The sequence below is a fragment of the Sciurus carolinensis genome, chromosome 12 (genome assembly GCF_902686445.1).
Source record: "Sciurus carolinensis chromosome 12, mSciCar1.2, whole genome shotgun sequence".
NCBI lineage: Eukaryota > Metazoa > Chordata > Mammalia > Rodentia > Sciuridae > Sciurus > Sciurus carolinensis.
In genome coordinates, this window is record NC_062224.1 from 31,545,173 (window position 1) to 31,617,261 (window position 72,089).

General features: G+C 37.3%; 1 protein-coding gene and 3 pseudogenes across 13 annotated transcripts; 3 read left to right on the top strand and 1 right to left on the bottom strand.

Annotated features, from left to right (window-relative positions):
- Positions 1–11,311: 11,311 nt before the first annotated feature.
- LOC124961903 (cuticle collagen 2-like) lies at positions 11,312–21,083 on the top strand. Of its 13 annotated transcripts, none has more exons than XR_007104361.1 (5): positions 11,312–11,873; positions 12,539–12,612; positions 13,601–13,804; positions 18,670–18,780; positions 20,215–21,083. XR_007104361.1 is itself a non-coding variant. In XM_047520953.1 (4 exons), the coding sequence occupies exons 1-3, from the start codon at positions 11,327–11,329 to the stop codon at positions 18,742–18,744; spliced, it is 696 nt and encodes a 231-aa protein (XP_047376909.1). In that variant the 5' UTR covers positions 11,312–11,326; the 3' UTR covers positions 18,745–18,780; positions 20,212–21,083. The 13 variants fall into 13 exon arrangements, 6 of the variants coding, with proteins under 6 accessions (XP_047376909.1, XP_047376910.1, XP_047376911.1 ...); XR_007104362.1 differs by having other exon boundaries at positions 20,292–21,083; XR_007104363.1 differs by having other exon boundaries at positions 20,758–21,083.
- A 3,597-nt stretch (positions 21,084–24,680) lies between these two features.
- Positions 24,681–25,429, top strand: LOC124961185 (soluble calcium-activated nucleotidase 1-like; annotated as a pseudogene).
- A 3,464-nt stretch (positions 25,430–28,893) lies between these two features.
- On the bottom strand, positions 28,894–35,891 carry LOC124961902 (YTH domain-containing family protein 1-like; annotated as a pseudogene).
- LOC124961186 (small integral membrane protein 13-like) lies at positions 35,890–54,412 on the top strand (annotated as a pseudogene).
- The last annotated feature ends 17,677 nt before the right edge of the window (positions 54,413–72,089 follow it).

Here is a 72,089-nt window from a genome sequence, read left to right on the forward strand (position 1 = left end):
AGATTATAGCTATTCAGTTCAACCATTTTAAGATGACACCTATCTAAAGGTATAGTGTTTTCTAGGTTCATAACAGTGTTTTTAAAATTCTGCTTAGAATTAATAACTTTTAGTACAATTAAGTTATAAAATTTAAAAAATCATTTTTATGTAAAAGAAGTTGCTTTTATGAGTGATATGTACATTAGAACTCAGCAAGAATTTTTTTAGTACAAAATATTCTTTTATCTAAAAATTAAAGTTTGTGTGTACTTGGAATTAAGCTTTTCTCTGCCTGCCAATTTATAAATAATTATAAGCAGTTACTTTCTGAATATGAGTTCTAACATCAAACTTTTGATACAGATATTTATGCTCTTATATTTAAAGAGATGTCAACTGCAGAATACACTAGGATTAGAAAATTTGATTTTGAAGGTTCTCCTCTGTATCTGAAGAGTCTGCATCTGCATATTCAACACCTATATTTCAAAAAAAATTCAACTGCATCTGTACTGAACATTTTTTGTCATCATTCCCTAAACAATATGGCATAACAATGATTTACATATATTTTTGTGGTATTAATATCATAGCTAATCTAGAAATTATTTAAAGGATATGGAGGGTGTGTGTATGTTATATACAAATAATATTTCATTTTATAGAAGGGACTTGACCATCCATGGATTTTGCTATCCATAGTGGTTTTTGGAGCCAATCCTCCATGGATACTGAGGGATGACTGAATTTTTATTAATAATTCAGTAAATTCATTAACAGTTTTCTATTCAGCACTTGCCACGTGATTCTATAATGTAGTGGTTCTCAAGCTTTGGAATGACCTGAGATTCATTAAAACCCCCATTGCTAGGCTCTACCCTCAGAGTATCTAATGAAGTTTCTTCACATTAATGGCCAGGCTGCCTCCCTTCTTCCCTCTCTTCCTCCCTCCCTCCCTCTTTCTTCCTCTTTCCTTACTTCCAGCTATACTGCCCAGGCTGACCTTGAAACCTTAAATTCCTGGGCTCAAGTGATCCTCCTGCCTCAGCCTCCTGCCTCAGCCTCCCAAGTACCTGGGACTACAAGTGTGCGCCACTGCACCCAGTTAGATTTGTCTTTCCAACCAGTGTTTAAGTGATGTTGATGATGCTGGTTAACCCTTTGAGAACCACTTCTATCATTCACAATAAGAGGGACAATATTAAATTCATATTTTCTTTTTATACATATTTAATTTTGATTGAGATAAATTCTTAATTTCTCATTTGAGTAAAATTTTTAAAGAAATCTATTATATATTATTATTCTCTTTGATCCAAGGGGCAACTATTTTTTGAATAAATATTTAACTTTGGATTCCAAGGGTCAAATAAAATCTAACAAAATCTACTTTTCAGAAAGCTATTTCTGGATTCCATTGACAATACACTTTTACTTCTTTTAAAACTTCGTGTATCAAGACCTCTTGCATTTTCTTCCTCCTTCTTACCACACTTTTTGAAGATGATGGCAATTTCCTTTTATGGAATTTTAGAATTTCATTTTGTCTGAGTGAATTCTAGAAACATCATTTCCTGTATCTACTTGCATATTGCCTATAATTACATTGAATCATCATTTGAAAGTACAATTTGTGGAATGTGACACTCTGAATAATAATCCTTGTTGGCAGGAAATGTTGCTTATCTGGTATAATATGTGTTAATTTCATGGAGAAAAATGTGGAGCAAATATGAAAATATGTTCAACCCATGTACAAATCAGAATTAAACAACCACATAAAAATGCAGCCATTATTTAGATAAAACTTAGAATGTGACAGATAACTAAGGACAAATTATTTACCTGTCTAATAAAGTCTTGCCACTAATTTCCCCTCATGTGATGGCACCAAATGTACCTAATACTGGCCCTTAGAACTTGATTATCTTCTGTAATTTTACCCCGATGACCAATTATACTCTATGTTAATTTCTTAGGCACCTTCTTCCATTTCCCCCTCCTGCTTCCTCTCTTCCTCTTGCTCATCTCCCTTTTCTTCTGAGTTATCTCTGTTTTTGAAACTGCCCCTCTACCTCAAATCCCTCAGGGTGATGGCTCTTCCCTTCCCTACACTGGGCCTGGAATGAGTGATAATTGTGGAGTTTGTTGTTACTGCCACCTTTTAATTACCATTCCTTCCCATTTTTGTGGTTTTCCTTTCATTCTGGGTTGTGGAGAAAGCATGATTTAGTAGACAGAGCTTGGCATTAAAATCAAGCTCTCGGGGCTGGGGAGATAGCTCAGTAGGTAGAGTGTTTGTCTTGCAAGCACAAGGCCCTGGGTTCAATCCCCAGCTCCGCAAAAAAAAAAAAAAAAAAAAAAAAAATCAAGCTCTGGGGCTGGGATGTAGCTCAGTGGTAGAGCGCTTGCCCAGCACATGTGAGTTCCATCCCTAGCAAAGCCTGTCCCAACCCCCGACCCCAAGAAGAGCTCTGGTCACAGTTTAGCTATCATCTTCAAGATTTGTATTAGAAAATTCAGATTCTCTATCAATTTAGGCCATTTTATTTGCTTATTTCCTAAGTTTGTAGTGAGAACCAAATTAGACAATGTAGGCAAAAGTGCTTGATAAGCATAACCTACATGTCAGGGCCAGAATTAGGGTGAAACAAGGGAGGTACATACTGCGACAAGTTTAGGGAGGTAAATGCTCACAGTTCAGGGCTGTGTGAGGGTAGCCTTTCATTTTTTGTCTGTGAGTAATTGTCATTTGCAACTCAGCTGTGACCAATGGGTTAAAATCTTAGCATGAATGACTGCCATTAAATAGATGAAATATTCTTATTTCTCCCAGGGTAGATGCACTTAACAGATACTGCAGTCTCAGGATTAAAGAAAGTTCTTAGCTACTGAGGGACCTCTTCAAACATTGCAATGGATACATAGTAGCCTACCCTACCCATAAATAAGGCCAGTCCTTGATTTGAACAACACTGAGCTAAGAGTACAAGGGAGAAAGAAGCTTGGAAAGAAGCTTGCACATTTAAAAAGAATTTGCATCTAATGAGCTCCTTCTCAGAATAGGTTTCCCACAAGGGCCCTCAAAATAAGTTTTAAAAGAATTTTACTATATTTAGTTCAGAACCCACGTTAAAAAAATAAAAGCAACTCCCCCCCACACACAATTAAAACAGAAAAGCCCTTTCTGTGACTTACTCTAGAAGTTGTTATGCTTCACAGGAAGACTTAAAGAAAAATTTTCTCTGCCTCAATATAACATTAAGACAAAGATTACTACATAGTGACAAAGCTAAATCATCTCCGAAGGATAGAGTTACTTGCTCACTAATGACTATCATCTGCCAAGAACTAGTATGCTATTAATACTTGTAAAGCTGCCTGGACTAGAAATCCATTACTAGCAAAAGTACAAGTCCATTTTTATTCTAGGTAATTAATCTAATTTGACTGATCATTGTGGAGGAGAAATGGATGCTGACTCTCTTCTCTATGAAAGACAAATAGATCTTCAGAGAGACTTCTCACTGAATGGACTTAAAGCCATAGGCCCCCTTATTTATGCCTCTCTGTGTTGAGTGAATTCTCCAAGTGCAGAAATGTGTCCAGACTAAGCATGCTAGCAGAGGTTACCTAGTGCCTGACATGCTGTGTAAGAAAGGAAATGGAGGAAATGGACCTGGAGAGGTGAGCCAGGAAAGCTACAAGAACCAGGTTCCCAACCCCAGAGGAAAAGAACAATAACCACACCCAATCTGTTCAGAGATTACAAAATTGGGATCTGTAGTACTTCATTCTTGTACCTCTGTTGCTTCCTTCACAGAGAACTGAAAAGGCATTAATGTTGCTATAAATAAGATCGCGCTTACAGAATAAAGTTCAAAAGTGTTGATTTCAGCTCTTCACTCAATCTCTGCTTAAGAAACCTCTGGCAAAGAAAATGCATGGTTGAGGGTGTGTTTACAGGGTTCTAGTCAGTTTTCTACTACCAAAAGTGAATTAAACTGGAAAAATGAGAGACTACAGCAAAAGGAAAAAAAACCTTAGTATATATCTGGCATCAAAGCAATCAGCAGAAAACTCTTCAAAATGTATATGTCATGTAGATATTTCTGGATTAAAGTGACTTTACTCTCAGTAAAATTATTTTATTGACCCTCCTTTGGGGTCTGTTTATTTTGTCTTATTCTGAAGCTGTCTTTTTTAGTCATCCAGGTCTATTAGTGGAAAATTAGCAAATGTACATCAGCAGGAAATTAAAATTACAGGGAAACCTACCCTCAAAAACAAACCTTGCTAACATTTACATTGTGTATATAAATATTTTCTTCCAGATTTTCATGCATATTTACACACACCACTTTGTTCTAAAAATTTTATAACTTGCGTTTTCACTTCTGTGATCTTTTTCCATGTAAATACATTTTTCTTAGCTGCATTATGTTACATCATATAGATATAATTTATGGACTTATTAGATTGTGTCAAAATATACTGTCATGAATGGCATCCTATCAATACAGGTAGACTGAAAAATCCTTAGTATTTTTTTGTGTGTGTGGTGGAAAAAATAAAAAACACTTTACCTTTACCTGTGCTTCATTTCAAACTCACTTAGGTAGTGTAATCTTTAATCCTCAGCCTGACAGACATGTCTGCTGGAGCAGAAGTAATCAGCACTCTACAATGATCCCCCCTCTCTTTACCATTTCTGGCATCCAACCTGGCTCTGTAGGGCCATCACCTTCCTCCTTGATGGAAGAAGACTGCAGTTAAACTGCCATCTGGAACCCAGGGAGCCCTCATGCATAGGGAGCTGGAAGGGCCTGAGGCCATGTCCTCCCTGGGTTACTCTAAAACCAAGGACTGACAGGCATGGGGGGAGCAATAGCTCAGCTGTTTCCCTCTAGGCAGGAATGAATATGAGGTGCTTTGCACTATTTTTCAGAGTCATCCCAGTGAATTAAAAGTCATTTTCTCACTGTGATTGCTGGTTTTAAATGCACCACTTAGTGACTGCTTTCCTACCTGGTCATTTCTCCCTTTACCTGCCCTTGTTCCTTACACTTTCCACTGCATTGCTTACATTTGAATTCTTGGCTCAGTGTCTGCTCCTGGGGATACACAAAGCCTAGCACCTGTTATGGTCACTTCAACAGTGGAGATTGTGAGGGTGGGGCCTGTGTGTTGTTGCAGAGATATTGCAGGAATTCATCTTTTCACCGAAATGAAATATAGTCACACACCATATAACAATGTTTAGTAAACCATGGACCACATACACATTCAATGGTGCTTCCATAAAGCTGAAAATTTCCTATTGCCTAGTGGTGATATAGCTGTGGTACAATATCACATTACTCATGTGCTTGTGGTGATGCTGGTTTAAGGTAATTTACACAATGACAGGGAAGCAGACCAGTTAAGGCCCTCTTTATTTTTCACATGAAACAACTGTACACTTTTTGCATTTGAGTTTAAGATTTGTGTGTGTGTGTGTGTGTGTGTGTGTGTGTGTGCAAGAACATGAAGCTAATTAGAAGTAGCCAATGTCAAAACCTATGTTTTCTGATTAGACAATTATACTCCTACAAAATGAACTAATATGGCCAAAAATAAAGTTGAGTTAGGATGAATATGCTAACCTGAATTAATTTTAGGAAGTCTGAACTTTAAAATGTAGAGTGCAATAGTACTTCCTTTTTATCCTCAGGGGATATATTACCTGCCTTACATTATATAATACTAATCTCTATCTCTACCTCTATCTATCTATATATGTTTTTATACATACATTCCTATAACAAAGTTTTAATTTATTATAAATAAGTCACAGTAAGAGAGTTACAACAATATTTAATAAGACAGAACAATTACAAAAAATAGAGTGTAATAAAATTTATGTGAATGTAGTTTCTTTTCTTGAGTCAAAACAAATACTAGTATTTTTGGACTGTGGTTATTTAATACCTGTGTTTCATTCCTGACCCTCCACTCCATCTTTCATCTTTTTTTATTACTTTCCCAGAATCTCCTTCACTTTCTTTGGCACCTGAAGGTGAACTGTTTCTACAAAGCACAACATAGGAGGACAACATGCAATTGTCAGCTATTCGGAGAGAAAGTCGGTTGCACTCAGGGGAGAGAGGGATAAGTATGGTATCAGGCTAGTGTGGTAAGCATTCTAAGAGAGGTGCAAAGTCCTTTGGGACAGAGGAAGGAAAGATAAATTCTGGCAGAGTGAGAAAGGAAAGCTTGCTGGAACAGGTGGCCTTAAGCTGGGTCTGGAAGGATGGGTAGGATTTCCACAGGTGGATGTTGGGGTGGGGGAGGAGGAGAAAGGAGCAGCATGAACCCAGAAAAATGCAATACATGCTCCAGTCAGGTGGGTCGATGGGCTCACAGGTCACAGGTGGGAGGTGGAAGAGATGTGCGTACAATTAGGGGGAGGACTTGCCCCTCATTGTCTGGGAGTTTAGTTTTGTCTGATGAACAGTATTCTGTGAGCAGGAGAGTATCACAGTTGCATCTGTATTTTAGAGCATTGTCTGAAGATGCGCTTCTTTTCTTGTGAGGTACTCTGCATTGTGTTGTACTCAGTCATTTGCTTAACAGAGAACAGCATTCAAATACCGTAACAGCAGAGCTCTTTATCATGGCTGTGGCTCTGATGGAGTAGAGCATCTGGCTCTCTGGTCTGCTTTCCCTCTTCCATTTGTTCCACTGCCATTTGCACACTAAGTTCTGAACATACTTGTCTTTCTAGAAGTTCCTAGAAAACATCTGGCCTTGCACTTTCCTGGCCCAGGGCTTTGGTGCTAGTTCTTCCCTCAGTCTCTTATAACTTTTTCACTGGCTTCTTTATAACTGAAGTTTCCTCAAAGATTTCCCTGCCCATTCAATTCAAAGTAACACTCAAGCTATTTTCTACAGAGCAACTAACAAAATCATGTATTTATTATTTACATGCTTATTTTTTACCCTTTGCTACTGTATTGGCTCCTTACCATCCTCCACGGTATTCCCAGTACTCTGCAGAGCACACACAATGGGCTCAATAAGCACTTGCTAAATGAAATAAATGGAGGGACTGAATTTGTTAGAGAACTGCGAAGATGTTACCTTGCTTAGAGCTACACTGAAGGGACTCAATTGAACCAACTGACTCCATCTTAGGGAAGAGCCTTCATCTCAATCGGGCCCCCAATACCCCGAAGAACACAACAGCCCACTCCCAGATCAATCATAGTGCAAGAGGAAAGTCCCTATGAGCTCAGAAGTTCCTGTTCTGAGATCATGCCTCCCCCCCCCCCCACCTATCCCCAGCAAGGTCAGGTACACCCCACATACCCTTATCCAATCCTGAAACGCTAAGGCATGAACCCCCCCCCCCCCCCGCCGGCTACGTCCCCAACTCTCTGCGTGTGGTTTTTTTTCCTATGAAAAAGGAACCCTTGTAACAGTCGGGGCGCTCCTCCTCTGCCGTCTGAGTCCGTGCGTTGGATGACGGTCCGGACTCCAGTCTGCTAATAAATTTTTCTTTTGCGCTTGCATCTGACTCTGGCTCCCTGGTGGTCTTTGGGGGACTCGTGGACTTGGGCATTTCATAACAACAGAAGAAAGCCTTCAGGTATTATATTAAAGATGATGAACCAGCTGTAAAATTACAACTACTACTGCATAAACATGATATCATCAGCTTCTTTGTGTTGGAGGCCATTGGATAACAACTGAAGAAAGCCTTCAGGTATTATCAGAAAAAATAAAGCATTTCTGTCAGACCAAGAATGTAATTAAAAAGAATTATGCCTAATTATACCCCCCTTTTTTTTTTTTTTTTTGCAGGCTGGGTATTGAACCCAGAGCCTTGTGCTTGAGGGGCAATCACTCTGCCAACTGAGCTATATCCCCAGCCCTTAATTATACCCTATAGAAATGTAGTTTATTTCTTTATGTTAGATATATGTTGACCAAAATGTTAAAATAGTGCCTAAAAGGGAAGTTCTTCAGTTAGAATTAATTATAATTTTATTTAGTTGTTTGAAAGTAGTGACTTCTGCATTTTTAAATGCAGCTCAGTGGTAGATCACTTGCCTGGCATACATAAGACCCTGGGTTCAGTCCCCACCACTCCAGAAAAAAACCTGATTGCTGGGCACAGTGGTGCATGTCTGTAATCCCAGTGACTCAAGAAGCTGAGGCAGGAGGATGACAAGTTCAAGGCCAACCTTAGTAATTTAGGCCCTAAGCAATTTAGCAAGACCCTGCCTTCAAATAAAAAATAAAAGTGCTAGGGATGTAGATCAGTAGAAAGTTGCCCTTGGGTTCAATCCCCAAAATAATTTTTAAAAAACTATATTTCAAATAGCAATCTTTTCTTCCTAACAAACATCATTGACATACACTTGACAAAAGGATTTTGTGTAAAGTTATCACAACTTCCTAATTATTTAAATTGAAATTTCAATTTAAAGGTATCAATACATAATCTTCCAAATGTTTTTCAGTAGAATTCAAATTAAATATATCACAGGTGATATGTAAATACCATAATTCTCATATGCCCATCTTGACTGACTTTCTACTATTCTTATGAAGGAGACTGGTAAGTAAAATGGCCAGAAAGCACATACACATACCTCTACCACTTCAGCACCAGGATTCTAGATTGACCTTCATCTAACCTATACACCTTGCTGTTTCATCATCATTTGGGGCCATAAAATAGAAAAGAAAACATTATACCAACATTATAGTTTACATGTTGTTAAAGTTTACTGAGTTTTTGTGATTTGGACATTATTTAATTTTGCAGAATTTTTTCTGGCTCTTGCTACTAATCATCCTTCTGCTCTTAGGCTCACAGTAACTAATTGATCTTTGTTTATTCTGTCCAAGTTGGATCCTCTGGATAGCCATTACCTTTTCCTCAAGGGAGCAAGGGTGGCTTTCCTTAATGATGAAATTTTGGAATTTGTCAAATGTACAACAGGGAAAATATCTTTATATCCTTTTCTTTTTTGGACTTGAGTTTCCAACTTGAAATTTACCTTGTACTCTAGTTATAAATTCTTTCATTATGATAATAAGAACAAAAATTAGCCATTAACTTTCCTCGAGTATGCCAGTGTTCCAAATGTCTTGCAGGTATTTGTTTAAATGTTAAAACAATCTAGGAGATTTAAGAATTATTATCCCTGTTTCACAGTTGAAGAAATTAAAGGATAGCAAGTGACAGAACCAGAGTCATACCCAGAAAGTCTCCCTCCTTTCAGAGTTGGAAATAAACCATAATATTATGTGGAAGATGGTTTGGCTTTCTCTTTAACTGGACACTACACATGTCACCTTCAGAGGCTGCACACTTTACTCCTATGATAGTATCATTGCACAAAATGTTTCACAGAACAGTTGATTTTTAGAAATATTGGTGCTAAGAAATCTTCATCAAATGAGGATACATCTGGATTTTTAAAAATAGACGTCATTTAGTTGGGCATGGTTGTACATTTGTATAATCTCAGCTACTCTGGAGGCTAAGGCAGGATTGTAAGTTCAAGGCCGGCCTCAGCAACTTAGTGAAACCCTGTCTCAAAAAAAAAAAAAAAAAAAAAAGGAGGGGGAGGGGGTCTAGGGAAGGGCTGTAGATCAGTGGTAAAGTGCACCTGGGTTCAATCCCTAGTACCACCAAAAAAAGAAAAAAAAAAGTATTAGAGACAAATCTAGTGAATGAAGTCAGATCATTCCAGTTTTGGTGAAATAATGAGAAGTTTCTCTGTGAGAAGGAGAAAGCAGTTCCAAAAACAAAGGTCCAAAATTCTCTCGAGAAGGATCAACTTCTCTTAAGAATTGATTTTATTTCTAAGATGACTGTTTGAAATGCAGTTGTGCTTCATAAGTTTCAATGTATTGGATAAAAATGTTCTTGTATGATAACTTTTGTGTGAAGGGATTTATATACCTTTACATTTGTATTCATCAAACATCATACATTATGTTTTGTCAAATGTGTGTAGTTATATATGTGTGATGTGTGCAAAGTTCAGTCCCTTTTAGGAGTAATGACAGATTTATTTCAAAGGTTTAAAATAGTAATATTTAAGGCTGGGGATGTAGATCAGTGGTAGAGCACTTGCCTAGCATGTGCAAGGCCCTGGGTTCAATCCCCAGCACCCCAAACAAAAGAGAAAAAAAAAAAGTAATACGTAATGAGAGCACTAAATGTGTTGCATGTTAAGGAGCTTTCAGAACTCTTTCATGTAGTAAATGTAGTAGTCTAAAATATTTTGATATAAATATTTTTCAAATAATTTTTTTTATTTTCTTATTTAAAAAGTTATGACCCTAGGATAACATGAGATGAGAACAGTAGAAAACACCATATAGCTATTACGAATGATAGCCAGGCATGGTAGCATTCACCTACTCTTAGGGGCTCAGGGAGGCTAAGGCAGGAAGATCACAAGTTCAAAGTCAGCCTCAGCAACTTAGGAAGACCCTAAGCAATTTAGCAAGACCCTTTCTCAAAATAAAAAAAAATACACTAAAAATACTGGGGATGTGGCTCCATGGTTAAGTGCCCCTGGGTTCAATTCTCAGTAACCCCCAAATAAACAAATACAATTAGTTAGCATGTTTTGAATCTTACATGTAGAATATAGGCTGACTGTTTGTCCTGTGTTAATTCTCTCAAACCACCTCTACTCATCCCATGACAAGCTGATTTTAATCTATTTGACAAATCCCTGGATCAGGTTGAAATATGACATGTTTATATGAAATATGTTAAATTTTCCAAAATAAAAAAATTCTTCCCATGAGGAAAATTGCTTTCAGCAAAATCCACACCATTCTATTGATAAGTCTGGTACAGGACTTGGTATACTGTCCAAATAATGTTATTAGTTACATGTCAATTCCATTTTGAACATCTTAACGAGTCTTTGCTGTCAGAATTTAAGCATTTGAATATATTTTCAGGTCCCAAAAAATCTAACTCATACACACTTAAATTTTGTTTTGAAATATCCATTTACTTCAAGTTTCTTCAGGAAGAAGGATCACAGTAACTTATCCTGTGGGAGCTGCAGAGCATTTGCGTGAAGGGCTGGGACTGCCTGGCATTGGGAAAGGGGGACTGAGCTTGAAGGGTGCTATCTTCTGAGTTCTCTCTTGGGGAAGGCGGGGTTGGGGTCGGCTCTGGCGCTGTCACCACCTCTAGACGTCACCACTGCTCCCCGAAAGCTCTATCTAAGCAGCAGTCCAGCACCGAGGCTCGAGTCCAGACGCTGTATCCGCGGTGATGACATCCCTACTGCAGGCCTAGCAGCGTTCAGCCATTTCGATGCCCAACGGGGTAGTGCACACCCGCCGGGCCAAGTGCTGCCCACAGCCATCTCCTCTCATGGCAGGATCGGGGCCCAGAGCCTGGCAGGAGCTCCAGGACCGCCCGGCCCGAAGGAACGCAGCCGGGGGCGGGACCTCGCGGGCAGCGTGCCCGTCACGCACGCCGCGCGGGGGCGGGGCCCTGGCGCCCACGGGAAGTGCTGCGGGGCGGGCGGTCGGCCTTAGCCGCTTGGCTTCGTGGCCCTTTAGGTGGCCGGCTACTCGCCCACCTACAAAAAGCCGCCGGAGACAGTGCGGCTCCGACGGAAAAGGTCCCGGAGCCAAGAAGCCGCCGCCTCCCGGTCTCCCCAGCTGCGGAGCCGACGCCTCGCCGCGCCGCCCTGGCGGCCGTGCTGCCCCTCAGGCCCCTCCCGGCCGCCGGCGGCAGAGTGGGCGGTCCGACCGCGGCCCGCAGGAACCTCTCCGCCCGCCTGGACAAGCGGCTGCGTGTCGTTATGGACGCCCGGGACGGGCTGCCCCGCGGCCAGCAGGCGGCGCCGGGCTCGGTGAGTGTCTTCGTGCCTGCTGGGCGAAGGGCTTTCGTCCTTCATGGTAGGGCCTGCTGCGAATTAGGGATGGAAAGTTCTGGGGTGCGGGGCAGGGAAATGGGCGCGAAGCGTTCCTGTCGCCGCGGCCTGAGGGAGCCCCGAGCCCTGGGGACGGCTGCTCCTGAAAGGCGGGGTTTGCGGAGGCTGCCCGGCTGCGGATGTGCTGCCGCTGTGCGCCGCCTCAGCTCTGGTAGACGTGACTGCAGGTCTGCCGTGGACGTCCATCCGCGGAAGGCATCCCGAGGGCAGCGTGGACGGACAAAGCCCCGACCGCCTTCCCACAGTGCTTCTTGCGCAAAGCTACCCAGAGTGGAGGAGTGTTGAGGATAAATCTGTTCAGACTTCACGAGCATTTTTCTTTCTTTGAAGTCTTTTGGGTCTTTCGGCTTAAGGTTTGTATGGTCAGTTACTATCGCAAAACTGACCTTTTTCCCCTGTTAGTTTTAATATTAAAGTTCAGACCCAAAGTGAAAAACTGCTAGGATTGATTTGGGTGTGTATTAATTTGTGTGCACTGGCATTTACTGAGAAGGTAGTTTGCCAGGTGAGCCTGTCTACACATTTAAAGCAAACTTCAGCATCATTAACGTTTTAAAAGGACAATTTTCTTAACCCGTTTTTAGATACTACTCAAGAAAATGATTTGCCATGGGAAGAGAAGTCATCTGAAAGAACAACAGTTACTGAACTACCCCAGGTAATACTTTTTAAGTATCATTAGCATGTGTATTCGTATGCTTCTCAGAAGCAGTCTGCTTGAAAAATAGTTTTGCAGAGAAGCTTGAAAGTGATTATCTTTACCAGAGTTGAATAGATGGCATCAGCCAAAATAAAGGACTTGGTGTGTTACAGTAAGAATTGCTGTAATGGTCACCAGCAGGAAAGTAGGCATAGTAGGTGAGAGTTGTTGGTTGCCCTTTACCCTCATTCTTTTTTGAGCTCATCACTCAGAGGAACCCCTCCATATTAAGGTACTTCTTCAACTTGATCCTTTATTAAATCTTCAAAACAAATCCTCCAGTTACCTCCACAAGTTGTGGCATAGCACCCAACCTTGCTGTCCACTTCCCCAACAACACCTACAAGTACTTATGTTGGGATCATTTGGTAAATGTATGATTGTTCCTAATGGGAACAGGTTATCAAAATGCCACAAGACTCAATCTCCCCTCTTTGCCTAAGAACACCTTGCCTAAAAGAATTCTTGTAATTTGAATGATATTGACTTGAAAAGACAGCAAAGTGGGTTAATGGTAGATTTTTGAGATCAGAAAATGTTTCTTAAATATGGCCTTTAAGGGTCCCTAAAGTTACCTGCAGGAAAAGCAGCTTAGCCCAAGTTCCAGTTTCAAAGGCTTTAGGTACTTTTTCAGACATTGGGAAGGTTTGTACTTTGATAGCAACATCTGTAGTACTCTATAAAGTGTAAGTTCTTTTTAGTAAAACCTAAAAAGTGAAATATGCTCCATTCCATCAAGTTTTTGCCTCTTAGAGGAAACTACTATTAATAGATTAATTTAGCTCCTTCCAGAATTTTTCAGTATGTGCTATATTTTAATGATATTTAGTATACAGTTCATATAATTTTGCTATTCAGAGACTGTGACTATGTTAATAAAATCTTTAGATTGAAGGGTTTTTCTTGAAACTCTGATTTTTGTGTTGTTTTCTTTTTCTTTTGAAAGGCTTCATACCTATCATTCTCTGAATCAGATAGTCTGGCCTCAGAAAATACTGAGTTAACTTGTGGACTGGAGTATTAAAACTGGACTCCTTGTCACCTCTTCTCAACCCTTTACCTGGGCAGATCATTTGAAAGTGCAGGAAGAGGCTCAAGGTCTTGTCCAGCATTGTAGAGAACAGAAGTTACTTTGCCTCAAAGTATAAAGGTAATTCTGAAATAAATAACTGTATTTTAAAGTAGCAGATTAAGTATAAAATGCTTCTGTAAAAGATTTCTTTCTGTTAAGTTTTTCTTCTAATATCTAAAGACACAAAGAATTGGGGAATTTTGTTTCTTCCAAATGGTGCTTTCATACACATTTTTAATTGATTGTGTAACAGCCCTTTAAATTTAGATACCTATCCTGAAAATTAGGCAGTGGTGCAGGTAGGAAGTGTTTGTACAGTTGTAGATGGACATAATCCCTTTATTTTATTTATTTGTTTTTATGTGGTGCTGAGGATCCAACCCAGGGTCTCCCATATGCTAAGTGAGCACTTTGCCCCTGAGCCACACCCTGGCCCCAAACCATTCTTTTCTAAAGCTTCTTTAGAAAAAAAAAAAAAAAAAGGGAAATGAAAAGCAATTGACTTAGTTATAAGAGCAGATGAATTTCACTGATTTTTTCTCATAGGATATAGTCTTTTTAAATATGCACTCATGTTGCTGCCTAGACTGGTTCTAGAGAAACACAGCTTCATCAACTCAAACTAGGTGAAACAAGATTACTTAAAATTTGCTATATCTTTTTCAGTAAGCATGAATTGTCATATCCATTATCAGTGTTCACTGACTACTTCTGAAAGTGTCTTTATGGGGTACAGGGATTAAATGTAGCATAGTGCTCTCTACACAAACATATTTCTACCACTTATGATAAAAAAGTTTTTGTTAAGGATAGTAGAGACAGGACTGTTGTCATCTATGTTATTTGTGTGTTCCTTCTGATATGTGTTTTTATTTTGCTGCAAATGAATTTCCAGTTTTGCCAGACCATTTGTTGAAGAAGCTATCTTTTCTCCATTGTGTGTTTTTGGCACCTTTGTCTAGTATGAGATGACTGACTTATGTGGGTTTGTTTCTGTGTCTTCTATTCTGTACCATTGGTCTACCTGCCTATTTTGGTGCCAGTACCATGCCATTTTTGTTACTATGGCTTTGTAGTATAGTTTAAGGTCTGGTATTGTGATGCCTCCTGTTTCACTATTCCTGTTAAGGATTGCTTTGGCAATTCTGGGTCTCTTATTTTTACAAATGAATTTCACTATTGGTTTCTCTATTTCTATGAAGGACATTGGGATTTTAATTGGAATTGACTTGAATCTGTACAATGCTTTTGGTAGTATGTCCATTTGGACAATATTAATTCTGCCAATCCAAGAACATGAGAGATCTTTTCATCTTCTAAGGTTTTCATTAATTTCTTTCTTTAGTGTTCTGTAGTTTTCATTGTAGGGGTCTTTTACCTCTTTTGTTAGATTAATTCCCAACTATCTTTTGTGTGTGTGTGTGCTCTAATTTAAGATCCTCTTGTACCCAATTTTGATATGAACATTAAAGAAAAGCAAATATTTAGATTCTATAGCACACTTATTTCTCTGTAGCTATGCACAAATGAGTCTGTATGTAAACCCACTAAAAATATGTAAGTGTAACCCAGGTATAGGGAAGTGTATGTGAATTAACATAACTCAGATGTTTGTGCTTAGAAAAGATGGTTGACCCCATTCTACACATGGACATAAGAAACTCCATCACTTTTACTGTTTGCATGTTATACTCTCAGCTCTTTAGGATGCTTTCTATTGTGGTTTGAATCTGAAATAGATAAAGCATTAGGCAATGCAGTAATGTTCAGATGTGAGAAATTGGATTATGTGAGCTCAGAACTCATCAGTGGATTAATTTATTTGATAGATTAATCATTTGAATGGGTGGCAGGTAGGACCGGTAGGCAGGGTGGAAGGTAGGACATGACTGGAAGAAGTAGGTCACTGTTGTGGCCTTGGAAGTGATATCTGGCCCTGGCCCGTTCCTCTTCCTTTCTTCCTGCTTCCTGGCTGTCATAAGCTGAGCAGCTTTCCTCCTCCACACCCTTGCACCATTATGTTCTCCCTCACCTCAGGCCCACAGCAAAGGATTTTGCTAACCATAGACTAAGACCTCTGAAACTGAGAATAGACTTTCCCTCTTGTAAGTTGTTCTTGTCAAGTGTTTTGGTCAAGTGATGAAAAGATGACATGCTTGCCTAATAAGTATGGGGTGACTCGTTGCTTCCCATGTGCACACACAGTTCTTCACATTTCATTTCCCATATTACCATATCGCCCTTACCCCTTTAATTTTCTCAGCTGTCTGCATTACCATTTTCACTTCCTTGCACTTACATGGACACCAACCACTGCAGTCTGTTGTGTGTTAGTCCCTGCTCTTCCATTGAAATTCTCTTAGTGTGATCCAAGAGATTGTCCCCTTGCCTTTCTAACCCCTCCTCTTGTAATATTTGACCCTCCTGACATTTCTCTCCATGATCTCACACATGTCTTGTGACATGACTCTATTTATTCAACATGTACCTTTCCGGGCCCTCCTTATTTTCCTCATTGTATTAATGTCTCAGTGCCTTAAGAGATCAAAGACATGTTTCTGTTGCACTCGATATTGTGTTTCTCAATCTTGTATCCCCACAATCAGGGCAACTTCTCTGAGTTCCATGGCAGAGGGAAAAAGATTGTTCAACAGAGAATAAATATGTTCCTAAAGCTTTTGCCACTTTTTTCCATTGGCCAATGTAAGTCATATACCCAAGTCTGACTCCCACATTGTAGGGATATAACATACTCTTCCCAGGAGTGTTGGAAAAGCAGATATTGGTGATTAATACTACCATATCCACAGTCTCCTTTTGCTCACCTGCTACATGTTGGTGGTTTCTGCCTTGACCTTGATTTCATATTTCATAAATCATAAAGCTCTCTTTGTGTGTGTGTGTGTGTTTAATAACCAGGATCCAAAATCCTTTTGGAAGCTGAAGATTCCAAAATCTTTATGAACAATTTTAATCTCTCTTCTAAATAAGTTACTTTGTCTAAGAGTACTTTCTTCTGAATTTGGCAATTTCTGGGATAATTACCATTTGGCCATGTGGAAAAGTAAGGGAGATTGATGAGGCTGAACTAGCAATAGGCAAGAGAGGAATTGGGAGGTTCCAAGGAAACATAAACAAATTCATCGGTTTGGCACGATAACTTTCTAAGTGGAAACTATGTTGTTCTATTTAGTCTTATCTGTAAAATTATGATAATAATGCCTACTTTTGTAGGGTGTTCATGAGGATTAAATAAATTTGTGTATATAAATACTGGAATGATCACTGGCTTACAGGGTATGATGTTATTCTTATATAGTATTTCAACCTCTGAATCATCAGAATCATATTCTGTAAATTGCTGCCCACACATTTAGGGGAAAATATAATAAATAATTATTATTTTAAGGGAAAATTTATTATCTTAAGGGAAAGAGAGTAAGTGATTAAATGAAATCACTGATTTTTTTTTTTTCACCTTGGAGTTTTCACATTGAAAATGTACTTTAGGCATTATCTAATCTTACTATCTTAGTCTTCATATGAGGAAAACAAGATCAGGAAAAGTGTAGCCACCTGCAAAGCCCATAGCTAGATGCAGGGTAAGCCAGTTCTAGCACTCAGTGCTTACAGTGTTCCACCCGTATACATTTCTCAGAGACCATATTGCCATTCTGTATATAAATCAAAAAATTCACAGGCAGAGATTCAAGCCACTGCCATCCAATCATAGCATAGGTTTTCTTTGGAGATACTCCATCTCTGGAATTTGACATGTCTCATTATAAGTGTTACCTCAAATGGAGTCATGTGCTGGAGAGTTTGTACTGTATTGAAAGAGGCCAAGATCTTGTATCAGGATCTGGTCTATTGGTTTGATTTGGAAAATTACAAAATAGCTTTCTAGTGCCGCACAAATTAGAGTTACTATAATTTAGTTCCTAAGAAAGCTGTATAAAATCAAATTATATTGCATTGCTGTTGCTCTAGCTATCCTTAAAAATATTCCTTTTTGGGGCTGGGGAGATAGCTCAGTTGGTAGAGTGCTTGCCTTGTAAGCACAGGCCCTGGGTTCGATCCCCAGTGCCCCCCCCCAAAAAATATATTCCTTTTTTAAAAGAAAACCATATGAATATGTGGAAAAACTCAGAAATAGTCTTATGCAGCCAAATTTTCTGTTTGTTATAAAGAGAAAAGAATGTCTTGAATGTAATAAGTTGTTTGGGCAAATCTGTTTTTATCTTCTGTGTAGGTATCCTTAAAAATATTCCTTTTTTAAAAGAAAGCCATATCAATATGTGGAAAAACTCAGAAATAGTCTTATGCAGCCAAATTTTCCATTTGTTATAAACAGAAAAGAATGTCTTGAATGTAATAAGTTGTTTGGGCAAATCCATTTTCATATCCTATAACTGACTGTGCATTATATCCCTGTCTATTATGAACAACGTATAATTTAAGAGCAGTGGTTTGTGAAGAATGAGGCAAATGCCAAGGTTGGGAGGGAAGCCCAAATTATCCTGTTAACCAAATATGTCTTAAAATACTTTTAATTTTTCAAGAACCTTCTAATCTTTACATATTTGACTTGGCAGTGCTACAAAATCAAACTAATTTATTTGACTTAAAATATACACTTCATAAGGAAAAAAGGAGTTTACTTAGGAATTTTGTGGTGAGAAGGTTTCAGAGAAATCTATCAGAATCCAAGACCAAGAATTCAGATCCAAGAACTGAATTAATCAAAGGCTAAAATGGAAACTTAGATAGCAGAAGGAAATTTTATTGAGATGTTAACATTTACTTTCTGTTCATTCCAATAAAATTTTCAAAGTCTATAACATTAAGAATAAAAGGTCTTTGTATTTTTTTTTAATTTTGACTTTTCCATTCCAAGAAAACATTCAGTCTTTGTTTATTCTTTGCTTCTTTTGCATTTATAGGGCTTAAAAGCATTTCTTGGAGACAAGTCTTCCATCTTCCTAAGCAGGCACAGGAAGATTAGATACAGTGTGTGAGAATGGAAAATAGGAAGTTCTTTGCGGGGATGAGAGGTAAGAGCAGAAGAAAGATGTGACATTTTCCAAGGTTAGAAAAAGAACAGATGTCTGCCGTTTTTCAAAGGGTTGGAGAACTGTTTCCATGCTATACTGCTTTTATGTGCTGGTCTTCAGGGTCATGGCTGCATGCATGAGGGATCTAGAAAGGTGTTTTCAAGGTACCCAACACTAGCTTTAGCAAAATTTCCAGTGGTCAGTGCTAGACAGGATCAGCAGAAGTTCTGAGCCTGCAGACTTGGACAAGAGACACAGTGTTGGTGATCCCTATGCCCCAGAGATCATATAGTCCTTTTTATATGTTCTGTTCTATCTTACACAGTTGAGTTCAGTCAATCAATCAAACATCTTCAAAATAGAGAAGGAACCCCCAAAGTGACTGGGATTGAAATCCCCACCAGCCTAAGCTGGATTTGGAATTAAGTTCCCACCCAGTTTAAAGAGCATCTGTAAACAAGGACAGATGTTTGCAAAATGAATGACACTCCTCTAATACATGCATAGCATTAATAAGTGTAACTCTTTAAATTATATTTATGATGAGTTTGGGGGGTTAATTAGTAATAGATTCCTAGAAAAACAACTAAAAACAAAATATGTTAATAAAAGTTAATTAAGAATGTTGAAAATATTGATCTATCTCATTTTATTTTTGTTAATATTTTATTGGCTTTATTAAATTATAGATTCAATAGAATGGGTTTCACCATTTTAAGTGTATAGTTCAATGAGATTTTTTTTTAAACCTTTATTTTATTTATTTATTTGTATGCGGTTCTGAGGATAAAACCCAGTGCATCACATGTCCTAGGTGTTAGGTTCTTAGGCCAAAGTAACTCCATTTTGAAAATCAGCAGCTGCCCACTCTCTCATTAGGCCTGCCCCCAAAGAGTCCCTAAGTATGGAAACCACAACAAAGAGGCCAAACAACAATCACAGGACCATATGGGTTATTTTTTAACTACTTCATTGTACATGACTATGTAGTTAAGTTTTTTTTTTTTTTTTTTTTTTTTTCAGCAGGTTGCTGTGCCTTGCAGAAGGGCAGTCTGGCAGATATTCTCTGTCAATAAACCTTTGATTGAAAATAGAGCTGTGTTTCTCATGGATATTTGTATCAGCTACCCTAACACTAGGCAAGTGCTCTACCACTGAGCTACAATCCCAGCCCTAGTTCAATGAGTTTTGATGAAAATAAAACCACCACTACAATTAAGATATACATTTTGATTAACCCTCCCAAATTTCTTCCTGCCTTTTTGTGTTCAGTCTGTCTGTTCACCCTACCCCTTTGTAACCTTGGATCTGCTGCCCATCCCTAAGTAAGTCCTTTTTCTAGAATTTCATATGAAAGGAAACGTACAGTATGTGACTTATATCACTTATATCAGCACAACGCTTTGAAGATTTTTTTGTACATTTTATCACTAGTTCTATGGAGAGTTGTGAAGGATTTTGAATCTCACACCACTTGCATACCAACAAGTGAACCTGCCACCATTTCACAGATTTCAGCAGAAGACACAAGTCTACTAGGTCAGCGATGGGCGTTATTGCTCATGATACAGCAGAGAGCATGGGATTCATCATGTTCTCGCTTGTTCCCACGGCCTTCTCAGTCCCTAAGAGGAATGTGAGTTATGTCTGCCAGTGTGAAAAGGTACTGCTAGTGATACTACCAAGCTTTAACTATGTAGTAAGATGGTGTTTTTATTATTCTTGTGAGGAAATCAAGAGTGCTACAATACATTTCTGCTTCCCTGGGTTTCTTTTTTCATGCAGACATCCTAGAAAAGAGTCTGAGACAAAAGCGGTCAGAAGAAGTATAGAAACCAAGTTCATTCCTTTTTGTTGTTGCATGGTGTTCCATTATATGGATTCACCACTGCAATTCATTTATCCATTTGCCAGTCAATGGACATTCTGGTTGCTCCCAGGTTTTGGCTAACAAAGCTACCTGAATTATTTGTGTAGGTTTATTTGAACGGACATATTTCCTTTATCTTTGTGAACATCCAGTTGTGGGATTGCTTGGTCACATAGTATATGTTTAACTTTTTAATAAAGTGTCAAAATAGTTTGCAAAGTGGTTACCATCTACCATTTTACACTGACAAAAAGTGTTCAAATTTCAGTTGTTTCAGTTTTATGCCTGTACACATGTAAGTGATTTTCTTATTGTGGTTTTAATTTTATTTTCTTTAAGAACTGATGATGTTGAGTATCTTTTCATGTTTTTAGTTGCCAGCTTGTACCATCGTTGATTAAGTTTCTCTTTCAAATTCTTTTTTTTTTTTTAAATCTGGTTAATTATTTTTTTTTTTTTTTTTTTTTTGTGGTGCTGGGGATTTGAACCCAATCACTCTACCAACTGAGCTATATCCCTAGCACTAAATTTTCAAACAAATACTGAATTGTAAGTATTGACAGAGACTCTCTCCTTCAACAGACTGTAGACATGTTCCTTTAAATACTTTTTCCCCTAGGCCTTGTCCTTAGGCCCTGTTTTTTGCCTGCCCTATCCAGTTGCAGCAATAAAACTGCTAAGGTAGTTTAGAGAGAATACTCCTGCTTGATGCATTGTGAAACTTTTCCTCCCCACCTTTGATGTCTAAACCCTTGGTCTGTCTTCAGCAAGAATCCTGTTAAGTCCATTAGAAAGAATCTTCTATTCTTTTTTTTTTTTTTATTGTAAACAAATGGGATACATTTTGATTCTCTGTACATGGAGTAAAGGATTCTCTGTACATGGAGTGTAATCATAAATTTACACAGGGCAATGTTGTTTGATTCATTCTGCCATTTTTTCCCTTCCCCCCCACCCCACCCACCCCTCTTTTCCCTCTATACAGTCCTTCCTTCCTCCATTCTTGTCCCCCTCCCTAACTCTAACCCTAAACCTAACCCTAACCCTAACGCTAACCCCTCCCACCCCCCATTATATATCATCATCCGCTTTTCAGCGAGATCATTCGTCCTTTGGTTTTTTTGAGATTGGCTTATCTCACTTAGCATGATAGTCTCCAATTTCATCCATTTGCCTGCAAATGCCATAATTTTATCATTCTTTATGGCGGAATAATATTCCATTGTATATATATGCCACAGTTTCTTTATCCATTCATCAATTGAAGGACATCTAGATTGGTTCCACAATCTGGCTATGGTGAATTGAGCAGCAGTGAACATTGATGTGTCTCTTCTTAGTAATTTTACATCCATTGACCGTCACTCTGCTCGTTGACTGCAAATCTCCACCTATCTTTTCTGTGTTTGTAGTTGAATATCTCTTCTCATTATGATAGTTCTGACATCTATTGCAGTGGGCTTGAATAAAGTCTTCCTTACTGTATCAACAGGTGTCAGAATAACTTTTTTTAAACAGTTTTCTTTATATAATATGAATGAAAGTCCAATATCAGGTGCATATTTTTGGAAATACTTTCTCTAGGTCTATTGCTTGCATTTTCATTTTCTTAGCATTGGTTTCTGGAGCATAAAACATTTTATTATAAAGTCCAATTTATGGATATTTTCTCATATAGTTCAAGGTTTTTTGTGTCCTATGAGAAATATTTACCTAATTTCAGTTCACAAAGATTTTTCTCCTGTTTTCTTAAAGAAATTTTGTAATTTTGATTCCTACATTTAGGTTTATAATCAAATTTATTTATAGGATTTTGTATTTACTTGTGGCCTAATTTTATATGTGGTGTGAAGTAATATTTGAGATTCTTTCCTCTCCTCTTTATTCTTTTCTCTTTATTTATATAGGTATCTAGTTCTTCCAGTGGCATTCAATATAACATTTTTTTCCCCATTAAAGCACTTGAAAACTTGTGTCAAATAACAATGTAAGTATGGTCTGTTTCTGGACTCTTTTTTTGCTCCATTAATCTACTTGTTTATCTTGATTTTACTATTACACTGTCATGATTACTGTTGTATTGTGGTTTTAAAAGTCATTCACCATTGGTATTTCTCACTTTTTTTCAGCCACTTTAGGTTCAATGAGTTGCCATAAAAAATTAAAAACAGCTTCTCATATTTCCTGCTGAAATTATGATTGTAGTTGTATTGGATCAATTTTAAAGACATCTTTGCAGTATTGTGTTAATACTTTTGAAATCATATTGATACTGAGTCCTTTGTCTAACATCTTTTAACATCATACATGTTAAAATACATAAGGAAATTAGAAGAAAATGAATTGATTAATAAATTCCAGAAAAAAAAACTGAACACAACTTTGTTTTTAGTTTTTATTAATCATTGAATTGTGATACAATGCTATATATTCACCGTGTATTCACTAACCATTTACAAGGCTATGTATTCACTAACCATTTCCCTCTTACTCTGGACACACAAGAAGACTACAATTACAGGTGTCCCTTGAGCTTGATCATATGACCCATTCTGCCCATTGAAATATGAGTACAGTAGTCGCCACTTGAAACCACTTTCCAAGACTCCCACCAACTTGGACACGCTCCCCTAGGAATTGCTAAAGAGGAAAGAGAGACACATCTACCTTATTTAAGCCAATACATTTTGCATCTCTGATATAGCAGCAAAGTAATTAACTTAATAAATATATTATACATAAAGAAGGGGCAGTATTTTATTTGTTTTTGTAACCCCACTGTGCCTTAGCCCAGTGGTTTATATTGAATATGCTTTCAATAGCAGTCTATTAAATCAATATTGAAAAAATGAATTTCATGTGTAATGTTAGTCTTGAGAGAAATATTTTTGTTAATATTTAATTTGTTTTAAAGATATATTGCCCAGGCTGGCCTTGAACTCCAGAGCTCAAACAATTCTCCTGCCTCACCCTCCCAACCATTTGGGACTACAAATATGCATCAGTGCACCCAGTTCTGAGATAAATGTTTTAAGACTTAAAATTCCATATAACTTTTGTTTTTTAAGTGGCATCAAATTAAATATGTCCTACTAATGTAGTGTTGACACATTATAATGTTTCTAAAATTGAAGTTGATAATATAAAAAGTGCAAGAAGGGAATGATTTATAAAGGTAGTTTATAAAAACAAGTAATGCTTTATTTGTTTTTAGTTTTCTTATTATAGAGTCATAAAATAATGCAATTAAAGGTGAATTGTGGATCAACCATTTTAACATTTGGTATTTCCTTCCAGGAAAAGTTATCAACTCCCAAGTAAGCTAAAATATAGCTATAGAAATTAACTGGATACATATGTTTCATGTAAATTAGTCAATAGAATCATATTTAAAAGTTCAGATTCATTCCCCATAAGGAAAGAAATTGATTCCTTGATGAGTATATCTGCTCAAGACAATTTATAAATCCATCCTGCATTCCTTTGAAAATTAGCAGTGAGAAAAAATAGAATTATATTTTAAAATGCAACTTATCATTAGTCACTGTAATTAACATAAAGAACTACTTCAAACTTTTTACAGCAGAGAGATCAATACAATTTCATATTGTTTCATAAATACTATTTTGAAATGTTGTGTTGCTGCTCATGGCTAAATTACTACTTTAATGTCATTCTTTCTGATACCAAAGCTTTGGAGAAAAGTCTTTTTAAAAAATACAGGTGTGAGCCGGGCGCGGTGGTGCAGCCTGTAATCCCAGCGGCTGGGGAGGCTGAGAGAGGAGAATTGTGAGTTCAAAGCTAGCTCAGCAATGGTGAGGTGCTAAGCAACTTAGTGAGACCCTGTCGCTAAATAAAATACAAAATAGGGCTGGGGATGCGACTCAGTGGTAAAGTGCCCCTAAGTTCAATCCCCAGTACAAAAAAAAAAAAAAAGGTGTGGACCCCTGCTGGTCCAGCCCTGTGCAGTGAGGCCGCCGCCTACAGGTACTGGAGCCAGGCTGCAGCCAGCCTCCTGGTGCTCAGTCTGATGCCCATCCAGCCCACTGACCACAGGGAATGGAATGAGCGGATGCACTCCCTCTGGATAAGTGTGGGGGGGGGCTTCCTGTGCTGACGTCCCTGACCAAGGCTGCAGACTCCTCTCACCCCCTCCCCAGCTCCCGCTTCCACCCCTGATGGGGGGTGATCCTGACAGCCTTTGTGGGTGCTGCCCTCTTCTGGCTGCTGTACTCCCACCACCCGGCCCCAGGTAGTTCCCTCACTCATAATGCACCCAACTGGGGACTTGGCCAGACGCCTGCTGTCCACTACAATGACACCTACCCGCTGTCCGCCCCCCAGAGGACACCAGGCAGGCTTAGGTACCGAATTGCAGTCATTGCTGACCTGGACATAGAGTCCAAGGCCCTGGAGGAAAACACCTGGTTCAGTGACCTGAAGAAGGGCTATCTGACCCTGTCAGGCAGCGGGGACAAAGTGACCGTGCAGTGGGACAAAGATCATGGGATCCTGGAGTCCCACCTGGCACAAAAGGTGCGGGGCATGGAACTCTCCGATCTGGTCGTCGTTAATGGGAAACTTTACTCCGTGGACGACCGCACCGGGGTCATCTACCAGATCGAAGGCACCGAGGCTGTGCCCTCGGTGATTCTGTCTGATGGCGATGGGACCATGGAGAAAGGCTTCAAAGCCGAGTGGCTGGCAGTGAAGGATGAGCACATATATGTAGGCGGCCTGGGAAAGGAGTGGACCACCACCGACACCACTGACAGATAGTGTCAGTCCTGGCATGGGGCAAGAAAGAGGAGTTGACTGAAACAGGGCAGGGTTGGAGATGAGATCGCTGGTCAAACAAGTATACACACCAGCATATTCTTTCTCCACTGTGAGTATGTCTGGGTAAGAGGGGTCTGCCATATCCATGTCCACCTCTGTGCTTTGGGCAAGCCAGCAAAGTGACTTGTCTTTAATCTCCAGCACCCCCACATCTCCCTTCATACTTGACTCTATGTGGAATTGGAGTGTCAGCAAAATAAGAAACCCCATGGTTGAGCAACCCCACTTCTTATTCAAAGTTTTATTTCCTCCTTCATTTCTGACTTTGTTTTGAAAGTTCAGGAGTTTTAGACTAGGTACTTTTTATGTGTTGGATGGCATAACTTATTTTAAGTGAGCTGAAAGACAAACATAAGATGAAATAATTCTTAGTATAGGCATGTTCCATAGCTTCCAAAGTTAGTTATTTAATAAATAATATTTATGGACAACTTGGAGAGGATGAAGCATTTCATAATGCCTAACTATCTTGAGCCTATAACAACTGAACAGCAAGAGGGCACTTTACACTACTGCAATACAGTCATCATTGACTGACACCAAAGGCAAGACTCCAACCTTGTGGATATTAGTAAACACACAATTAACAGAAGAGGTGTTACTAGATTTAAAAATAAAATGTATTTTAAGGGAAATTTACATTATGGGAAATATAGTCTAAGGTATTCCATGTAAAGAGAGATTATAGATAAAGGAAATTAGCAACTGAACTATCTAAATAAATTTCATTAATGCAGTTTTCATGATAGAATATCCTTACCACATGCATTTTCCTAAAATGTATTCCCCTAAAAGTCACAGGGAGTTATATTTTGTGTTAAACCACATTTGTCTTTTAGGGGAAGGAGCCATATCAGGTTGATAGTGGTAATACTAGTTAGGAAAATCCAGGCAAATGAGTTGACAAATTCCCAAAATAGCAAATTGAAATTCCTTGACAAAATAGGCATAGAACTCTGGAGACATAACCCAAATCTGAAATGTATGAATTAAAATCCTGAGCCTATGAATAAAGTTCTAGAATGGATGGATTTCTGAGATACCAAAATGATTTTTTATTAATTCCTACCATAGAAAAGTCTTTTGAGTATGTTAGTGCTGCAAATGAGAAAACAATTCAGGGGGAATATACACACAAGAAATTTTACATTAAAAATAAAAGACTGATGTCAAGTAAACAAAAATGCTAAGCATGGTGGTATATGACTGTAATCCCAGTGACTCAGGAGATAGGAGTAGGAGGATCTCAATTTCAAGGTCAGACACAGCAACTTAGTTAGACTGTGTCTCAGGAAAAACAAATGTACCCTTGACACATCAATCTACACTTTAAAAAAGAAAGACAAAAAAAAAAAAAAAAAGAAAGAAAAACCTGAAAAATGCCAACCAAAATAAAAAAAAGGGGTGGGGATGTGGAACAGAGTTGTGGCATGTAAAAACAAATCCAAATAGCTATTTCTTTTAATAATTCAGAGAAGAATGTATTATTTTTCTCTGTGCAAATCTATATCCCCAAAGCCTGCCTATTCCTGACTACCTGCTGTCACCCCATTTATCCAACAGATATGACTGCCAGCACCTGTTTCTCCTGTTCTGTAGGTTTTCAAAACTAGTCATGCTTGGAAAGCTAAGTAGTTTGTTCCACCCTGATGTTGTGTCAAGTAGTTGAAGATGAACACATGTCCTGTGAAAATCTACTACGTACTTGAAATAAGAGAAAATTTCATCATGTGGTCACATGATTATCTTCCACAGAGGTTTTAAGGCCTGTCAATGCAGTGTTCAACACAAAGGATGCTAAAAGTGTCAGAGGCTACATCTTCACCAATTAGTAAAAAAGTAATATCATGGTTTTAAATGCAAAACATATGAACATTTTAGTCCTAGTATTGTGAAATACAGATTAAGCATTCTGATTTAAAGATAAAAAACACATTTCAATGTTAACTAATTAGTTCTTCATACAGAATCTCTTTTCATCTTTAACACAAACATTTGAGTTGAGTCAAATTTTTACTTTCTGTGTATTAAATTATAATCACAACTTTAATGAACTGCATCATAATAAAACAAAATGAAGAAAGGTCACACGTGTAATCTCAGCTACTTGGGAGTCTGAGGCAGGAGTATCACAAGTCAGAGGCTAGCCTCTGCAGCTTAGAGACACCTTGTCTCAAAATAAAATAAAAAGGGCTGGAGGTGTGTCTCAGAGGTAGAGAGGCTATGGGTTCAAACCCCAGTACCACACAAACATACCAAAAATAAAGAAATACATAAAATTCTTCTACATTTCTTTATCTTTGTGTTGTAAAACACCACATAGGCTATATGGAAATTAACCTGAGGTATGCCTTGGCTCTCACACAAAATATATTCTACACTGGCAAAAAATAAAGAACTATAAAAGGAAGAAAAGAACAATAACTTCTCATAGTTATTTTTAACAACATGAAAATATTTTTGTTTTCCAACATGTGCTTAATATTTCATTCAATAAGCATTTATTAAATATCTAAACCTAATATGCTCGATTAACATTTATATTAATTCTCACTTTTACTTTATTAACTCAAATCCTTAGAGACATAGGGGCTAAAAAAGAATAGTATGAATACTTTATGAAAAGTGACATCACTTACAAAATCACTAAGTGTTAGGGAAATTACAACAAACATCTTTAAAAATTTATTTCTAGGCTAACCCTTATTAGGTCACCTCTCACCTTATGGGAGCTCTGTCTCTTTTCTTCTCACTTTAATAAATCTTATTCTTTTATTCCACTCCTGAGGAAACAAAGGAAAGGGGGAGAATAAAACAATACAAAGTAAAATTAAACCAGGGAGATAAACAAAGGTTACATAAAAACTTCAACTGTTATGCCATGTTTCCCTGAATTATCTTTTATCACAGCACATATAACTACTATATATATATATATATAATAGTTATATATATATATATATATATATATATATATGTCTTTTTTAAATAACAGTTTTTTGAGATATAATTGGCATAGGATTAAATTAACTCTTTTGTTTTTATATTTTATTGTTTTATTATTTTTAGTTACATACAACACCAGGATATACCCTGACATAATCACAAAAGAGCAACCTACTCCAATTCAGAACACCCACACTTCCCTTTCCCTTCCTCCCCCAACTCCATTGATCCCTCTTTAATCCATTTTCAGTTTACTTTGTTTGTTTTTTAGTCTCCTGTGGTTAATCCAGTGCGGAGACCCACCATGCCACATCCATGCATGCACATATGAAAATCAGTCAGATTCATTCCAAAGTTCTTCCCTTTTCCAATCACTTCTTCCTCCTCCTAAATTCCCTTCATCTACTCTACTGATATTTCCTTTATTTTGATGAAATTCCCTCTCCCACTTTTTCTCCTCTCCCCCCTCTCTTTCTTTTTGGATTACCTTCTGGATAGCAGAGAAAACATTTGACCTTTGACTTTTAGGACTGGCTTATTTCACTTAGCATGATAGTCTCCAGTTCCCTTCATTTACTGCAAATGCTCTAAATACCATAAGTTCATTCTTTTTATGGCTGAGTAACATCCATTGTGTATATATACACTATATTTTCTTTATCCATTTATCTGCTGAATGGCATTTAGGTTGGTTCTATATCTTGTTATTGTGAAGTGTCCTGCTATAAATGTTGATGTGACTGCATCACTGTAGTATGCTGCCTTTAAATATTTTGAATATATTCTGAGAATATCGCTGGGTCATATGGTGGTTCCATTCCTAGTTTTATGAGGAATCTCCATACTGCTTTCCTTAGTGAAAACTATAGAACACTAAAGAAATTGAAGAAAACCTTGGAAGACGGAAAGGCCTCTCATCTTGGATAGGCAGAATTAACATAGTCAAAATGGCCATACTACAGAAAGTATTATACAGATTCAACACAATCCCCATCAAAATTCCAATGACATTCTTTACTGAATTGGAAAAAGCAGTCATGAAATTCATTTGGAAAAATAAGAGGCCTAGAATATTCAAAACAATCCTTAGTGATAAGAGTGAAGCAAGAGACTTCACAATATCAGACCTGAAATTATACACAAAGTTATAATAATAAAAACAGGATGGTACTGGCACCAAAACAGGCATCAAAACCAATAGGATAGAATAAAGGCACAGAGAAAAATCCACATAAGTACAGTTACCTGATACTAGACAAAGGTACCAAAAACACACATTGGAGAAAAGATAGCTTTAACAAATGATGGTGGGAAAACTGGAAATACATATGTGGAAGGATAAAATTTAACCCTTCTCTCTCACCCTGCACCAAAGTCAACTCAAAATGAATCTAAGACATAGAAATTAGACCAGAAACACTGCAACTACTAGAAGAAAATGTAGACCCAACACTTTAGCATGTTGGCCCAGGAACCAACTTCCTTAAAAAGATTCCTGAAGTACAACAAATAAAATTAAAAAATCAATAAGTGGGATACCATCAAATTAAAAAGCTTATACACAGCAAATAAAACAAGAGCATAAAGACAGATATATATATATATATATAAACTGTTGGTCTACTACCATTAGAATGTAAATTCCTTTGGATCAGGGATTTTCCTTATTCACAGCAGTCTATTCTAGAATACAGTGTGATATGTAACAGGGACCTGACAAATTGTTGAATCATGAATAATTGGTACAAGAAAAGTTGAAATGAAAAGATAAAATAAACAGATAAATGCTAGGATAGATAAATTGATATTTTGCAGTGGGTGAATGAGCCCAGGGCCTCACCTATGCTAAGAAAGCATGCTACTCCTCGGTTATGTAACTCTTGGCCTAGGGCAAGAACATTCATTTCTGACAAAATAAAAGTTACCCCCACAATGGAACCACCTTCAATATTTACATCTACCAATATTACATTGCATTTACCCTTTGATTCAGCAAAACCAGGTGAAAGAATTCAGCCTATAGGTGAAAGAATTCAGCCTATAGGTGAATAGCAGGTGGCTGCTAGGTCCTAGCATATAACCAGTACCAATGACATCCCCCATCCCCTGTCTTCTGAAAAGCTCAGGGACAGCCACCCTATCAGCACCAAGGACATCGGTGACATGCTCAGTGTACCCTTGACTGATTCTGCCAGCTGCTAAGTGTCATGGATATACATGTGCTGTGTTCAAATCCCCTTATGATCAGCAGAAGATGACTGAATACCATTCCCTTCAAGGCATTGTCTTTCTAGTGTCAGATTTCCCACCCTGCACCCACCTCCACTGGATGCTGGGGGATCTCTGAGATCATCTCCCCCTCTTTAACTTCCAACACATCTGTGACCACATCCACACATGAACTTTCATGGGATGCTGCAGCCAAGGCTGCTCACTGTGACCCTCCATTCAGAATTTGGGCAGTGCTGTTCTCTATGCATCTGGCTGCAGGAGGTAAGAAAACAGAAAGAATCCTGATGATCTGGGAAGCAGGTGTGGTCTCCTCACACCTGTGTGATCTCATGTTTGTGTCCACTCATGTGCACATGCAAACACACATACATAAACACCATGCCACTGGAGAGGATCTGGGACTGTCCATGGGGTGATCAGAGAGGTGGGATATCCCATGGTGACCTTCCCTTGGATGCCCTGTGTCACCTCTAACCTCCTTGAGGAAAACCACCAGAAGTATCAAGGTCAAGGACTGACCCAGTATCTCCAGACTTGGATAAGACCCCTACTTCAAGTTTTTCTGAGACCTGAGCTGGTATGTTGGTAGACTGCATAAGAATATCACATTCTCTCTTGGTTCTCCTTAAAAGGGATCTGGTTGGGACTGGATATTGAATGTGTGCACCTGCCTACCAGGGTTCCAAGTTGTGTTTGGTTTATCATCGGGGAAATGAAGTCATTTCCTGGGATCTCCTTACCTGAGTCTCTTCCTCAAGTAAGCCCTCCTCAAAGCCCTCCTGGGATGCTAACTGTACCCCTCTCCTCATGACATGTGCATGGCTGGACACAATTACAAAAGCACACCCTGACCCCCCATCCCCAGGCAAGACTGGGTGAGCCATTACTCTATATCCCCAGACTTGGGGATATAGAGTTGGGTTCATACCTACTCCCTCATTCTTTCAGGTGTGTGACCCTGGACAACTTAATGTGCCTCTTAGGGCCTCCCCATTCTCCCAACATGTTCCCTGGGAATCATTATAGCATTTGCTTCTTAGGTTATCATCTGGTGTATTTATGTTACTGGCTATGCCTTAAGACTAGAATCACACGTTGCTAATGCACAAACTTAGAGATGGATCAATACCAAGAAGGGGAGAGAAAAAGAATGCTATACAACTCAACTCAGACCTGAGTGCCACAGGGAGAACTAGGGAAAGTCCCTTCCTTCTTGGTTGGATTTTTTACTCTGCACCATGAGAAAGTTGAAGTGGCAGACCCTGAAAACATTTCCTGTGGAAAAAGAGCTTACAATGGCTTCCCATGAGATATAAAATTGGATTATGTGCCTCTTCTCATTGTATGATGTAGTGACCCCACAGAAATCCCAGGCACTTCCTTGTGCCTAAGACCTCTAGTACCCTCTCTTCTAGGTGGATCAAACCCAGCATCTGAGTTCCAAGGAACAGAAATTGGCAAAAGTCATGGGATATCACTTCCAAGGTTGAGTTATGGAAATCTGAAGTCCCTCTTTTGTGCTTTCCCCTCTCTTCCTTCTCTCTCTCTCTCTCTCTCTCTCTCTCTCTCTCTCTCTCTCTCTCTCTCTCTCCCATTCTTTTTGAAGGGAATCAAGCTGATATATTATGAGTCACCCAGTGTCATACCCCAAGGTTGAAGATTCAGCAGTGTCCTGTATAGCAAATTAAAAAGCACTGAGGCTTACCCAAACTTGGTTGTGCCAAAAACACAAGGATGAACAGGTAAATTCTCTCAGCTCTCCCTCAGTGTAGACCTCCTGAAAGAATTATAGGCAAAGGCACCATCTGAGCTGGTCTAGAACCAAGTGCTCAGAAACTATGACATCATCACTGTCTGTGGCTGTTAGAAGTAAGTTAGGGGATGCTGTCATGTAGCAGTGGACCACTAATGTGGTCTCTAGGCCCTGGGGTCTGATATTCTTCTTCCAATTTTTTCAGTCTCCTTTCTGGCCTCCTTTCTAATCTCCTCCTAGGCCAAAGTCACTTTGTCTCTCAGTGTCTGCACACATGAGTAGTTAAATACTGGTAACTTAAAAAAGAAACTTGGAAAATGGAAGAATATGATGAACACAGACTTGCATGCATCATATTTGGATCATCTGAGGTTCCATACATGGGATGTTCAAATATAAATTGGATTTATTACAGAGTTCAGGAAAGTTATATAAGCTGAAAAGTAGCAGGATTTCAAAGATGCCTGAACCAAATGAAATGACTTGAAAATACTGAGGAAAAAGAATGAGTACAGAATCGGAGGAAACACTAATATTTACTAATAGTTGAAGAAAATAGCCTGCAAAAATCAAGATATAAATTTCTGAATTCATAAATAAATAAATACTTGGATGTTTACTAATGACATATTCATAATTCTATGGTGAAAAATCTCCTTGATTATTCACAAAGAAATTGAGATGTCATTTTTAAGAACTGTCCAGGTTTCCTGTTCTTCATAAGGAGCTTGGAAGTCATGGTTCCATCACTGCAAAATATAAAAATTTAAAGAGATTAAAAAGCCAGCAAATCTTCTTGGATCTAAAAATAAGGAGACACTTCCCTCAAGATTGGGAATATAACCAGGGGCCAGTGGCGGAGACTTGTAATCCCAGTTACTCAAGAGGATCTCAAGTTAAAGGCCAGTCTGGGAAATTTATGAGACCTTTGGAGGCAAGCCCCAAATGGCTAGTTAGGCTCCCTAGCCGAGGTTTCTAGCAGACTGTTATGTTTTTGGTGTGTTGCCAAGGCCATAATTCAGCTATGTTATGGTCAGTGTGTAATCAGTATCAGAAACACTCTGATTCTGTACTCAAGGTCATAAACATTTGCTGTGAGCATGCACCCTCTTATGCAACCGTTTGTCAGTGTGCCTTCTTTGTTTGGCCTGCATATAAAAAGGGTCTATAAAAATGCCTTTTGGAGGGGGTGCTAAATGGAACTGACTCTGGCTAAATGGAAATGACTGGGGGCCAAATCTAAAACTGGGTGCTGAAGGCTGTTGCTACCTCCTATGTCTACCATCCCAACTGCATCTTGCATCTTCTACCACCTACCAGGATCCCTGAACCCTGCCTCACCCTCTGTTTAACAATTGGTGTAGTTAGCAGGATATTCCACAGATGAGAGATGCATGGACCTGGTGAACAGGAGGAACCTTTGGTCACTGAACAGCATGTAGCACTCAGCTGCCAATGTTCTATTAACATAGATTCCTGTGTAGAGTTGGGATAGAGTAGATGGCTTCCCTATGAGTATAGATAAGACTTCTTTTTTCTTTTTAAGCTGACAAAAAATATTTCTTTATTAGTGAGTTCTACAATATTATAATACATAGAAAAAATTACAAATGAATGCAGACCCAGCTGGCAGAAATGAACTACAAAGAAGGTAAAGCTGCCACAACTCAACCCACACAGGACGACACACTAGAGCTGACACCAAAGACAGCACCAAGCATACAGTTTTAAACTCTGCTTTCAAAGTAAATGCTAACCACATAAGAAACTGCCTTGTTCTTATTGTTTTGATTCTGCCATTCCTTGTTGTACCACCACCTTCCTCCTGCCACTTCTCATAGTGAGCAAAGTCATGGAAGATAGAGGTGGTGTGCTTGTAGGAAGCGATAATGCTGAGCACTTGTTTGGTTTTCTCTAGGGTCACCTCCTGTGTGTCTCTGGAGTTTCTGACTGGTTTGTTGTCCTTGTTCTCTATTCTGATGTGCCAGAGTTGGTTATTGGGCACATCCTTGACAAAATTCCACTTCACTTCAAATTTGCCCTTCCATTTGTCCTGAGACTAGACCCCAGCACTGGTGCCATAGTCCACAGGGGACTTTATCTCAGTCACCCCACAGAAATGCCCACTCACATTGACACTGAAGAGCAGGTAGACAGGCCCCTGGTTACTCACAGCACAGAAGGTGCTGTCCAGGCACTTGTTGCCATGTTCCGTGCTGCACCAGATTGAGTACTTGATGGAGTAGTGGCTGTCATCTTCAGAATAACTCTTTATGATGAACACCCATCCACTTTTAAGGTTCCAATCAAACTCTTTAGGGTTGTAGCTATGGGCAGCTTTCAGTTTCTCAAGGACAGGGTGGGAGTATATACTGTGGGCAGAATTAGACTGGGTACTTCCAGGAGAGTTACTATCACTGCCAGCCTCTCCACTCTGCCCAAAGGCAGCATTTCTGTTAGGAGGGGCAACCCAGAGAGTTTGGAGTGGTTGCTGAGGACTCTGATACTGTGGTGGTGCTAATGGGGGAGGCTGAGTTAGGAGAGGCTAGGCCACCTGTAGAGGCTGTGGAGCACACTGTGGGACCGGTGCCTGATGGAGGTGCTGGGGTCTTTGGCACAGGCCCCTTGTTATCCCAGGTTCTGATGTCCATGTTATGCTTTATAGGTGGAGGAGGCAGTGCACCCCCGTGTACAGGCCCACTCTTGGTTTTCATTTTAGGCTGTGGTTTTGCAGGTTTGTTGGCAATAGCAGCCCACAATGTTGATTTTGAAACTGGCATATTTGCATTTGTCCCACCATTGCCAGAAAGGAGTCCCATCAGTGCCACACTACTGACAACAGAGCCTACTGTCTTGACTGCAGAGGTGGTGACAACCACAATCTTCAGGCCAATCATACCCTACTCTAGGCTGTTCATCCAAGGCACCTTATTAAGGCACCTTATATCACTGTGAAAACCTGTCAGCCTGTCAACAACCATGCCACCAAGGGAATTCAGAGGGTAAGTGTAGCTGCTTCCATTTGCAGAGCTCTGGGTCTGCTGCCCCTGAGAACCACCTTACCCCCAAGCTGAGAATGCAGGGTTTTCAGGGAAAACCTAAACCTAAACTAAACCTATGCTGATACATGCTATTCCCCAGGGCCCCTGGCTACCCCAAAATAGCATCCTGCATGAAATAATGATCTCTATTATGGAGCTGCCCATAGGTGGTGAGGTATAGAATTGAAGGGTCCTCTGCAGTGGACCAGGATGCCTCATTGAGGGAGTAAGGAAATCCCTTGGATGGTGGATAGTAGCTGGACAGGTAGGGATCACTTATCTAGTGCTAACTGTTACTCGGATTAGACTATCCAGAAAGGTAAGGCTCAAAGTCATTGTCATGAACTGAATTCTTCTGATGCCAAGAAACATTTTGTACTTTATTATCTTGTCCTTTTGTTCTCTAGGGGTCCACACTGGTGGACAACATGCTTCATGAACAGCACAGTGCAGTGAGGATGACCACAGGCTTGGGCCTCCCACCAGGCCCACCCTGTGGACCCGCGCTGACCCCAGGCCCACCGTCAACTCTGTGGGAGCGGCCCAGTGTGGCACCAGAACTAGGCTGGCATGGGCCTGGAGCGGCGGGTGGGCAGTGGTTGGGAGTGGATGAGCTGAGGGTATGCCAGATAAGACTTCTGATAACCCTGCAGTGGAAAAGGACCTGGTGGAGCAGAGTGTGAACTGAACAACAAAACTCAGGTACCAGCCCACAGCCAAGGAGAAAGGTGGCAGCAGTGGTGTAAGATAGAGAAATGGTTTGAGGATTCACACAAATGGCCACTGGGGCCATGAAGTAAATGTTTCTTACAGCTTTCAGAGTGAAAACTGATGCAGCTTTACCAAAGTCTGCCAAGATAAGGGAGTTACAAGATAAGGAGGAGGCCTTGAGAGCCAGGGTACAGTTGTGGAGGAGTATCTCTGTATCTTAAAAATATCCATCACCCCCCCATAATGCTGATGGAGTCTGAGAAGGAGGAATATTAACACCCACAAGCCCAGCCAGTAGTAATGCAGAAAATGAATCATTAGAAGCCAATGGCTCTAGTAGGCAGCTGCCAGCAGGGCAGCCCAATTATTCAAGTTCAACATGTTTTGCTAGTCAAATGGAGTTGGTGAACTTGGGAAAATAATTTGGACAGAGGCTAGGAAAGGCCCTGGTCACTTTGTTGTTATGCCTGTGAGATTTAGGAGTTCCAGAATCTGACAAGGGCAAGACACCTCATGTGGTACTTGTCATTGATCCTGTAAAACCTGTGACTTAGATGTTTTAGGAACCAAAAGGGACCAAGCAAGCTCAGGTGTGCTAGGAGCCAGCAGGGGCCAAGAGAGACCAAGTGTGTTAAAAGCTGGCAAGAACCAAGAGGACCTAGATGTGGTAGAAACTCGCTGGGGCCAAGAAATAGCCCCTGCAGCTGGCAGGACCAAGAGTCTTCAGGAGGTATTAGGTGAATCATATATGATTCACTATGTAGGTGAATCATAAACAAACCTACACGTTGGAATAAAGGCACCTATACTCTTCAGGGTTTGGAATATTGATGGCTCCAGCCTTAGACAACTGCCTGTGTAGATGGCAGTGGCTGTGGAGCCAGAAATAGACACTGTCTGGTTTGATGCCACTACAAAACAAAATAGCGAATGAATTGAGCTCAATGGTGATGGTATGTGAAGTTTCCACCATAGGGATATGCAGTGACAGTTGTGTTGACAAGTTCTGTAGTTAGAATTCCAAGACCTAGGCCACCAGTAACAGGTGACTATAGGGCTCTTTACTAGCCATGGCCCCCTGATTAGCCCAGGGAACAATGCTTTGGCTAGGGTGCAGTAGTTAGAACATGTATCTCCCACCAACCTGGGGGCCTGGTTGAATGGCTACCTGCAGCTTGCAGCTGTAAAAGCTATGTGGGTTGTAGTCAAACAATGGGGTCTGCTTTTAATGTGGAATACCCCAGTAGAGGACTGCCAGGCATGTGTGCTTTATGCTCAGGAATATCCTCACCCTAGAAGCTTTGGATACACAGATGGCCGGGTAATGTGTGGACACATCCCTTTGACCCAATGGGGGCAGGTTGATTTCATTGGCCTTTTACCAAGAAGATCAGAAGGAACAATTTTTGCCTTGATGGAAGTTGATACCACTACAGGCTTGTTGTTTCCTTGACCCAGTGGCCAAGCAAATCAGTGTACTATGATTCACACCCTGGCAGTGGTGATGGTGATGTGCAACTGACCCATCATAATAGAGAGTGATCAGGGTACTCATTTTACTGTCAGGATGTGCAACCATGAGCAACTCAGTTACAGAGGCAATGGAAGCTGTATGTCCCATATCACCCACAGGCTGTAGGCAAGATAGAGATAATGACCCACTTAAGCAAGGACTTAGGATTGCAGTCAACCCATCTTCCATGAGGAGGTAAACACAGCACCCATGGATACATGGGTAGTTGTGAGATCTCAGAATGAGCATCCCTGATGTGGGGGACCAACTCCTGTGGAGGCTTTACTGCATCACACAGTAGCTCCAATACAGGTCCAGGTGACAACAAAGCATGTTGTGCTTAAGCCCAGGTTTGGGAAGCAAAGGAATGTTCTTTTACCTGCACTGACTGAATTGAATAGGAGGCAAACTGTGGATCAGACATGGCCCTAGACAATAAAGATCCCTCCCAGCTTCTTTGGGTAGCCTTGTTAGCCCCATGGGGAAAACGTTTGGAGTGTGATCTCCTCATGATGCCATGGGTAACTAGTAAATGGCCTTGTCAGGTTACATGTGACTGGGCATGTTCCGTAGATGAGACACAAATTTTAAAGGGCACTTATGTTATTTCCCTTTGACCAATTATGAGTTTCCTGGTGCTAGTACATACCAAGACTGCTGAAGTATGGGTCCAGGCTGTACGAGTATGGTATCATCACCCAGGGAAGCCACCACAGGCAGCCACTTGTACTTTCCTGGGACTTAAAACTGGCATGCATTTTCCCAGATGGGTGTGATTATCCTCACTAACACCATTGTGGACTGAGCACACACCTATATTAGAGTAGCAAACCTCTATACATTGGGTCACAGAATCATCAATCTAGGAGTTCACACATCTTTGGGTGAAGGTATCTTATAAAAGATGTACCCTCACTGACTCTTATATGGTGGGAGAAAAAACAAAAATCACACAAATAGATGTCATTATTAATTAATAAAATAGCATTATAAAGTTATAGTTCATAGGTCTAGAATCATTCTTGTTTGTAGGAATAACTATGACTAAAAAACTTCCAATGGTATAATATTATATAAAGAAATAAATGTAAACATATACCAGGAATAATGTTCTAGATCACCTGTGAGTTCTGCTGCCAGTCTATCTTGGTGAATCCAGACTATGGCCCTAAACAATGAGATGCAGCTGAGAAAGACTTTTATTGCCACCTCAATAGAGGATAAAATTGGTAATGGTTTTTAGTGATCCTATGTGATGGGATTTCTCTTCTGGTTGTATATTGTTGCAGTTTATATTGTTGTTGTGGCCTGTGGGTGCAGGTCTCTGCCTCCTTGCTAAGGGATCATTGTGAAATACCTCAAATGAGAAGTTTGTACAGCAAGGAATCCTAAAAGGTGAATTTGGGGGACAGACACAAAAATTGCTGTAGTTAGATTCACTTGCTAATGCCTTTCTGTTTAAATGTATTCATGTATATGAATATCTACCATTGTGTTAAAACAACCTATGTTATTAATTCCTGTAAGATAAAATAGAGGTTTTTAGTCTAGGAACCACAGGCAACATGATGTAGCTTAGCTATGTTTTAGGGTATTCCACCTAGATTTATGTAAGCAGACTCTATGATGCACAATCACAAAATTGCCTCGCTACATATTTCTTTGAACATATTCACATTTTTTTTTAGTACTGAGGATTGAATCCAGTGGCACTCTGCCACTGAGCTACACCCCCAGCACTATTTTTTACTATTTTTAAATTTGAGACAGTGTCTCACTAATTTGTTGAGGGTGACTTCAAGCTTGTAATTCTTCTGCATCAGTCTCCATGCTGAAATTATAGGCATGTGCAGCACACTCAACTCAAATATCAACATGTTTGATGACACATAACTACTTTTTCTACTAACAAGAGACTACACATTCTTATAAAACTAACTTAGAGTAATTACCAACATAGATCAATTCTCTGTCACAGGACATACAAATTTGAAAGAATAGAAATTATAAAATTATTGTTCTAAAACCAAGCACTTATAAAATAGATATTAATAGCCAAAAGATAACAGAAAATCTCCAAATATGTAGAGATTAAATATCATATTTTTAAATAAATAATAGACAAAATAGAAATCTCAAGAGAAATTTTAAAAGTATTTTGAACTGAAAATAAAAGAATGTTTTATCAAAATTCCTAGGATACAACAAAAGTAGTTCTTGGAAATTGATAGTAGGAATGTATATATTAGAAAATAATAAAGATCCAAATTTGATGATCTAAATTTTCATCTGGGAAAACTGGAAAAAGACAAGCAAATGAAATCTCACAAATAGACAAGACAAGGAATAAAAAGTGTTTGAGCAGAAATTAATAAAATTACAAACAAAAACTTGACAAAGAAAATCACCAATAAAAACTCGTTATATTAAAAAAATTAATAAATCCCACAGTCTAAAGAAAGACAATGAAGGTGGGAAAAGAGAATATATTCTACTAATAACAGAAAATAAAGAAGGACTATTACTTCAGATCCTGTGGACACTGAACTAAGAAAGTAAGAGCATGAACAACTCTACATCAACATATTTGATTGCCTAGATGAAAAAAAAACAATTTTTTCCAAAGTTGCTGTTTACCCAATCTGATACAAGAAGAATCACACAATTTAAATAGGTTTGTATATGTTAAAGGGATGGTAAAAATAATTAATAACCTTCCAAAATAGAATGACCAGGACCAGATGGTTTCAATAGTGAATTTAACCATATACATAGAGAAGAAATTATATAATTCCATATAATCTCTTTCAGAGGTAGAAGAAATCTGTTTAGTTTTTTTTCATAACATCTCCCAATTGAAAAAAAAAATTATTCTATTTTAGAAAGCTACCAGTCTTACAAAATGAAAGCAAATCAGTATGATGGGCTGAGTTGCATGTTGTTTGCTATGATGTTTCAGTTTCTATCAGCTCATGGTAACTACCTGATGACCCAATCACATGATTAGGAATGATGGCAATAGCAACTTGACCTATAAAAGAGATGCAGTGTGGAGCTTAGTATGTGGGAATCACAGGGGGAAATTGAGGGACATGTTAATGCCTATCATAAGAACTCTTTTCAAGGTTCAGAAAGTAACTGTAATAAAAAAGAATCAGATATCCCCATGTGTTTGCTTCACAGTCCATCTAAGCCTATGAAAAGAAGAGACCTGGGGTCTCTTCATAACCTGGGGTTACTACATAAATGCAAAGGTAGAATGAATACAGACAAAGTCCCCTTGCACCATCTTAGGCATAAAACACCACTAACAGATTGTGAGTATGCAGATAGCTAAATGACAAATTTCTAGTAGGAAGGCCCTGAACAAATTTAGGAAGTTAGACTAATACCAGTAACCCCAAGAATCAAGAATTGTGTTCTGACAGAAATAAATACTGATGCTGTATTCAGTGAAACTATCCTCATAAAGGTGAAATAAGATATATCTTGATAAACAATAACAGAGAAAACTGAAGACCAGTAAAAGTGCAGTATAAAAATGACATAGGAAATTCTTAGAATAGGAAGAAAATGACACTAGGAAAAATCCTGGTTCTATTTAAAAATCTGTGTCCATAGAAATGGTAAATGTATAGATAAATATAAAAGTGTATGTGTGTACTCAATTTAAAATATATATTCTGTTAAAAGCAAAAATTATAGCATATATGTGGGAAGCACTACATGTGTAGATTGAATATATAAACAGTGCAAAGTACCATAGTACTATAGATTGAATCCTGACTGTAACTATGAAATTATAAATTTCCCCTATTTTCTATAAAATAATAGATTAGCAGCAGCTCTAATTTTTTTGTGATAAGGTATTGATATTTTAACCACTTACAACAATTAAAAATTATTGCAAAAATATACAGCTAAAAAGTCAACAATTTAATAATGCCAGTACAGTGGTAGACTCTGAAGCCCTGGAATATTGTACTGCCACAAAGAGAACAGCAATATATGAAAAAAAATTTAACTTTGTAAGAAATACATAAACTGTTAAGAAGCTGCCACACCCCAGATAATGACTAGCTATGGAAAACTGTATCAAAACTCCAAGAAATGTCAAGGTTTTTACTTCCTCACACTGCTATCCCTGCAGAAAGAGAAAGGCATGATTTGGAGGATATTTTACAAATTTCTTGCTCCTCTCTGAGGATGGAAAAAAGAATGGAACAGACATTCAACTTCTTTCTTGTTCAGCTGGTGGTTAAAGAGTTGAATTCTGTGTGCTCTGACTCAGAGTGTCAATGGGAAGAACATTATAATTTGAATGACAAGTTCACTGAAAACAGAGGCATGTACAAAAGAGCATGGACATCCCTAGAAAATGTTTGAGAAATCCCAGAATTCTAGCAAAGAAGAGTTCACTCTTTTTTCTTATGTTCCAATAACAACTTAAAAATATAAAATATAAAATCAGGGAACAGCTGACCACCAAAGGAAAAAATATATCTCCAGAAAATATCTCCATGCAAAGTAAAATCTGTTAATGCTTAAGAAGCTAAAGACAACACAGATAAACTAAACAAAAAAAGTAAGAAAAATGACTGCAGGAACAAAGAGAGAATATCAACAAATAGTGAAATAGAAAGCATAACATATACAAGTTATGGAACTTAAAATTAGCTAAATTGAAATACACTGGTAAGCAGTTCAACACTAGAATTTTTCAGACATAATGTATATTCAGTAAACTAAAAATAGGTCAGAAGAAAGAAGAGTATAAGTTGAAAAAAACAAGAAATATTGAAGAGAGAATACAGGAGTTATGGGATTTCATCAGCTGGAATAGAAGAGACAAAAAGTAGAAATATTATTATAAGAAATAAGATCTTATAACTTATAATAAGGGACTCATTTTCAAGAGGTTTAATAAATTCCAGCTAATATAAGCATAAAGAAATATAGGTAAGGCTAATCAAAGTGCCAAAATTTAAGAGAACCTTGAAAGCAATGTATGGAAGCCTCCATTAAATTATCAACAGATCTCTCAATGGTAACATTGCAGTCAAGAAGTCCAAGGGGAGATCACCAGCAAACCATCTGTGCATCACCTGCTGCCCAATGTCCACTGCTGCCTCGAAGTCCATTGTCATAGTACCTGCAGGTTTTGTTAAACAACTGCCATCTTGGGACACCAGACAGGACCTGGGAGTACAGGGCCAAGGGCCTGTAGGTTTGCTAGCACCACCACTGTTGCCATCTCTGGCCATGGCCACCTTAGTCTAGGAACATGGGCCAGGACCTAGAGATATATTGTTTGGATATCTGCAGATGTGTTTGCTCCTCAGATCTTCTTCCTGGGAGTGCTATAGCCACCATATGACTAACTCTTTGCAGAGTCACTTCTTTGTGTGAACACATCCCTTGTGGTCTCTCTTCAAGTTGGAATGGCACTGAGATCTTGGAACTACAGCAAGGCAGATCCTGGGATATCTGAAACCCAGATCTGTTAGACAGCAGCTGAGTCTGTATGGGCCTGTCTGGGCCTAGAAAGCCTATGGAAAGTCACAGACTGGGGGCAGTTCCCCAGGGGGAGCACAGGTTGGATAAACTGGAGAAAATCAGGCTCTCTCCAGCTCAGTGAGTTCTGAAGTGCACAGGGACAGAAAAGGAGAGTTACAATGGACAGGAAGACTAGAAGAGGGTGCAAGAACATCTAGTCTGCCACTCACTGGACTGGAGCTACCATCGAATTTCAGACAGCCCCACACATAAGCAGAGAAGAGAAGCTGAGAAATTTTTTGAAAGCCAACAGAAGCAATCATTCAATTATTCATTGAGACTTTCTTCTTTTACTTTTGCTCTCTCTCTCACATATCTACCATCTTTGAATCCAAATGTTTTTCACACATCAATTTATTGAGGAATGGAATGTCTGCATAGTATATTATACTTTTCTTATATATTCATTTTTTAATTTTTAAAAAATCTTTATATATTTTTTCTCTCACTTATGTGTCTCACCAGATTCTCTTTTGCACTTCTCTCATAATAACAACCAACATTTATTCATTTTTCCTTTGCTCTTACTATAAATTTTTGCATCTATATTCTCTCCTTCTCCCCCATAAACATCACCTTTACACTACATTTGTTCCCTATTGGCTATCATTTGAAATAGTAAACCTTTTAGCAAACTTACTGTTTATATTGTAGACAATAATTGAATACATTATTTCTGTTTATTGTGACAAATCTGTAGATGCCATAATAGGAGTTATTTGGTTTAAGGTTGTATATTGTTTGTATTGGGTGCTGTTCATATTGGTTAATTGCAGTACCTCCCTTTAAAGGGGAGGTACTGGAAGCTTTCAGGGACACTATAAGACTACAGGGTAGAACATGTACAATGCCAGATCCATACTTCTGGATGGGAAGACACACAAACAACACACACACACACACACGCACAAAAAAAAAACACAAGAGAACAAAGCACCTCAAACAAACCAAGAGGTTCCAACAATAGAATCCACAGACAACAGAGTAGAAGAAATTTCAAAACAGGAGATTAGAAGGTACATAGTTAGACTGATTTTCAAAATAAAGGGTGGTATCACAGAGAAAATGCAGGAAGTGAAAGGTCACTTCAATAAAAAAACAGAGGTTATAAAAAGGAATCAAACAAATCCTTAAAATGAAGGAGAAAATAAACCAAATTAAAACTTCAGTGGGAAGTATCTCCAATAGACTAGACCTCTTAGAAGACAGAATCTCAGGTAATGGAAGACAAAATGTATACTCTCGAAAATAAAGTCTGCCATACAGACAAGATGGTAAGAAACCATGATCAGAACTTCCAAGAAATATGGGATAACATGAAAAGATCAAATTTAAAATTTATCAAAATTGATGAAAGCATGGAGATACAAATGAAAGGAATTCACAAACTTTTCAATGACATGATACCAGAAAATTTCCTAAATCTAAAGAATGAAATACAAAATCAACTACAAGAGGTTTACAGGACCCAAAATGTACAAAATTACAACAGACCACACCAATGCACATTATAATGAGAATGACAAACATACAAAATAACGATAGAATTTTAAAGACTGCAAGAGAAAAAAATCAAATTATATATAAGGGGAAACCAATTCAGAACTCAACTGATTTCTAAACCTAGACCCTCAATGCCAGGAGGTCCTGGAATAACAATATCAAGCTCTGAAAGAAAAGGAATGCCAGCAAAGCAAAGGAATGTCCAGCAACATTAAGTTCCAGATGTGATGATGAAATAAAAAGCTTCCATGAAAAATAAAGTTTAAAAAATTCACAAGTAGAAAGCCTGCACTTATGAAGCATTCTTAGCAAAATATAATGAGGAGGAAATTAAAGAAAAAAACAATGAAAACTAACAAAGGGAGGAACTACCCTAAAGGAAAAGTCAATCAAAGCAGAAACTATTAAGTTAAAAACAAAAAATAAACCAAAATAACTGGAAATACAAATCATATCTCAATAATAACCCTGAATGTTAATGGTCTAAACTCTTCAATCAAAAAACCCAGACTTCCAGATTGGATTTTTAAAAATGACCCAATATATGCTGTCTTCAGGAGCCTCACCTCCTAGGAAAACACATCCACAGACTAAAGGTGAAATAAAGGGGAAAAAAACGTATCACTCACATGGAGTATGTAAATAAACAGAAATTTCCATCCTCATATCAGATAAATTGGACTTCAAACACAGTTAGAAGGGATAAAGGACATTTCATGCTGCTTAAGACAATCATACATCAACAAGACATAACAATGATAAATATATATGCTCCAAACACTAAAGCATCTACATACATAAAAAAAAAAATCAAATAGACATGACACAATAACACTGAGTGACTTTAACCCACATCTCTAATCACTGGATAAATCTTCCAAACAAAAACTAAAAAAAGAAAGTATAGAGCTAAAAAGTACAATCAATAATTTAAACAACATATACAGAGTATTTCATCTATCAAGAGAATACACTTTCTTCTTAGCAGCACATGGATCCTTCTCCAAAATAGACCATATGTTATGTCGCAAAGCAACTCTACCAAATACAAAAGAAAAAAATTAGAAATACTACACAGCATTCTATCAGATCATAGTGAAATGAAAGTAAAATAAATAATAATATATAAAATAGAAGCTACTCCAACACCTGGAGACTAAATAATATGCTATTGAATAATAAATGGGTAGCAGAAGAAATCAGGGTGGGAATTAAAAAATACTTATAGATAAATAAGAATACCAATAGAACATATCAAAATCTCTGGGACACTATGAAGGCAATGCTAAGAGGAAATTTCATTGAATTGCGCTCATTCATTAAAAAACTAGAAAGTCAAAAAATGATCTAACATTACATCTCAAAGCCCCAGAAGAAGAGAAAAAATCAAAATTAAGAGCAGTAGAAGACAGGAAATAATAAAGATCAGAGCTGAAATTAATGAAATTGAAACAAAAGAAATAATTCAAAAAGTTGACAAAATGAAAAGGTGGTACTTTGAAAAAAATAAATAAAATCGATACACCATTAGCTACACTAACAAAGAGAAAGAGAGAAAACTCAAATTACTGAAATTTGTGATGACAAAGGAAAGATCATGATGAACACTAAGGAAATACAGAAGATAATAAGAAACTACTTAGAAAATTTGTACTCTAGTAAAATAGAAAGTTCCAAGACATCAACAAACTTCTAGAGACATATGATCTACCCAAACTGAATCATTACAACATATGCAATTTAAGCAGATCAATTTCAAGCATTGAAATAGAAGAAGTCATCAAATGTCTAACAACAATGAAGCCTAGAACCAGACAGATTCTCACTGAGTTCTACAAGAACTTCTAGAAAGAATTAACAGCAATACTCCTCAAATTATTCCATGAAATAGAAAAGGAGGGAGCCTTTCCAAACTTACTCTATGAAGCTAATATCACCCTGATATCAAAACCACACAAAGACGCATTGAGGAAAGAACTTCAAACCAATATCCCTGATGAGGATGAGTTTCCATCCTCATGTCAGATAAAGTAAACTTCTCAATAAAATTCTCACATAAGGCATATAAAAACATATTAAAATGATAGTGCACCACAATCAAGTGGGGGCCACCCCAGGAATTCAAGGTTGATTCAACACAAGAAAATCAATAAACGTAATTCATTGCATCAACAGACTTAAAGATTAGAATCATATGATCATCTCAATAGATGCAGAAAATGCATTTGACAAAATATAGCACCTCTTCATGTTCAAAATGCTAGAAAATCTAGGGATAGTAGAACCATACCTCAACATTGTAAAAGCTATATATGCTAAACCCAAGGCCAACATAATTCTAAGTGAAGAGAAATTGAAAGCATTCCCCCTAAAAAGTGGAACAAGACAGGGATATCCTCTTTCACCACTTTGATTAGATATAGTATTTTAACTTTAGCCAGAGAAATCAGAAAGACAAAAGAAATTAAAGTGATGTAAATAGGAAAAGAAGAATTCAAATTATCACTATTTGCTGATGACAAGATTCTGTATTTAGAAGATCCAAAAACTTCTAGAACTCATAAATAAATTCAGCAAAGTAGCAAGGCATAAAATCAATACTCATAAATCAAATGCATTTCTATACATCAGTGATGAATCCACTGTAAGAAAAATTAGGAAAACTACCCCATTCACAAAAGCCTCAAAAAAATTGGGAATCAATCTAACAAAGAGGTGAAATGAAAACTGTAGACACTAAAGAAAAAAAAATTGAAGAAGAGCTTAGAAGATGGAAAAATCTCCCATGCTCTTCTATAGGCAAAATTAATATTGTCATATTGGTTATACTACCAAAAGTGTTACACAGGTTTAATTTTCACAGAACTAGAAAAAGCAATCATGAAATTCATTTGGAAAAATAAGATATCCAGAATAGCAAAAGCAATCCTTAGCAATAAGTGTGAAGCAGGAGGTGTCGCAATACAAGACCTTAAATTAAGTTGGGCATGTGGGTAATCCCAAGGACTCTGGAAGCTGAGGCAGGAGGATTGTTAGTTCAAACCCAGCCTCAGCAACTTAGTGAGGTCCTGAGCAACTCAACAAGACCCTGTCTCTAATAAAATATTTTAAAAGACTGGGAATGTGGTTTGGTGGTTAAGAGTTCCTGGATTCTATCCCTTGTACAAAAAAGAAAAAGAAGAAAGAAAAAAAAAGGACTTTAAACCATACTACAGAGCAATAGTAACAAAACTATTGGTATTGGCTCCAAAACAGACATGTAGACCAATGGTAGAGAATAGAAGACATACAGACAAACCCACATAAATACAGTTATCTCATGCTAGACAAATCTTCCAAAAACATTCACTGGAGAAAAGATAGTCTATTCAAATGCATGGTGCTGAGAATATTGGAAATCCACATGTAACAAAATAAAATTAAACCCCTATCTCTCACCCTACATAAAACTCAACCCAAAGTGGATCAAAGACTTAAGCACTAGAACAGAGAACTAACAATCCTCCTGCCTCAGCTTCCAGAGTCTTTGGGATTACCCATATGCCTAACTTAATTTAAGGTCTTGTATTGTGATGCCTTCTGCTTCATGCTTATTTCTAAGTGTGCCTAATAGAAGAAAAAATACACACAAATGTTCATAACATTGACTTAGGATCTAACTTTCTTAACAATAGTCCTAAAGCACAAGAAGTAAAATCAAGAATCAATAAATGGGATGGATTCAAACTCGTAAGCTTATTCTCAGCAAAGTAAACAAGCCATAAAATGAAGAAAGAACCTACAGAATGGTAGAAAATGTTTACCACACACACACCTCAGATAGAGCACTAATCTCCAGGATATAAAAAGAACTCAAAAAACATCTAAAAAATAAACAACCCAATCAACAAATGGACTAAGGAATGGAACAGATACTTCACAGAAGAAGAAATGCAATTGATAAACAAACATGGAAAAAATGTTCATCATCTTTAGCAATCAGAGAAATGCAAATCAAAGCTACTCTAAGATTTCATTTCACTCCAATCAGAATGGCAATTATCAACAATAAAAGTAATAATAACTGTTGGTGAGGATGTTGGGAAAAGGATATGCACATACATTGATGGGACTGCAAATTGGTACAACCACTATGGAAAGCAGTATGGAGATTACTCAGAAAACTTGGAATGGTACCACCATTTGACCCAGCTATCCCACTCTTTGGTTTATACCAAATGGACTTAAAATAAGCCTGTTCCAGTGACATACCCACATCAATGTTTATAGCAGCTCAATTCACAATGGCTAACCTATGGAACCAACATAGTTGCCCTTCAACAGATGAGTGGATAAAGAAAATGTGGTACATATACAAAATGGAATATTAAAGAAGAATGAAATTATAGCATTTGCAGGTAAATGGATGGAGCTAAGTAAAATAAGCCAGTTCTAAAAAAACAAAGACCAAATGTTTTCTCTGATAAGTAAATGCTGATCCATAATGAGAAGGAGGTAGAGAAGAATGAAGGAACTTTGGATTGTGCAGAGGAGAATGAAGGAAGAGGAGGGGATATAGAGTTGGGAAGATGGTGGAATGAGATACTCTCTCTACTTATGTATGTATATATGTATAATTGAACTATAGGTGTGACTCTGCATCCTGTTCAGCCAGAGGAAGAAGTTGTGCTCCATTTGTATACAATGTGTCAAAATGCATTCTACTGCCATGTATAACTAATCAGAACAATTTTTAAAACAAGTAAGACCAAGGGAAAATAATTTGAAAGTGCTGGGAGAAAAAAGTCACTTGTAAATATATAAGTAGTGCCTGGTTAAAACAAAACAAAACAAAACAAAACAAAAACAGAGAAACAAACAAACAAACAAACAAAAAGGACTTTAAAGGCAGTTGTTCCCTAAGAGCCTTAGTGAAGAGAGAAAACCAGATAACAAGGAGTCTGTCACAGAAAGTATATGGACAAAGCTTTCATTGAATGGATTTCTGTACACTGGAAATGTATACTTTTAAAAAAAGGGTTGATCCCTGGACAATTTCTTCTATCAAAAGATCAAAGTAAATTAAAAAAGGAAAGAAAAGGAGACCAATGCCTCCCCAACTCACTGTAAGCAAGGAATAGGTGAGAAAGATAGTTAATTGCAAGCAGTTATTTTTAAAGAAAACAAGAATAACAGTTCAGAGAATGGTGAGAACCCAATGGTCAGAGTGAAGATTTATTAAGCAATTTTTCTGATGAGCAGAACTACATCCCATTTAAAGAACTAGAGAACATGCCCATTGCAAATACTACCACTGTGTAAAGAAAAGTGTTCATTAGGTTCTCATCTAGCTCCTTACTGTGGGATGAGAGTATGTGGTAGGGATGGGAGATGGCAGGTCACAATGACCTGACTTAATGTGGTTTTTAGCTTGTACACTTATAGAACAAAATGGGGGTGGCAGTCTTGAGAGGGGAAAAGTATTTCATATGTAGAAGAAATATAAATAATTTGCCACAAGAGGGCAAACTCTGGTGTATTAAAAATTGTTACAAATTCTTATTATTCTTCATATTGAGAAGTGGTGTCTAGTAATCCTCCCCTGAAAATGGTCTTAGTAATGTACTAGACAAATAGAATGGTATAGGAGAAATGCTTTCAGACTTCTATGGGATGATTATAAAAAGTCTTATAGCCTCTGCCTTGTTTTAATCAGCTTTTTCACTGCTGTGACTAAAGGATCTATCCAGAACAATTGTAAAGGAGGAAAAGTTTATTTAGAGGCTTACAGTTTCAGAGATCTTAGTCCATAGATGTCTGACTCCATTCCTCCGGGCTTAAACAGCATGGTGGAAGAGTGTGGCTGAGGGAGGAAGCAGCTCACATGATGATCAGAAAGCAGAGAGCAATTTTACTCTCCAGATACAAAATATATATCCCTTAGCCCTGTCCTAATGAATCACTTCCTCCAGTCACATCACAGCTTCCTCCAACTGCCACTTAGTTAATCCCATCAGGGAGAAATTCACTGATTAAGTTAAGGATTTAGACCAAGCATTTCTCCTCCAAACCTTGCATTGTCTCACACATGAGTTTTTGGGGGACATCACATCTAAACCATAACAGACTGGGACTCTTGGACACCTTCTCTGGGAGAAGCAGAAAACCCCTATTACCCCAAGACTTACAGATTACGAGAAGTTCAAGATGGACACAAAGAGAAGACTGGATGCCTGACAAATATCTCAAACACTAATGAACTTCCAGATGAAACCATAGATATCAAGGAGTAGACCACACTGTTGTGAAGCAGACCAGAGACATTCAACTTACTATTTTCTGACTCACAGAAGTGTGACATGTAGTAAGTATAAATTCTTGTGTCAAGTCACTAAGTTCTATGGTACTTTGTTAAACTGAAACACTGAAAATGCCATGGGAACTGTGAGGATTTAAATTAAATATTAGGTTCAAAATAAATAAAACATGTTTATTTTATGTCAAAATATGTGAATTTATAATGTTCAATTCATTAGATTGTTAGTTTGCTCTTAACTAAGTATTACCTATAGTTCTAGCTGATAGTTATAACTGATTACTAATCCATTTTTCTTTCTTACTTTAACATGACTATGAAACAGGAGAGTAAGAATGTCTTTCAGAGCCTGAAAATATGACATCCACTACAAATAGATTGTTGCACTATTTCCACTACAAACAGATCATTGCATATTAACAAAAAAACTACAGAGAGATTTGTTAACATGTTTATATAAGCAAAAATAGTGATTATAAAGGGGTGAGTGCCTGGATCTAAGAAGTAGCAGCAGTCACTGGGATTTCTTGACATCTGGTATCCCTAGGGCCCAGCAGATGTCAAGGAAGGCCTTGTGTCCACAAGTGACACAATGTCAAGCTGACCCTGCTGGTGTTTGTACCATGTTGCTGATCATCCTGCTGCTGATGTTATGTAATGGATATTTTTTTGTGGCATCTGTTTGTGTTTGTTGTTGTCGTTGGTTTTTTTTTATTATTATTATTGTCTACAAATGGGATACATGTTGTTTCTCTATGTGTACATGGAGTCAAGGCATACCATTTGTGTAATCAAACGTTTACATAGGGCAATGATGTTTGATTCATTATTTTTTTCCCTTCCCCCCACCCCTCCCACCCCTCTTTTCCCTCTATACAGTCCTTCTTTCCTTCATTCTTACCACACTCCTTATCCCTAACCCTAAACCTAACCCTAAACCTAATGCTAACCCCTCCCACCCCCCATTATATGTCCTCATCCGCTTATCAGCGAGATCATTCGTCCTTTAGTTTTTTGAGATTGGCTTATCTCACTTAGCGTGATATTCTCCAATTTCATCCATTTGCCTGCAAATGCCATAATTTTATCATTCTTCATTGCGGAGTAATACTCCATTGTATATATATGCCACAGTTTCTTTATCCATTCATCAACTGAAGGGCATCTAGGTTGGTTCCACAATCTGGCTATGGTGAATTGAGCAGCAATGAACATTGATGTGGCTGTATCTCTGTAGTATGCTGATTTTAAGTCCTTTGGGTATAGGCCAAGGAGTGGGATAGCTGGGTCAAATGGTGGTTCCATTCCAAGCTTTCTGAGGAATCTCCATACTGCTTTCCAGAGTGGCTGCACTAATTTGCAACCCCACCAGCAATATATAAGTGTTCATTTTTCACCACATCCTCGCCAACACCTATTGTTGCTTGTGTTCTTCATAATCGCCATTCTAATTGGGGTGAGATGAAATCTTAGGGTGGTTTTGATTTGCATTTCCCTTATTACTAGGGATGTTGAACATTTTTTCATATATCTGTTGATTGCTTGCACATCTTCTGTGAAGTGTCTGTTCATTTCCTTAGCCCATTTGTTGATTGGATTATTTGTATTCTTGGTGTAGAGTTTTTTGAGTTCTTTATAGATTCTGGAAATTAGCACTCTATCTGAAGTATGGTTGGCAAAGATATTGTCCCACTCTATAGGCTCTCTCTTCACATTTCTGATAGTTTCCTTTGCTGAGAGAAAGCTTTTTAGTTTGAATCTATCCCAGTTGTTGATTCTTGCTTTTATTTCTTGTGCTATGGGAGTCCTGTTAAGGAAGTCTGATCCTAAGCCAACAAGTTGAAGATTTGGACCTACTTTTTCTTCTATAAGATGCAGGGTCTCTGGTCTGATTCTGAGGTCCTTGATCCATTTTGAGTTGAGTTTTGTGTATGGTGAGAGATAGGGGTTTAATTTCATTCTGTTGCATATGGTTTTTCAGTTTTCCCAGCACCATTTGTTGAAGAGGCTATCTTTTCTCCATTGCATATTTTTGGCCCCTTTGTCTAGTATGAGAAAATTGTATTTATTTGGGTTTGTGTCCATGTCCTCTATTCTGTACCATTGATCTACCTGTCTATTTTGGTACCAATACCATGCCATTTTTGTTACTATTGCTCTGTAGTAGAGTTGAAGATCTGGTATTGCAATACCCCCTGCTTCGCTCTTGCTACTGAGGATTGCTTTAGCTATTCTGGGTTTTTTATTCTTCCAGATGAATTTCATAATTGCTTGCTCTATTTCTGCAAGGTACATCATTGGGATTTTAATTGGAATTGCATTGAATCTGTATAGCACTTTAGATAGTATGGCCATTTTGACAATATTAATTCTGCCTATCCAGGAACATGGAAGATCTTTCCATCTTCTAAGGTTTTCTTGAATTTCTTTCTTTAGTGTTCTGTAGTTCTCATTGTAGAGGTCTTTGACCTCTTTTGTGAGATTGATTCCCAAGTATTTTATTTTTTTCGATGCTATTGTGAATGGGGTAGTTTTCCTAATTTCTCTTTCTGAAGATTCATCACTTATGTATAAAATGCATTGGATTTATGAACATTGATCTTGTAACCTGCTACTTTACTGAATTCACTCATGAGTTCTAAAAGTTTTCTGGTGGAATTTCCAGGTTCCTCTAAATATATAATCATGTCATCGGCAAACAGGGATAGTTTGAGTCCTTCTTTTCCAATTTGTATTCCTTTAATTTCTTTGGTTTGTCTAATTGCTCTGGCTAGAGTCTCAAGGATGATGTTGAATAGAAGTGGTGAAAGAGGGCATCCCTGCCTTGTTCCAGTTTTTAGGGGGAACGCTTTCAGTTTTTCACCATTTAGAATGATATTGGCCATGGGCTTAGTGTAGATGGCCTTTATAATGTTAAGGAATGTTCCCACTACCCCAATTTTTTCTAGTGCTTTGAACATGAAGGGATGCTGTATTTTATTGAATGCTTTTTCTGCATCTATTGAAATAATCATGTGATTCTTAACTTTAAGTCTGTTGATATGGTGAATTACATTTATTGATTTCCTGATGTTTTTCTCTAAATTCAGGTTTCTGTGTGAACTGGTTGGAGACACCGGAAGCCAGGAAGATTATGAGCTCTAGTGGTCTGAAACTGAAGAAGACCCTTCATCCTCAACAAATAGGATAATGTCCTCTTGTCAAATTAGAACACCTACTGATGAAGGCCATTGACATAGTAGATCATGAAGGATATTATGACCCTCAGTCTTTAGTGACTTGAGTTTAAAATTTATTAAATGACCGATGTACATTTATACTTGGATTTTATATTGAGTTCAAAAATTTAAATGTAAATTATATATTAATAAAAGAAATTAAAACCAAATTAAATCATTGTAAATTTTATCTTAAAGATAGTAACTTTTTTTCACTAGATTTTACTTAACACACTTATTCCTTGGGCCTTGGGATCTTTTTTTTTTCACTAGTAAACATTTCAAGCTTGAAAAATCATTTTAATAATCATAAAATGTGTTTTTTTGTTCACATTTTAACTTGTCAAAAATTGGGTTTCATCTCATTATTGCCAGCCAGGTGATAGTTACATAATTATCCTAGTTTTTGCACATGTGAATTTATAGTTTATAGTGACCTCCCCTTAACTGACATGTATTTTGTTGGTATCACCTGTCTCAGGTTTACTTGGATTTAAAAATGTCTTCAAAAAGATTACACTAGGTACAGGTGTAGAAAGATAAGGAATTGAGTTGAGTGTTGGTGACATGGAGCTAAGGGTCAGTCCCAGATGGCAGAGGAGAAAGAGACACTACAGTGACTTCAGAGACAGAAAGGAGTACAGGGAATCATTGTGGTGAATACAGAAGGAATTCCCATGAAGAGTTCCATGGAACTGGCCCACCCGACCCCCAAGCGGACGTTGGATGACATCGCTGAGCCTGCCTGCCTCCCCCCTACTGCTGAGGGACACTGCACTTGCCTCTGTGCTGACTCAGTGCACCCTCACTGGGGCTCCCCAGCTTCTTTGGAGGCTGATGCACGCATTTTGAATTATTCCTGAGGGCATGGTCATCATCATTGGACAGGCGTCTCCCTTCCTGAGACACCTACAGGAGACTGGAGGTCCTTTGACAGGACTCAGGATTCAAGAAGAGGAGGTATTGAGAGACTTTGGAACAACTCAGAGCAGCCGGGTAAGTCTCTCCCACTGGGCGAGGCTCCCTGGATGGGTCAGTAGTCCAGGAATGCAGTGAACTTCGTGGAGTAGAGTTGCTCAGTGAGACGCCCTTGCTGGAGCCATGAATCCAGACAATCGGAGCATTGTAGAGAAGGACTGCCCACCAAAAGGCTTTGGTGCAGAGTGAGGGTCCCAGGCCTGGGCAGTAGGTCCATTCCCCAGGGAACATCATAGAGGAGGGCTGCTCAGAGAGAGAGTCCCCCGCAGGGCCAGGAGACCAGACAAGGTGATAGTTCTGGGCCCCAGGGAATGTCGCAGAGGAGGGCTGCCCATCGAGAGTCTCAATCACAGGGCTAGGCTTCCTGGCCGAGGAGGTAGGTCCAGACTCCTGGGAACATTGCAGAGGAGGGTTGTCCAGCCCACGTGGTAGTTCTGCATCAAAGGGAACTTCTTGGAGGAGAGTTGCCCAGCAAGACATTCCTGCCAGGTGAGTTGTCCCTGCCAGGTGAAGCTTTCCCACCAGGGTGACCAAACCAGCCAGGCCCCAGTCCGCAGTTTAGTCCCCCTTTTGACTGACCATTGTCAACAAGTGGAGGTGCCTCTTCCCACCAGCAGCAAATACACCCCACCTGAAGGCCACCACCCCTAGAGGGGCAGCTTCTTTGTATATCACTGCATTATCAAGTTCCTCCAAGACTTCAGGCTACTGAAGGCTAGGAGGCGAGTTATTGGATATCTACAGGGACACTATAAGTCAATAGAGTTTCACTACTAGAGGGGCAGACCCCTGACCAATATGAGAAAAAAAGGGAAGAAAATGTCCCAAACAAACCTAGATGCTACAGTAATAAAATCCAATGACAGCATGTCAGAAGAAATGTCAGAAAGGGAGTTCAGAATGTACATAATTAAAATGATCAGAGAAGCAAACAATGAGATGAAAGAGAAAATGCAGGTTTTGAAGGATCACACCACTCAACAGTTAAAAGAGCAAATGTGGGAAGCAAAATATCATTTCAATAAAGAGTTAGAGATACTGAAAAAAAAAAACAGACAGAAATCCTTGAAGGCAACAATAAACCAAATTAAAAACTCCATAGAAAGCATAACCAATAGGATAGAACACCTGGAACACAGAACCTCAGACATTGAAGACAAAATATTTAATCTTGAAAACAAAGTTGAACAAACAGAGAAGATGGCAAGAAATTATGAACAGAATCTACAAGAATTATGGGATATCATGAAAAGGACAAATTTAAGAATTCTTGGGATTGAGGAAGGCTTAGAGAAACAAACCAAAGGAATGAATAATCCATTCAATGAAATAATATCAGAAAATTTCCCGAATCTGAAGAATGAAATGGAAAATCATGTATAAGAGGCTCATAGGATTCCAAATATACAAAATTACAATAGACACATGCCAAGGCACATTATAATGAAAATACCTAACATACAAAATAAAGACAGAATTTTAAAGGCTGTGAGAGAAAAGAATCAAATTACATTCAGGGGGAAACCAATACAGATATCAGCAGATTTTTCAACTCAGACCCTAAAAGCTAAAAGGACCTGGAACAACATTTTTCAAGGTCTGAAAGAAAATAGATGCCAACCAAGAATGTTATACCCAGCAAAACTTACCTTCAGATTTGACAATGAAATAAAATCTTTCCATGATAAACAAAAGCTAAAAGAAGTTACAAAAAGAAATCTGGCACTACAGAATATTCTCAGCAAAATATTCCATGAGAAAGAGATTAAATACATGATGTAAATCAGCAAAGGGAGGAACTACCCTAAAGGAATAGCCAAATAAAGGAGAAACCAAGTCGTGTCAGAAAAACAAATGAGTCAAAGGACCAGAATACAAATCATATCTCAATAATAACCCTGAATGTTAATGGCCTGAACTCATCATTCAAAAGACATAGGTTGGCAGATTGGATTAAAAAGAAAGATCCAGCAATATGCTGCCTGCAAGAGACTCATCTCATAGAAAGAGATACTCACAGACTAAAGGTGAAAGGATGGGAAAAAACATACCATGGACTCAGCAAAAAAGCCGAGGTATCCATCCTCATATCAGATAATGTGAACCTCAAGCCAAAGTTACTCAGAAGGGATAAAGAAGGACAGTTACGACTTAAGGGAAGCATAAATCAGCAAGACATGACAATCATAAATATGTATGCCCCAAACAGTGGCTCATCCATGTATGTCAAACAAATTGATACAGCAATGGTGTCCTGAGGGTTCTCTTTGCCCACATTTGACAAATAGAAGTTAAATCTATGTAGTTGTGACTAGGGTTGTAGCTCAATGGTAGAACACTTGTCAAGCACATATGATGTACTGGGTTCAATTCTCAGTGCCGCATATATACAAATAAATAAAAATAAAAAGGTCCATTGACAACTGAAAAATATCTAAAAAATAAAGTTATGTAGTTCATTATGTGGATCACTTTGGTAAATTTTGAAAAGCCCTTGAAGCTTTTGGAACTAAATCAAAAGTTGAAAAGGAATTAAATTTTGTGACTCTGGTAAGTCTCAAGTACCTAGATTACAGTCTTTTTGAGCTTCACATGCAGTACAGTGATGTTGTCCTGCCATAAGAGTCTACAGGACAGTCTGTAGCTCTGCTTCTCTCACAGGTCTGCAGCCCTGAATTGATGATCAACCCAATAATGAGCTAATAACTTTTTAGATTGTCTTATTACCCACTGATAGATAACTAATGAAACCATTAAGGCAGGATACAAAGATGCAATCACATATTGTACACAAGTTTTCTGATAAGTCATTGATGTCCTATAGGTACTGATTTTATTTTCTCCAAATTTAAATTTGAGGTTTGATTTCCTGACAGATGGTATTGACTTATTTTGAAATATATGTAGACAATACATGCACATGATTGATGCTAACATTCTCACAGTGCCTTGTACCTGTGAGGAAACACATCACACCCTGTCCATTAGGTCCAAGGCCAAATTGCAAAATAGGAAGTTTTTCTTTAATCTACTTAAACTCTAGAGTCTAGGTTATTGAAGATCTGAAGATATGGGAACCCCCCCGGGTCACCCATCTTCATTTGTTTGTTGTGTGCTATTTGTAATGGGAATGGATCTGTACCCAGAATCAGGTGGGGAGGCAGTGATCTGCTCTTGGACACTTCCTGGTGAGAGTGCTTACTCTCTCTCAGGGCATTGTGTCTCCTTTCTTTGACCTTAAGTAGAAATATTGGTAAGAAAGTGTATTCTATTACCTCTGGTCTAAAAGAATGACTTCTGGTTCTTAAATGCCCTGAGGTCAGGTGAGCCATAGTTCTCAAAGCTGGAATGAGGTTGCTGTGAACTGAGATGTGCTAGAGGCTGAAAATAATAACTTTAGAATATGTAGTTCAAAATAAATACACTTCATTAATAATTTTATACTGGTCCCATAATATTCGTGATATGTTATTATAATCAATTTCACCTGTTCTTTTTCATTTTTAATGTATTTACTAGAAAATTTTAAATTACATTTGTTCCTCACATTTTATTTGTATTGGACAATGTTACCCTAGGGAATTGTTTCCTAGTTCAAAGCTCAATATGCCTCCTTATAAGACTAGAAATACAAAATTTTAAAGACATTTTCATTATATTATTTCCATTCATGAATATTATATACACATATTTAAAGCATGAATTGATACGACCTTATATATAAGGTAAAAAACAAATTTCCCTAGAAATGGTCTATTTATTTTCTCCTATTAACTCTGATACAAGTTGATAGAAGCTCAGCTATTAGCAATAGCAAGTGGCAGATTATACTGACAAATCCCTTCTAAGGATAAACTGTTAGCTTTGAGATTTAAGTCTTCTGCACAGATCCCTGGAAATAAAACTCATGGAAGTACTTGCATAGCCATTGAATGCCGGGGTCCAGCCTTAGCAGGAGTCCATGGGTTCCACACAGGTAAACGGGGCGCGGGGAGACAGCATCGGTGATGGATGGAGAATGAAAGACACAGACTCTAGTTCTGGTGCAATCAATCCCACTTTATTCTGGGGAAGGCTGAGTTTATATACATTTTTCTTCAGACTATAATGGCAGTCTTGTGGTTAATATTAAAGAAGTTTCCAAAGCATAGGCAGAAAACAGCAACCTTACAGATTATCCTTACCTAATCACAATTGTTTTAAGAATATCTAACTATATCGAAGAGCTAATACAATGTTTATTTCCTTAATATCTAAACTCTATGTGACCTAAGACTATTCTTATTATTCTCATGGTTAAAAGCGATAGACAAGTAATCTCATGTGACCATCTCTACTAGGTCCATCTGGTTAATATCTAAATTGCTGAGTTAAGGGCTACTCATGACATGCTGTTGAGCAATTTCTCATATGCTTATTTTCCGTAAGTATGTATTGGGTGAGATGTCTTTCCAGTACCTTTTTCCAGTTTTCAATTGGTTCCTTTATAACTGTTTCAAGTGCTCGTTGTGTATTTTTGGATTTTATCAGATATGTGGTTTATATTTTATGCCAATCTTTGACTTTTCTTTTCATTAAATTAACAGTGTATTTCACAAAACAAAATTATTTTCAATAAAGTCACATTTTAATTTTCTCATTTACTGATACTTGTTTTGATTTTATATCTAAAACCTAATTGCCAAACACAAAGTCATCTTAAGTTTCTCCTGTTTTCAAAATTCAAAATTTTGCATTTTACATTTATAGTTATGATTTCTTTTAAGTTAATTTTCTGAAAGTTATGTTTTTGTCTGATTCATTTCTTTGCACATGGATATCTATGTATTCCAGCATTTGTTGAAAAAACTATACCCTTTGCATTGAATTTCCATTGTTCTCTGTTTTTTGGAGATTAGTTGACTATATTTGTGTGAGTTTATTGCTAGGTTATATATTCCATTCCATTGATCTATTCTCATTTTTTTTGTCAAATATTGAGGCAGGAAGGTATCCCATAGGCAGATAGGATAAGGGCCCTTGGAGAAGAAGAGGAGGGGAGGAGGACATCATGCTAACTTGAAAAAAGACATCCTGAAAGACATCTCGTGACTTGCCACAATCTGCCAGCATTAACCACAAAGGCTGTTCCTCACAGTTGCAATTGCAGCTGTCCTTCCTTAATTACCCTTGTCCTTACCCCAGCAATGACTGACCACAAGCACACCTCTACCCCAAATGCTTCTTCCTCTTTCTCAAAGATGTGTCAAAAACCACTGGGTGAGACCCATCCTCTTAATTATGTAAATAAGGGATTGAAATTTTGCACTTCTGATTGGTTTATGAAACTCAGAGCTTGAATAGCTTGATTGGTCCATGCTGGCATCCCTGACCCCACAAATCACGTGTTTGGCCATCAGATATGCCTTTAAAACTCCTAGACAATGGACATCAGTTAGCATCCCTCTCTTCCCTCCTCCCCCACCCTTTGGAGTTCTTTTTTTCTTTATACTACTCTGATAAATCCTTTTACTTTGCTCTCACCATTGGGTCTGTGGATTTCATTCCTTGAATTTGGGAGACAAAGAACCTGACTGCCTAGATCGAGCATTACAATGTCACACTGTGTTGATTATTAAATCTTTATGATAAATTTTAAATTTGGGTATTGTCACTTCTATGAATTTATTCTTCAGTATTTTGTTGAGCATTCTTGGTCTTTTGCCTTTCCATGTAAAATTTAGAATCCATTTTTGATATTTATAAAACAATTTATGACTTTTATCAGGATTGCATTGGATCTATTTATTGGACTTGTGGAGAACTGACATTTTAATAATATTGAGGCTTCTAATCTGTGAACATGGAATATCTCACCCTTTATTTACACATTATTTGACTTTTTTTTCATCAGAAGTTTTCTTTTTTGGGGGGCCAGGGAATGAACCAAACTCAGCCTCATGAATGCTAGATACACACTGCTTCTGTGCTACATGCTACATCTCTAGCCCTTTCATCAAAAATTTGTATGTTTTGTTATGTAAATTTGAAATATTAATATAGAATAATATTTTTCTGCTCCTTTTTACTTGGTGCTTTGTAAGTAGTATTGTGCTTTTTGTAATCTAATTGTTTATTGATCATGTGTGTAAACATAATTGACAAATATTAATCTCATGTCTCTCAAAATTTATGTAATTCCTTATGATTTCCAAGATATTTTATCAATTCTTTGAGATTTCTATGTAAACAATAATGCCATCTGTGAACATAATTTTATCTCTCCTTTCTCAAACTGTACATCCTTCTTCCTTCTTTTGTCCTTATTTTTTTGTAACTATTGATATGGTTATTTTTTAACTTTTTGTTTAACTTGTTAATATACATTTTACTGATGTTTGAATTTTAAATCAGACATATATGGAAGTACTTTTAGTTCTGGTGTAAAATTTTGAAAATGACACATAAAATATTAGCCTAGACTCTCTCATGTAAGAAAGCACTTTCAAAATATAAAAATTAATGAATTGATACTTGTTAAAAGAAGCCTATCTGAAAGATCTTCCAAAGGCTCAAATTGGAACAATGTAAGCAGCGAAATAAATAATGATAGCATTGCATTACAATTCAAAGAATAAAATAAATGTGAATGAGTTAATACCATATAAACAGATCACATAAATAAGGAAAGTAGAAGAAAGGGATAAATCATCTTTGCAGAAGAATTCTAGGTAATAAGTGAAGATGATAATGCAAAATGAAAAATAGCCATTAAAATACCATATTAATAATCACTATAGGAAATTTTCACCAATGAATACAAAAATTGTGACTGAAACTTAAAGGAGAGCAGTATATTGCATAGCTTTAAAGTATCTCCTCAATATTCATTAATACATTTTTCTTTAAATTTTTTTAAATAAGCTATGATTATTTAAAGCAAAAATTATAACTGCATTGTGGAACTTATGATGTGCAGATACTAAAAAGTTGCAGGTAAAGTATGATACTTTTTAATACTTTGCATCCATATTAACTCTATCCAACTGTGGATACAGTAGATTACTTGACTGAACTGCTAAACTACCTTTTTGGTGCCATGTTATTTCAGTTTGGCCAAAGATTTACAAGTTTTACTCTATTATTTAAGTGAAAAGTTTTAATTTTCCTGACCAAAAAATCTGAGTGGATTGAATTATGTGGCCTGAAGAAGTAAAAATGTCTTTCGGTAATATGTTAAAAATGGATATTGTAATCCCTTAATCAAGTAAAAATTCAAAAATATGTCATTTCAGTACAATGAATCTGAAACAACTTTCCTATGTACATATATGAATACACCACAATGAATCTCTGCATGTACAACCACAAAACTGGAATCACAATTAGAATAAGATATACTCCATATTTGTATAAACATGTCAAAATATACTCTACTGTTAATGTATATCTAAAAGGAACAAATAAAAAAACTGAAAAAAAATGAAATCATATGAATATTATATAAAATCTATTGAGAGAAAATGGAACCCCTCATTAAACCGGTATGGAAAAAAATGTAATTTAAATGCTAATAAGGAATTAAACTGAATACAATGGATAATTGTTTAAGAATGTTTATAAGAAAGCTGGATGTGGTGGCAAATGTCTGTAAAGCCAGTGACTGAGGAGAAAAATACTGAGAATCTCAAGTTCAGTTTCGGCCTTGGCAACTCAGTAAGACCATGTCTCAAAATAAAATGACCAGGGATTTAGCTCAGTGGTAGAACCTTCTTGGTTGAATCTCAAGTATGGGTGAAGGAGAGAAAGTGTTCATGAGACCCTGTGGTCATAATAGACCAAAACAGGAAATGATCCAAATATCTTTTTGGTTTTCCTTTTTGGTACTTGGAATTAACTGGGTGGGGCAGGAGGTGGGCTTACCACTGACATATATCCTTAGCCCTTTTCTATGTTTATTTTGAGATGGTCTCACTAAGTTGTTCAATCTGGCTTCAAACCTCAGCCCTATTACCTCTTCTTGGATTTTGGGTTTTTAATTTTTAATTTTCTTTTGTAATCAGTTCTATGTGCCTTTATTGTCTAGGCAGGCTTCTTGAGGGGGATGAAGTAGGAAGACTGAATAGCCCAATTCCAGGCTGGCCATGTTTCACAGGCTTATAGGTGACGGAGAACTCATCCAGGAATTGTTCAGTAATTTCAGACTTGGTCTCCACTTGGTTAAATGTCTTGCCATTGTAGACACTGATCATACTGCACACCATTTCAGGCAAGAAGATGGTGTCCTCAGCCTCCCAAATCTCTGGTATTACACATGTGCCACCTTGCTTGACCCAAATGTCTTTCAATAGTAAAGTTGTTAAACAAATTGTGCTTCATTCTTACAACATTGTATTGCTCAGTAATACAAAGGAACATACTACTGATGCACATCAACTAGATAAGTCTCAAGGAAATTGTGTTGAGTGAAGGAATCTGGCCTAAAATAATATACATTGAATGATTTCAGACAGAATGAACCTTTGGTTAAAAAAACACAGCTGTAAGTTGTATCTGTGGAAGAAAAAAATTGCCTAAAGAGGAATAAATCTATATTGTATGATGGGGATATAGGATATATGGATCTCCAGTAAGTTTCCTACATTTCCTAACTGCTCAGGTTACCCTCTCTCACTATTTAGGAGTGAGCCATGTTGGGCTACAGTCGCACAGTGAAAGTGGTACCCAAGTCTTGGAAAGATGTTTATTTGACTTACTGTCAGTTTTCTAGTGAACTGTGGATTCAGTAGGTCACTTACCTGAGCTATTAAACTGCTTTTTTGGTGCCATGTTTTTCCAGTTTGGCCAAAGATTTTTGAGTTTTACTCTCTTACTTAAGTGAAAAGTTTTAATTTTCCTGGCCAAAAATCTGAGTGGATTGAATTATATGGCCTAAAGAAGCAAAAATAAGTCTTTCAGTAAAATATTTGTTTTAAGCTATATTTAAATGATGATAATCAAAACACCAATGAATACCCCATCCAGATAAACATAAACTCTGGACACATGTCTCACTGATCTCATCTACTTTATGTACATAGAGGTGTTGACTAATTTGGACACTGAGTCTGTTTCTCTTTTGTTATTCATTAGTTTTACCATGTGCTTCTCAAGCTTCTTTGGACTTCTTTTGAGTTTTCAGTAACTTATTGTTACATATAATTATATTATCATTATTATTAAAAATCAATTTTATACTTTCTTTGCCTCAATCTGTGTACACAGCTGTTATCTGGAGCTATATCATTCAATTTATTCACCTTTTTCACTGCTCGTAAATTTTCAGTGGTCAAGATTGTCTGATATCATTTTGTTGAAAATGTCATTCTTGGTTTTGTCACTAAATGTTAAAGCTTCTTCAAATTTTTGCACCTTAGAAAAAATGGTGGACTTTATATTATGGATAAATTCAATTTTACTGGAAAATGTCAGTGAAAATATATTAATTAACTAAATTAACTATCTGATAATCTTACCATGTGTGTTTGTTATGAACATTTATCTTTATGTGTGTCTATGTGAGTGTATATTGCATTATTTGGATAACCATTGACATCAAACATTTTTTATTTTATTCTTTGTGATCTTGAGCTCCCAGAAATAAATCCTCAGGCTTCCCTGCCTCTTCAAAAGTGACTGATTCCCTTGAGACTATATGTAGTGCATTATTACACAGCAATAAAAATCTGGCTCCAGAGATTGAGAATATCTGTAGTTTTCAGAATAAAGGTTTTGTTTGTGAACTGTTACTGAAGCAGACTCCTTATCTAAAGTAGCTCAAATGTTTGTTTTTTTTTTTTTGCTTTTGATTTCTTTTTTGTATATTACTGCCATATAACTCCAATTTCCTATGTGTTTAATACTTTTATTCTCTATTTGACATTTGACCTTCTTTTGTTAAAATGAATAAACGAAAAGACAAAATATCAGAAACTTTGGACTGCAGCTGTCATCCTCATAGTAAATCAGTGACACTTAGTGCCCTCCTTTCTAGTGTAGGCTGACCTAGCCTGGGGAATGCTTTTGATCTGAGTACAGTGTTGGCTAATTTGGACACTGAGTCTGTAATATCCTGTACTCACTTGTGATTCTGTTCATGAGGAAGAGTCCTTTAAATGAAGGAGAGGGAGACAACTGTGCCAACTCTAGTAAACCAAAATCTACATTGTGCACAACCATAGAAATGAAAAGTTGTACCACATTTGTGTACAATGAATCAAAATGCAGTCTGTAAAAATAAAAAAATAAATAAAAAAAATCAAACTCTGCCAAAATGCAAAATCCCAGTGTAAGGAAGAAACATTTCCTGAAAAGAACTGTAGCCAACAAACTATCATTCTGACATTACTTACACAGGGATCTTGTACAACCTCCTGTCACTCTGAACCTGAGGGTTTGGGTCCCCGGTATAACTTTCCACTTAGGAATGCATTCAGAAAGAAGAGTGAGACATTGCACAATCTCACAGGACTTTATCTCTCAGGGCCCAGAGCTCTGGAGTCTTTCTTTGCTTGTGAGACCCAGGTATCTCTGCTGGGACCTGTTTTACTCTGTGACAAGAAAATACTATAACATCCCTGGGAAGCTCATCTGGACACCTGGAATGCTGGGAAATGATGAATGTGCTGTGCTGGGCCTCCTGATAAAATGAGGGCATCAGAATTAGAACCAACCAAAATCAGCTGTGGAGGGACTTGACCCTTTCCACAGTTACCTCCAGATCCAGTGAATCCAAGTCCACTGCTTATACAGCTTGGACCTGTCTCCTCTGTAACATGAGATAGGAGTTTAACCTGCAGTTGGGATGTCTGAATATCCTGCCCCTACACAGAGATTTAACATGGAATCTGCGTGTCTCCAAGATTGTGCAGTGTCCATGAAAAAGTCATCAGGAGAGAATCCAGCTTGGTATATGGAGTCCTATAGGAGCAACTGTGTTCCTAGGAGAACTTAGTTCATCCTCTGGCCCTTGGGATCACTCATTTTTCTTGAGTCCTTCAAATGTATGAAAGCAGATGTTAAATCTAGGACCATGTTCCCCCATTCTAGCTCCTCCTCAGGCTGGCAAAATAATGTTAAAATTTGAATTCCCTCTCTATTCCAAAATCTCAATTTCCTCTCTGTTTTTCCAGGCAACATGGGAAACTGGCACAGTATTTTCTTTGTCATTTTTCCCTCAGTAATGAATGATACTTGTATAAATGTTTGTTTTCTAGTTATTAATAGTTCATAAAGTTAGAAAATAGAAAATATTACCTAACTCTGCTGTAAAACAATTTTTGTGTCTCTCCTTGTTTGTCTTTCCTATGCACAGTCACCTTATCAGAGTATCTTTGGGTTAAGGTTCTTTTTGGAAACTCTGAAGGGTGGTGTGTCCTCTTTATTTTATCATTTCCTAGTCTTGTATTTTCCAGAACTGCCTGAGGCTCAACTGGTGCCCACTGGTGTCATTTATTTTGGATTGTCTAATAAATAGCAACCTCTAGTCAGCTCTTCCTAGAGGACAGGCTGGGATATGGCATGGATCCTAAAACAGAAGTATCTTATTTCCCTGGGACTGAAAGGAATCTCCTATTATCTAATTTACTTACATAGCTAACATCTTGGGGCATGAAAATTTCCCCCATAACACCAGTTTCCATTTCTTGGATATACATATGGTCATCTTAGATGCTTGTATTGAGGGGAAATACAGAAATTGTTCTCCCCTGTATGTTTTCTCACAGTGATGAAGGTAGGAAAATTATTCCAAAGTACAAGGAAAAATGTGTGTAAGAGCCTGCAATGTACTTCCTGCATACTTTTTTGGTAATGGGGATTGAACCCAGGGCCTTGTGCATGCTAGGTAAGTGGTCTACAACTGAACTACATCCCCAGCCCGCACAATGTACTTCAGTGAGGAAGAACAGAGATGGGAAAATGTTCCAGGTTTCAGGAAAACTTAATGTAAACCTTGGGTCTGACATATCTTAAGAGTCAACACTGCTCGTCTCTGATTTGTCACTTTAGAAAGATTTATTGATTTATTTCAGATTCAGTATTTCATTAAGTACAAAATTTGTTTTATTAATAGATCTTGAAAGAAAAGAACATATTTCCAAAGAAGCAAGACAAGAGTTGGATTTAAGAAAAAAAATTCATCTTATTAAATTAATTAATTTTTTTTATTTATCTTTTTTCAACCCCAGAGTGAGTATCATAGTTTTCTCAGGTCGATTATTTTTTGGGAGGTGATCTCAAATTGAATTTCAGGTATTAACTTTGGAAATGCTACCAGGAAAAAAATATTTCTTCCATTATGGCTGCAGAAAATATGAATACATAGATATCCTTGAAAAGTGGTAAATCATTTGGTGACTTATGAAGATTCTTCAGAACATCAGTTCCTCTTCTTTGAAGGTTTCTGACAATGAATCTTATATCCTAGTCTTTGGATATTGGAGTTTAATCACAAAGTCTATAGGACAGGATTTGGCAAATCCTAGAAGTGTATACATATGACTTGTTAGAGAAAGTGATGAATGACATTTATTGTTTTGTAAAAATAGATACTTTTGCTTTTGAATGAAATTAAATTTTTCTTTTTATGAAATTAAAGTGCCATAAAAGTTCTTTCTATATGTCAACATAAACATGGAGTTTGAATGTTTTTACTGGATTCTTTCAACATTAGGCACTTTTCTGATTTAAAACATTTTAAGTTTGTAACAGAGTGGACTGAGCCCAATGACTTCAAGTTGCAACTAATTTCAGCCTATAAGAGTAGGTACTTAAAGATCTGTTGGTTCTGATGGCATAAGGTACAGATTTGCAAGATGTAGTCTTGAATTGTAGAGACAATCTCTCCACAAAAGATGTCCTATTTTAGGAGCCTTTCTTCCATTCTTATATTCCAGTCTTATTCTATGCCACAGCCAATTGATGTCATGAATTCATGACCTGCAATACTATTTTTTTAAATACTATTTTTTTTTGACAAGTAAACATGGGAAGACATGGCTACCATAGATTCCCTTGGGAATGTGTTCAATTCTATGGGTAGTGCTGATATTATAGTATGAATGTTTGTATCCCATCTGGATCTGCCATCAGTTTTAAATACTCAAGAGTTAATGAAATATACATTTAAAGAGCACTACACTCATGGTTCACAACTACTTAGAAAGTCTTGGAACAGAAGAGTAGAAGAGACACATTTTCTAGAATAATAAAAGAAATGTATTTAAACACTCTATTAATAGTTAGACAAAGGGAGACATATACAGCTTGAACTTTATATGAAACTGATTTATTTTATAAAACTGATGTCTTAAAAGTAGTTTAGTGTTATGCTTTTTGTTTTGTTCACTGAAATTGCAGCAGTGATCATGTCCTTTTTGTGTATTGACATGTGATACCAATTTATCTTATTACAGCTATTTAACCTTTTTTACTTGGTTTAAATGCTGCCAGGTAGAGTCTCAATTATAAAGTTAATTGTCTCTTTAAGTATCCTTGGGGGTTTTCCTTAGTAATCTGTGTAAACCAACACATTTGATATAGAAACTCTTCTTTCTTTTTCATTTCCCTGTGATTGTTTCTTGCTTTGGAGAATGAAGGTTCTCACTTTTGTTGACTAGAGAATAAGTCACTTTTGTTGACTTTATTAGTAGAGGTTCTGAACCAGTCTTGTAGGTTTTTATTTTATTCCAACTTTAGGTCACAGACAGCTACTTCCTTTTTACACCCTTCTATTTTTAGTAAAGGAAAATAATCTTAAATTTTATTTCCAAGTATCTTAAGATTTTAAAGTATAGCTCAAAATGAATGATAAAGAAAAGGAAACATTGAAGAAAATACAAGACTCAGAAACTAGCACTTATTTTAGTTTCTATACTTAAATGCAGATCTCCCAATAGTGTCTTTTTTAAAAAATTGCAAAAGCATCAACTCCAAATAGATTTAGATGATCTAAACATGAACAGATTTTTACTTCCATTGATAATGAAAATTGTTAACTTGTTTTTAACATGTAAAATGTTGCCATTTCTATGTGTATGCATAAAATTAAAATATTGTTTATGCATTATTTGATCATTTTTTGCTTTGCTCCCATCTCAACATTTCCATTGTTATTTGTAATGAAAACAACATTCTTTTGACATTCACCTGTCATTTTGATCTTTATATTCCTTTTGTATTAAGTCTACCTCAGGTGAACTTAAAAATCCTGGGCTAGACTTACTAGATTTTTGACAAAATGATTTACTATATATTTGACAAAATGTTGTCATGAAAGATCAAAAATATTAATGCAGAACCTCGAAAACTTAAGGGTTACACCTTGACTATTTGAAGTAATCAAAAAGTTTTATCATTGCTATACTTGCTTTATGATATAATGCATAAATTATTTAAAACTTTTAAGGTCAAATCTATAAATAAATTCTTAGTGTTCTATCTTATGACTTTCAACCATTGTGTTTCTTGAACCTCTAGTGAGCTTGCTACATTTTCACATAGCCAGGCCCCAAAGCAGAACTTCTGAATCAGAATCTGCATTTTAATCAGATCTCCAATTTATGGTTGTACACTTTAATATTTTAGAAATAACTTTCTAACTCACCATGTCAATTTATCTTGTAAAATATAAATGTCACACTTAAAAGGTATACACTTGTATTGATGCCTTCATCTTACATTTTTATGCTTTAAAAAATGTAGCATTGGTTTTATGGACATTCATGTCATTCATTTTCCTCAGAATTTGGTAACCTGTTATTTTCTTGAATAATTAAGACCACCCATATATGTCAGAAACAGTTATCCTCTGTCTCTTATTTCATCTTGTGTCAAAATAAGAGCTTTATTAATGACTATGTAGTTGATGTGCTATATTATTTATTTTTTTATTTCAGGCACTTTTGACATTTAAGGATGTAGCTGTTGATTTCTGTCTGAAAGAGTGGAAATGCCTGGACCCTGCTTAGTGGAATTTACATAGGAATGTGATGCTAGAGAACTACAAAAATCTGGTCTCCCTAGGTGAAAATAACTTCCCTTTAGAATTCCTAAGTACTACTAATATTTATTTATTTTTACTCAGCCAAATATCTTTTCTGAGCTTTGTTGCAAGGGGTATGGATTCCTTTGTTCAAGGAATAAATGTGGGTTTGTAGGTATAGGCAAGAAAATGTTCATAATATTATTTTTTTTGTTTATAACCTCCCCTATTCTTCCTTACATCATTAAATATAGATGTCATAATCATAAAAAAATCAATGACATAAAATATTGTGCTCTCTGCCTGAAAAGTCCAATTTCTTCTCTTTACCTTTGATTTTGTAATAGGTGGAAGTGAACTGTGTATATGCAAATAGAAAATGTTTCCTAACTATTTTAAAGGGTCTGTCAGGAAACATTTGGAGAAATAATTTTGTAGAGTTTTCTAATGTATCTTCTTTCTACTGAGCACAGTATGGGGATAGAAATGTCAGAAATTACTAGGAGAATTCCAAGGATGTTTCATGTTCCATTTTCCATTAAACAGGTCTTTCTGTGACTAAGCCATACCCAGTCACATTTTTGGAAGAATAGAAAGAGCCCTGGAACATGAAGAAATAACGGACCATAAACCCAGGTAGGTAGGAATGAATGAAGTAAAAGACAGGAGAAGCGAAAAGGCCAGTTATTTGACCAATAAACTCTCTTGCATTATCTCACATATGAGTTTCTTGGGGGACACCTAATATTTAAACCATAAAAGAAAGCATGTCTGCCAAAATTAAAACTCAAATTTTTGATGGTTTGAAATCCAGAAAGTTGTTAAAAAATAAAAATAAAATAAATAAATAAATAAATAAATAAATAAATAAATAAAGGATTTTGCTTCTAAATTTATTCCTATTTTGAATGTTGTTGGGCTTTTTGTGGACCCTTAACCTTGCATATATTTTTTAGAATAGCTTCTATTTCTTAAAAAAAAAAAAAGAAAAAAAGTTTTTCTTGGTATTTTGATGTAGATTACATGGAATCTCTAAATCATTAAAGGTAATACAGAAATCTTTTTTACATTATTTTCCATTTCTTAAATAGACTGTGTTCAGGGGCTGGAGTTGTAGCTCAGTGGTTAGAGTTCTTGCTTAGCACATGTGAAATACTGGGTTTAATCATCAGTACCATATAAAAATAATTTAAAAAAAGACTTCTGCAGTATATGGTTTAATTGCCTAATATTTGTGAATTTTCTGATTTCTACTTTTGATTTCTAGTTTTATTCTATCATGTTTAGAAAAATATTTCAGTATTTTGATATATATTAAGGTTTTTGTGCCATAAAAGCTGGTCTATTGAGGATAATATTCTATGAACTATTGAGAAAATGGAGTTTGTGGGTCTAGTTGACTTATATTCCTTTACAAGGCTTTGTGTTTCCTGATTAACATTCTGTCTGGCTATATTTTCCCCTAGTGTGAGGAGATATTGAGGTCTTATATTATTGTTCAGCTTTTTATTTCCTCAATTCCATCAACATGTGCTTCCCATATTTGGGAAATTTGAGTTGTATATGCATTTCTTGTTATTGTAGTATACTATAGAATGGCCCATTTTATCTTTTTAATATTCTACTTGCTCTTCATAAAGTTTTTGACTAAATGTCTTTCATTTTATATGACTTCATGTTTTATAGTGAGCTTTGCATAAGATATTTATGGCCAACCTCCTCCCTTTTAGTCACTTTAATGAAACATTTTTTCCATCCTTTTACTTTTAACCTACTTATGCTCTTACACCTAAAATCAATGTCCTATAGACAGCATGTAGTTGGACTTTTTTTCAGTTTTAATCCTGTTAACC

Excerpts from the sequence above, each read along its gene's own strand:
- LOC124961903 (XM_047520953.1), top strand. The coding sequence starts at position 11,327 with ATGCCCAACGGGGTAGTGCACACCCGCCGGGCCAAGTGCTGCCCACAG. Across the intron at positions 11,874-12,538 it reads AGCAGGCGGCGCCGGGCTCG|ATACTACTCAAGAAAATGAT; the intron begins GTGAGTGTCTTC and ends ACCCGTTTTTAG. Across the intron at positions 12,613-18,669 it reads CAGTTACTGAACTACCCCAG|GGCTTAAAAGCATTTCTTGG; the intron begins GTAATACTTTTT and ends TTGCATTTATAG.